This window comes from Gigantopelta aegis, chromosome 1 (genome assembly GCF_016097555.1).
Source record: "Gigantopelta aegis isolate Gae_Host chromosome 1, Gae_host_genome, whole genome shotgun sequence".
NCBI lineage: Eukaryota > Metazoa > Mollusca > Gastropoda > Neomphalida > Peltospiridae > Gigantopelta > Gigantopelta aegis.
Window position 1 is genome coordinate 33,968,635 of NC_054699.1, and position 66,266 is coordinate 34,034,900.

At 39.5% G+C, this 66,266-nt stretch overlaps 3 protein-coding genes across 4 annotated transcripts; 1 reads left to right on the forward strand and 2 right to left on the reverse strand.

Annotated features, from left to right (window-relative positions):
- Positions 1-30,036: 30,036 nt before the first annotated feature.
- Positions 30,037-37,384, forward strand: LOC121374066 (ankyrin-3-like). Its single transcript, XM_041500966.1, has 2 exons — positions 30,037-30,359; positions 35,240-37,384. The coding sequence occupies exons 1-2, from the start codon at positions 30,357-30,359 to the stop codon at positions 36,923-36,925; spliced, it is 1,689 nt and encodes a 562-aa protein (XP_041356900.1). The 5' UTR covers positions 30,037-30,356; the 3' UTR covers positions 36,926-37,384.
- A 12,259-nt stretch (positions 37,385-49,643) lies between these two features.
- On the reverse strand, positions 49,644-55,326 carry LOC121367814. 2 transcript variants are annotated; one of them, XM_041492209.1, is made up of 3 exons: positions 54,822-55,326; positions 51,245-51,335; positions 49,644-50,423 (listed from the first exon to the last, which is right to left on the reverse strand). In XM_041492209.1, exons 1-3 carry the CDS (start codon positions 55,110-55,112, stop codon positions 50,341-50,343), a joined length of 465 nt encoding a protein of 154 aa, XP_041348143.1. In that variant the 5' UTR covers positions 55,113-55,326; the 3' UTR covers positions 49,644-50,340. The 2 variants fall into 2 exon arrangements, with proteins under 2 accessions (XP_041348143.1, XP_041348134.1); XM_041492200.1 differs by having other exon boundaries at positions 49,647-50,423; positions 51,149-51,335; positions 54,822-55,174.
- A 506-nt stretch (positions 55,327-55,832) lies between these two features.
- Positions 55,833-60,402, reverse strand: LOC121367828. The gene is made up of 3 exons (XM_041492221.1): positions 60,188-60,402; positions 57,985-58,117; positions 55,833-56,110 (listed from the first exon to the last, which is right to left on the reverse strand). The coding sequence occupies exons 1-3, from the start codon at positions 60,224-60,226 to the stop codon at positions 55,872-55,874; spliced, it is 411 nt and encodes a 136-aa protein (XP_041348155.1). The 5' UTR covers positions 60,227-60,402; the 3' UTR covers positions 55,833-55,871.
- Positions 60,403-66,266: the final 5,864 nt, after the last annotated feature.

Below are 66,266 nucleotides of genomic sequence, written 5' to 3' on the forward strand. Positions count from 1 at the left end.
CGATCATTTGTGAGATTTTTCTTTACAGTTCGAGAACATTAAAACAATAAAGTACAGACAAGTAAGTATCTATAGCCTAGTCCGTCCCATCCTACAAAAATTTAGGTTTTTTTTTTTTAACAAAGAAGCTAATTTTGTATGCATCTTAGAAAACAATCGGCTCAGAAATAAATGACTTGTAAATTCCATAGGATGAAAAAAGGCGTTCCTGTAAAACAGACTATAAATACATTAAATTAATTTTACTATGTCTTCCCACAGAGAAAACCTTTTTTCATACTATGGAATGTGCTATAAGTTATTTATTTCTAAGTAGACTGTTTTCACAAATGCACACACAAAAAATAGTATTGTTTTATTTCCAAAACACTTTTACTTCTTTTTTTTTACGTCAAACTAAACTGAAATTATTCACACAAAAAAACATCTTCATAGATGGATGGGACGGACTAAAAGTCGTTTTTGTTTATTTTTAAAAATTAAAATAAGTTTTTTTATTTCTGAGCAGACTGTTTTGACAACTGCACACAAAAAAATAGTATTGTTGTGTTATTTCCAAAACACTTTTACTTTTTTTTTTTACGTCAAACTAAACCCCCATCTTCATAGAGGGATGGGACGGACTAAAAGTCGTTTTTGTTTATTTCTTAAAATTACTGATATCGGGTCCACTTGACTCGTAGATTTTCAAGAGTTATTTATCGTCGGTCCCACTTGCACTTGTACTGTAAGTCATCTCGTGGTAGGTTTCAGTGAATCGCGTTCCCTTCGTGACGTCACGGCTATTTACCAGGCAAATGTTTTTACCGAGAATTTTACTCGGTCGTTTCCGGCAGTGTTCTACGGGAGTGATGTTTTAATACTTTTATGGGGCATTTTCGTAATTATTGATTTACATATCGGTGTAAAATATTATTGCAATGAATTAAGATAGCATTTAATTGTGGAATTTGAAATTTTAGTGTATGGTCTGGCACAGCACTTTAAACAACTTTAAATAGAAACACAAACTTTACATATATAACTGGATTTTTTAAGTAATTAGTAATAACTACTTAAAACATACTTGTATTGTCCCTCCGTTATTTGCCCCTAACATGATTCTTCTTTTACATTAATGTCAAAGCAAATGTTTGGATTTTTTTTAAATCCATATGATCAACTAATGGCTTGGACATATTAATAACTTATAATTTTTTTTTTTTATCAAATTCAATTCACAAATTATAAGTAATTAAAAACCTGTCCATCCGTTACGGTAACTGAGGGATATGTTTGATAGAAGAGGGTGTAGTGGGCCTTATAACTACCCATTAAGCCCTTAAGAACTTGCTCTGGGTTGGAGCCGGTACTGGGCTGTGAACCCTGTACCTGCCAGCCTGAAGTCTGGTTGCTTAACCACTGCACCACCAAGGCCGTTTACAGTACACAAACACTAAGTCCTTAAATCACACCTAACAATGGGAAGAAGGAACTGTTTTATTTAACGACACACTCAACACATTTTATTTACAGCCATATTGTGTCAGACATGTAGTTAACGACCACACAGATACCGACAGAGAAAATCTGCTTTCGCCACTTCATGGGATACTCTTTTCGATTAGCAGCAATTAATCTTTTATATGCACCATCCCATAGACAGGACAGCACATACCACTGCCTTTGATGCACCAGACTAAGGGAAATCAATTTACATCCCTCAGTTATCATGAATTTATTTCTATTGAAAAAATAATTACTGAGTAATGTATTTCATATTTATGTTATTAATTTATATATATTATAGCTTGATTTTAGTTATACTAGTTTTAATAGTGGATGCCTACCACAGAAAATATAACAAAAACATGAAGAGTCAATTTATGACATGTGGTTTTTATGTCCCTCATTTACCAAATGTTAAAAATCAATTCATGGTAATTTATATGAGATTCCTGTAAATATTTTTATGCAGTGGTATAAAGGATTACAAAATAAAAAATAGCTAAAATGGGTTTGCTAAAATGTCACTCCGTTACCACTTGATTTTCATGCCCTTGAATACACAGTGTCCAAGATACAAAACAGTAAAATGTAACTTAATTTTTTTTCTTCATTATATAGGTGAAATACATGGTCTTCATAGACGTTTCGTACCCAAACATAGTTCGTTTGAGGAATTTCGTAACCACCTTATTTAACACCCGTAACCAATTTAAAAGAAATACATTAACCTAACATTAACACGTTTTTTTAATACACAATTATAATGTTATTCTTACAAACATATTGTAACATTTAGCAAACAAATTACGATAAAAATCACTCAATATTGTTTATGTGCATCTTGTTTCTGAAGCATGCCAATTTAGTAACCAAAAAGGTGTATGTTTTCCTTAGCCAAAGAGCAATCCTGACTTTTGTCTTGTAATTTGGTGTCGATTCCACAGTGCAGCGATGGTGGTGTTTATTGTTATGCATAACCGTTCCGAGATATCGATCGGAATATTTCGCAAGTCCGATCCTCTCTTCGTACGTATATATGCTCAAAACAAAAACATTCATACACGCACACGTACTTATAACAAAAATATAATAAGATCCGATATCCCATGTTTTTGGAATGTGGACTTTTTTTTAGGTCTAATAATGCCTACATTGTCCGATATAATACATTTTTGATAGAAGAATACAACTTTTTGTTTTAATTTATGCCTTTGGGTACGAACTGGTATGCTTTTGGGTACGAACCGGTATGGTACGAAACGGTATGGTTACGAAACGACCTGATACCGGTGAAATACATGGACGTCTTCTTGGGGATAGTGGATATGCTCTGATTGAATTTTCTTAAGACACCTTATTTAACACCCCACACTGATGCAGAAAAGAAATACAACGTTTCTTTATGTAAAACACGTGTTCTTATTGAACAGACATTTGGTATTCTGAAACGCAGATTCTCATGTTTACACAATGAGATACGATCAAAACCAGATTTCGTTTGTAAATACATTGTAGCTTGTTCTGTTTTACACAATATAGGCATTGACAGAGGTGATGTTTGTTCCTTTGATTTTCCTGACTTAAATGATTGTGAGCAATTTGAAAGACAAAATGATGGTAATGGTGTTCACATGTGTCAGCACATCACCAATACATTTTTCTCTTAAATTCAGACTGAGATACAATCAAAACCACATATCATTTGTAAATACATTGTAACTTGTTCTCTTTTACACAACATACGCATTGACATCAGTTTCAGCACTATTCATTTGCCATTTCTGTTACCGCAGCAACCATATATTACTAGAAAAGTTATGATTTTAAATATTTCTGTATATGTACATAAGGAATGAAAGTCAGTTCATTATTAATTTTAGTAATTGTACTAAGATATTACTTTCAAAACCATATTGTTTTTATGTGCCAATTGTCATGCTGCATGTACCATAGTAATATAATTAGTGTTACACAAATGTTACTACATGACATAGTAATGTAAGCTTAGTAGGATTAGACGTATATGAACAACAAACAGAGTTTGCAAGTAATTTAGCAAATAATTAGTCATACACAAATGTTACTACACAATATACGTAGTAATGTAAGCATAGTAGGATTAGACCTATATGAACAACAGACAGAGTTTGCAAGTAATTCAGCAAATAATTATTAGTGTTACACAAATGTTTAATTATGTTACTACACAGTACAGTAATGTAAGCATAGTAGGATTAGACATCTTTAAAAAGTTTGTAAGTAATCCAACAAGTAATTAGGGTTACAAGCATGTTATTACACATAAGCAAAGAAACTGATAGCGCATGAAAAGCCAGTATTGGACATATCATGACAACTATGAAGAATAGTTAAAGTATGACAGTGACAAAAGCATGATGTAGTACTTACGTATAATTGAAAATGCACCTGTAACATGTACAGAAATAAAAGTCATTTAAGGTATATATAGTTGTATTGTATTGATTTTTGTTTTATAATGACATAATTATAAATGTAGCGAGTTAGTAATAATCATGAACATGTAAAGTGTGTTATTGAAAAACAATATTATAGTTTAATGTAATTTGAAATGTTTCAATGATTTAATTCATGCATTTATAATTAAACCTAACAGTATTCGAAAGACACTTGTCCATTTGTCCCGAACTGGTAACAATTAAATCTCATTCAAATTTGTAATATTATGCAAGCTGAAAATGTCTGCCGCATCACATTTTTGCACTTTTTCTATTTTTATTTTGTAGTATTGCTGTTTCAATTTAATCAATTTAGTTTCTTCATGAATTTTGATCATTTCTGCCTTGAGTTTTTCTTTTTCTAATCTGCAGACTTCGATGTCATGCATGTGCAGATCATTTAAAAGGGTTTTTTTGGTCTTTGGTTTACATTTGTTGCCTTTGGGTATGCAGGTTTTGTCCTGTATTTCCGGTTCAGGTTCTGAAAAGTAAACAAATCTTGTGTTATATCTTGTGTTTATTACTTACTGGTGACAGGCTTTTAGGCACAAAGACAATTTTCTAAATGAACAGTGTACAAGAAAATATTCATTGATCACAATAGTTTGTGATTTTCTTCATAACTAATACTTGTCTTGTGTTGCATTTAAACAGGACATAACAATAATAAATAAGGTTTTGTTGTGTTTAATTAATGCAACTGCAACACAGAGGAATAAAATTGTGTCATTTTTATTCAATCAATATACAGGTATATGCAATAATTATATAAGCATTTGGTTAATGAAAATTACTTATCAAAGTATTATATAGAGGATATTAAACGAGCTGCCATGTGTTATGAGGTAGAAGTTCCAAGTGAAATAATTTTCATGTTACGATTTGTAGTAAATGAAAATGAAAATTATTTTACGATGAACAAGTTTATTGGTCACAATTACCAGAAATGTCCAATTAAATGACCGGTAAATAACTTTTTCATACTTTATCACTGAGAAAAAAAATTCCCTGGTATTGCTGCCCAAAGGAGTAATAAAAAAAAAATTAATACAAAATATGTACCCTCACACTGCACTGAGTCTTTCTTTTCAGCCACATGAACAATTTCTATTTGCACATTGTCATCTGAATAAAATAGAAATATTACTATTTTTATTCAGAGTTATGGTGAAAAGGGTAAATTTACTAAAAAAAAAAAAACCCTACATTTTCAATGCATAATTAACTGCCAAATAAATGACAATTGTAAACATGTACTACTTCATGTACTTAAAATGTGTCAACAATTGTTGTTACAGTAAGCAACATGAAGCAAAAAGTTACATCAATATTCTTCATAGCCATTTCTTTTGTGGGAATGCTATCTCAACATCTTGTGAATTGTTTTCATGTATGAAAAATCTGTTTTGCTAAGTTGGTTCTTTAGACAACCTCCACCTGTTTTTGGCCTCTTAATGGCATCTACTCGATCTTTGGCTACCAACAGAAAATAATTAATTATGTCACTTACTGCACAATACATGTAGTCATTTCCATAATCTGTACCGATACACACATATTAATATGGTATACTATATATTTAAGAAATATATTATAGTTGTTGTTTTTATTTATTTAACAATATTATTTTCAGATTTATTTCTTCACCCATATGAACCTTGTTACAGGGTGTATTTAAAAGGTTTCACATAAAACCAAGTATAGTAAGATGTTCAAATGAATGTGTGAATATAGTTATATATTTCAACAATGAATGTGTACATAGGTTTAGTAATCATTCATTTATTAATGTATTGTACATATAATTAATGTAATGGGTTTTTTATGTTTAAATATTCAGTGTATTTTTATTATTATGTTTATTTACTGTTGGTTTTATTGGGTTTCATTTTTAAATAATTTAAATATTAAACTGATATATGCCAGTCATAAAATGATATTTTTTCCCCCATTACACTGGTATTTATACCACTCAAAATTATAACTGACTAACGTTACATTTCTTGCTTGAATGTTGATATAATATACTATTAAAATGTACCTCTTTTTTTAAGATTTTGAAACTTCTTTCTGACTTCATCTATAGTTCTGACTAGTGACTGGTTTTCACTGTGAATTAAGATAATGATTGTTACAATAATAAACATCAATGAATATGAATGAAAATTAAATTGCTAATTAATTAAAGTGTGGGGTTTTTTTAACAATAATACATTTGTGTATTTCAACAAAATATATTGGTACGTAATATACATATGACATGTAATAATGTCTACTATCATTAATTAAATAAAAGAAATAAAAATAAAAATATCTAATATGCAGCCAATGTATTTAAGGATAAGCTTAAATGTACAATGCTAAGTAATAATACTAATATTATTAATGCAAACAATTTAATATTGCCTGTATTATTTATATATAAAAAAATGTCATACCTGTATGATTCTTGAATCAGGAATATCAATGCAATTTTAAAAAGTTACATTGAGGAAGAAATGGAAAGAAATGGATGAAAAATTATACAGCAAAAGAATATGCATGGAAGCCAAGGTTAGACATAAATACCAACAATATGGCTCCCAGTCCCCCAAACAGGATAAAAAATTGATGTTTTTATCTGTTTGTATTATCCACTCATATCACCTGCATAAATAAGCAGTATGATGGTGGGGGTATCACAGTAACCAAACTGCTCATTGTTGCTGGGAAGAATTATGAATAATGTATGAATCAATGTTATTGATTCGCATGAATAACTATTGAATTACACATAATACAGTAGAATACATGCTTAACATACATTAGGATAATTGGTAACATTTTGTAAATGAACAAAATATATAATAGTAATTCGCGTCACGGCAATCAACAGCTACATTTTTAGCAATAACTTTATTTTTAAAGGAGATAGGACAAAATGGTAAATGGAGTCAAGGGTACTTTTTATTTACCAATTTGGGGGATTAAATATTATTTAATACATTTCGTATGTGCAAAAACACCCCAATCATTTTTAGCAGTGTTTTTCTTCATTGTGCTTTCCTGTCTGTGGAAAAGTGCATATAAAAAATCCCTTGCTGCATTAAGAAAATGTTGCGGGTTTCCTCTATTGACCAAATGTTTGACATCTAATAGTCGATGATTAATAATTAATGTGCTCAAGAGGTGTCCTTAAACAAAACAAAATTATATTCTTCATTCTTGCACTTTTCATTTGCTATTTCTCTTACTGTAGCACCCTGTATCACAAGAAATACTTATGTATAATATATACCGGTACACTGTCCATTAAGTTTAAAAGACAGGTTATTCTAATTTTTTTTACTCTAATTATTCAATTCAAAACCATGGTTTTTTGATGTGCTGATTGTCATGACGCGTACTATAATGCATGTTATGAACTATGAGCAATTGCAATGTCATTGGTGTGATCATCACATAGAAGTTACATATAATACACCTTGAAGAAGTAACACAGCAGTTTTGGTTTCATTGTGTGATTAGAAGTTACCACACCAAAATTATGAAGCATCGTCAATGTCCCTAAATGCGTTATGCTTCATTCAGGTTGCATTCTCATGCACGGTTTGCGCAATAAACATCTGATTTGCTTGTCTTTCATTTAAGAGTTTTTTCTTCACAGTTTTAGAACATTTTCATTGACAATAAATTTCAGAAAAATGCAAAAGGTATGCTACATTTTTGTGCCTCTACTGTAGTGAATAGTATTCATAATCCATTCATAACAATTGTAAATTATTTTGAGTGTATAAATTGTGTTAATTAAGAATTAAAATTCATAAAAAAGAAACATATTTTACAAACTATTCACTGATATGAATGTAATGCCAATCAGTATTGACATCAAGTGTTAGCGATGAACGTTGGTAAAATGCGGACCGGACCAGAATGCTTGACAAACTGAATTTGTCTTTTAATTTTAATTTTTTTGACAAAGAGTTCACCGACTGTGCATAGTTAAGAACATATAGTTTATCATGTAGTGGCCGTAAACGTGGAAAATGACGAACAGCACATGTACTGTAAAATACTTTTTGTAAACGCATGCGACTGAACGTAGTTAGAAACATTGCACTCTTTCCTTTTTACTGGAGGGTGCTTCACTTTGGTTTACGTCCACATTGTTGATTTGTTATGTTAACTGATTGCAATCTATCTTCTCACGTACCATAGCTTAAAAATGTAGAATAGTATTTCCGTAAACGTCGTGTTCATGTTTTTGTTGCTTGGTTAACGCAGTTTGGGACATCGATTATATGTTCATTATTATCTTTGGCACAGCTGTAATGGAGACTAACTTATGTTATACCAGCTTTAATGTCCATCTCCCTTGTGCAGTTGAAAACAGGACTTTAATTTTTGTTTTAAAATTTACATGGAATTATAAATTAACAAGACAGGAACGAAATAGCTTTTAACGTTGTACACACCACTTACATATGTGGTTTTCTGTATTCCACGAGTGTATTTTCTGCAGGTAAACCCCGATACCCCCCCCCCCCCTCCCCCCCCCCCCCCCCCCCCCAGCTAGTTTTGGTCAAGCAACATATATTACAGAATATACCAAAAATGCAAACTTATCCCAAAAACCTTTAAGGGTTTTGTGCACACTCTATTACAAAATCCTGGATCAAGGCCGACTTACCAATTGAGAGAATTAACAATTGAGGTCCATCTCGCTCCCGCTGCTCTCGCCCCTTGTCTGGCCCTTTAAACATACCGAACAACACTTTCAGGTTGGCCTGCATACGGAACCAGCTAGTACATATATGTATTTTAATATCTGTACATGTCATAATCACATTAAGCAATTATCGGCCATGAATAGGAAGATTGCAATATGTTAAAATGTGAAAAGTGGCCCAACTCTCCCAAGCTTCCCCTAAGTTTAATTGTAGAAATATTTTATTAGTCGGAAACATCTTACAATGCTGCAAACTCAGGAAAGTCCCTTTAAAGGTAGGACAGTAATTTATCATAGTTGTTAACAATTTTATTCGGACACTAATTTGATGTAGATCTGTTGAAAAAGTAATGTTATTAAAATGTTTGCAAATTGCAAGAATAATATGAGGTATTTGCAAAAACTGGACTTCGGTTCCCCATGCAAGTGTAATTTCTGACAGAAACTCCCCTCTGCTGAAAAAAAACGTAAATTTGGATTTCCGGCGAAAGATCCGCCACTAGCAACAGTTGCAAAATCGCATGCCGTGATATCCGATATCAGTTCCTCGTCGTTGAATATTTTCTTAACTGCATGCTTCTGTCGCAAAAACCGCGTACAGGAATATTAAAATTTATTACATACCCATTAAAGGGACATTCCTGAGTTTGCTGCATTGTAAGATGTTTCCGACTAATAAAATATTTCTACGATTAAACTTACATATTAAATATATTTTCTTGTTTAGAATATCAGTGTCTGTATATTCAATGTGTTTCTGGTCGTCTTAATATTTGTAAGAAGCCCAAACTGGATTTCGTCTTCAAATAATTTCGTACGTACGAAAAAAAACTATTTTAGGAAATAAAACGAAATTTAACCCAGCACAAATATTAGAACGATCAGAAACATGTTTAATATACAGCCACTAATATTTTATGCAGGAAAATATATTTGATATTTAATTACAATCGTTGAAAAGTCTCTGTAAGTCGATAACATCTTAAACATTGCAGCAAACTCAGGAATGTCCCTTTAAATCTTACCATATAAATACAGCCCTGAATACAAAAATGAAATACACTTTTCCGTATTCAACTCGACTGCCGGAACTATGCCGTATTCAACGCTACTATTTATAGCACATGGTTATCGGGAATGCCCTTAGCGATATGTAAACAAAGTTGGAGAGCTTGTACGTCGATGCACACGAACCTAGTTTGGGTTCTAGACGTGTAAAGCTTTCTCTGCAGTATGCTACAAAGGTTAAATCAATGCCAAAACATCCTGCACACAATGGGGTGTTGGATAATAAATATATGAAGTTATTTGATGCGAAACCGAATGCGATTCGAACATTTGGTCTTCGCATTAAGCAGTTTTTATCAGTTTCCAACATTGATTTAATTGACATTTTGGAAACGCCTTCATATTTTATTTTGCCACCTTGGTGTATCAAACCGCCAAAAATTGTATTCGATCTTCTGCATCTAAAAAAAGATCGCACAGATGCAGTTATTTATAAACAACATTTCATGGAAATCCAAGAGCGGTACTGTGATTACATTCCTGTTTACACAGACGGATCACAGGATGGAAATTCTGTGGCTTGTGCTACATTGTTTCCATCAGACGCAATAATTTCCATGAGATTGCCCAATTCAGCATCAATCTTTACTGCCGAAATTTGGGTAATCATTAAAACCCTGGAACAGATTAAGGATTCATGTGCATCCAAGTATATTATTTTTACAGACTCGCTTTCGTGTCTCCAAGCTATACAATACATGAAACTGGAGAATCCCTTAGTTGGGATAGTGATACGAAAGTGTGTCTTTTTATCAATTGCCAATAAAGATGTTGGTGTCCATGTTGGTGTCCCCTACAGTGATTTTAAATTTCATATTAAGCAATATATCTTTTCGACTTGGCAAGACGATTGGGACGGTTGCGTACAAGCTTCATTCTGTCAAGGCAGTCATCATACAGGCGATGCAGGAAGGATGAAATAGTCTTGTGCCGTGCCCGCATCGGCCATACATATCTGACGCATTCGTTTATTTTAAAGAAGGACCCTCCCCCTCAGTGTGAACATTGTCAGTGTACACTGACTGTGTGGCACATTTTGGTGGAGTGTGATCATCTCAAGCCGACGAGAAATGATATATTTGGCAACAGAAATGTTTTGGAATCTTTTAAATTCCATCCAGAATTAACTGTAAAGTTTTTAAGGTACTTTGACTTCTATACAAAGTTTTAAAATATTACCTTGATTTTATATATTATACTATACTTTTCCCCCACAGCTCCTTACACTGTGGTTTTACATGAATATATATATAGATATTCCCATATGCTTACCATTTGTGACACCCAATAGCCGATATGTATTTTTGTGCTGGGGTGTCGTTAAACATTCATTCATTCTTTACAAAGTTGGTGCTTGGTTTGAATTGCCTATTAAAGCAGTTAACTGAAATGCTATTTTGTGGAACATTTGACGAATATTTACAATTTAATGAGCGCGCTACCAAAACTAGACGGGAACACTACTCACCAACGGTAATTTTGTGATATGATATATTTGACAAAAGGTACTTTTTATTTCTTTCATCTTTTAAAACTTAAAATTAATATTTTGTTCAAAATTATTTTAAAAAAAACAAATACCCACCTGTAAACAGCGTTGTCTACTTGTTATAGGAATTTGACAGGGGTCAAGGTTAGTAGACTAGTTTTTATTTTAATGTGGCGAAGCATTGTAATAATATAGCTAATTTTGAATTTAAATCACGTCAGTATTCCAATTTACTGATCGATTTATGGACACATATGTTTAGGTGATATGTATCATATTAGACAAATAATTTATTTGGGCACTTTGTTCCAGACACTGACCCCTGTTCACCACCACTTGTTTTACACTGCATCAGGTCTATACTACAGATGGGCACCTTAACTTCTGCTTGTACCACCCCTGCGCGTGCTGTAACCTCACCCTGTTGCAGGGGTGTAACATTCTCTTTGAGAATGGCCAATACAGCACAAATCCCCTTGATACAATTAAAGTTCTGAGTAAAGGTCAGCATCTATCTGTGATATTTGTAATTTTGCACAGTTCTTTACACTGTTTTTATTTAAATCTTGAATTTTTATATTGATGTTGATCATCACTTTATTTGTTTGCATTACCATGGTTTGACACCCAATAGCCGATGTATTTTTCGTGCTGGGGTGTCGTTAAACATTCATTCATTCATTCATTCTGCTTGTACCAAAAACAAATCAACAATTTCTACTAACTGCAGCAGGTGTATTAGTAATAGTTATACCCACACTTTACGAGATGTATCGACGAATATTCCTACAGTTGTGGTCGTGGGGCCTCCGAGGCTATCACGACCGAAACTTGGGATATTCACCGATACACCGGGATATAATTGACTATACCCCACTTTACATCGAGCGAATTATTATATTAGTCGTATGGCAAATATGATCAGTAAGTAGAAAGTAATAAAGAAAGAAATGTTTTATTTAACGACGCACTCAACATATTTTATTTACGGTTATATGGCGTCAGACATATGGTTAAGGACCACACAGATTTTGAGAGGAAACCCGCTGTCGCCACATATGCTACTCTTTTACGACAGGCAGCAAGGGATCTTTTATTTGCGCTTCCCACAGGCAGGATAGCACAAACCATGGCCTTTGTTGAACCAGTTATGGATCACTGGTCGGTGCAAGTGGTTTACACCTACCCATTGAGCCTTGCGGAGCACTCACTCAGGATTTGGAGTCGGTATCGGGATTAAAAACCCCATGCCTCGACTGGGATCCGAACCCACTACCTACCAGCCTGTAGACCGATGGCTAACCACGACGCCACCGAGGCCGGTAGAAAGTAATAAAGCATGAAACGAAAATAACGGACCAGACGTCGTAACCCTCACATTTTGTTCCGAGTATTGAAACTGTCTTTATTTCAGTTGTTCGTGTTGCACGTGCAAATGCAATTTGATGCAGTTCTATCCTTGTGTAAAGCAGCCCATACACGATCAGTTTTATTGACAATAATATTCAGACAATATTATTGAAGAATATTTATTGACCACCAACGGCACAATGATATTGCACAATATTTTATGTCATTTTCCCTCTGGCCATTGCTGTGAACGGATGGATCCTCTAGTGGCACTAGCTGTTTCATTTTCTTTTGATAAGAGGAAACGCAAAATAAGAAAATCATGGAGCAAAAACTGGTTTCTGGAGAGGAAAAGGTTTGGCCACGTTAACCTACTGACAGAACTTCGGACAAATGAACCGGGGGATTATAGAAATTTCCTTCGTATGGATGAAACAGCATTTGAGGAACTGTTGACTTTAGTTACCCCTTGAATACAGAAGAGTGAAACAATAATGCGTGCACCAATATCACCCATGGAACGCCTATCAATCACTTTCAAAGATCTGAAGTTCATAAGCGCTATCTCACCCCAGTCAATTGGTCGTATAGTGATAGAAACCTGCGAGGCAATCATAAGCTGTCTGAAGTCATATATACAGGTAAGAACACTTTATTAGTTTAAAATGAACCCAACACTATATGTATATGTCAAATCAAAAGTTTATTTCTCCATTGTTTTATTAAAATATATGTTGTTTCAGTATCTTATCGATAAAGACTATATAACAAATATTCACAGCAAATATTTCAATAGAAAAATAATAATAATTATCCCAGAATAATCATCTGGCTGGATGGACAACACAGTTTGCAAATATGCCGGGCCTCTACGTAGGGTTGGAAGGGTTAATATGTGGTATGCTACTTCCAAAACAACTTATTGCTGGTAATTACGCAACAATATGAAAAGAAATCACCACAATCCAGTCACCAGAATGTAACCCATCCTGCCAGAGTATCATTTTATGGCTGGAAAGTAGAAAAATATTGTCCCAGCTGGCTCTGATTTCCATCTTCCCCACGATGACTGCTATCGTATGATGTGGCACTGTTCTGATTTGACCCATGACTTATGAAACTGAATGGTGTGCTTGACCTGCTGGGTTGCGGGGTAGTTTCATTCATCTTCATAGAGAACCTGTGTAGAGTGCCCATACGCCCCTCAAACAGAATGCCATTGATGACTTTTGTTGCAAATAATTGTTGTCGATCCATCTGGGAAATCTCATGGGCCCAATGTTTTGCCAAATTAATATTGTTGTCATCTGGTTCTCGCAGCCTTTTACAGGTCAAGGATATCAATTCATCTCGATCATCATTATCAAATTATTATTTTTTACTATTCCTTCCCTTATCAGGTTTAGAAGATGTGGCAATTGGAGTCGAACTTCTAGGTAGTGGCTGGACAACGGCATCCCCTTCTACCTGAAATAAAACTTGAATTTTGTTGTTGTTGTATTTGCAGCTACCAAGGACGTAAGAAGAATGGTCACTTGTGAGCCAAGATTTCAAAGCACAGTGGAACTTCCCACACTGCCTAGGTGCTATCGATGGTAAACATGTTGCAATAAAGAAGCCACCAGGGTCTGGATCTTTCTATTACAACTATAAACAGTTCTTTAGTATCGTTCTGATGGCAGTTGTGAACGCTAAGTATGAATTTTTAATGGTTGATGTTGGAGTCAGTGAACGCGTATCTGACGGAGGAGTGATTAGCCATACAGCATTTGGTAAGAAGTTGCATGACAATGAACTTGAAATACCAGAACCAGGATGCACTACATGAGAATGATGCTGTACCTATGCCATATGTTTTTGTTGGGGATGATGCATTTGCAATGACTGACAACTTATTAAAACCATTCAGTGAAGCGAACGGTAAATTAGACGTAGAAAAACGCATATTCAACTATCGTTTAAATCGTGCTCGCCGAGTAGTAGAAAATGCATTTGGCATTCTAGCCTCAAGATTTGGCATTTTTCAATGACGAGTACTTCTGTCACCTGAAAAATCTCAGATTGTCACATTAGCGTGCTGCTATCTGCATAACTTATTGAGAAGAAAATCAAGCAGGTATATTGCCCGTGAATGTGTTGACTGGGAAGACGTGAATCGGGAAGTGCATGAAGGCGATTGGCGCGCATCTCAAATTGAATTAGAACGGTTGCTACCTACTCATCAGAGAAACTTTAGTGCTAGAGCCAAATATACCAGAGAGATGTTTAAGAATTACTTCTGTAGCAAAGGCATTGTGACGGAACATGCTCTTAATTTGTTTTCGCCTGTAGCGATATTAATTGTTTTCGAGGCCGTGTGCAGTTCCAAATGCTCTTAGCCTAGGTGGGCAACTTTGTTAAGTAATACCTTTGCGCGACGGTCGTCGAGATGTACGCCTAATACACACCCAGACCAGGTGCGGAGGCCATGTGGCCAGTAGTTACGTAATAACTCCGCTAGTGCTGTTTATGACCAGGGGATTGCTCGCGGAATGGCGACAGCCAGTCTGATGATCAGAGGAAATATACCGACTCTGGGAGAGGTGGAAATATCAGATGATACGTGAGGTAACGCCTTGTACCCCCAGGCGATATTCGCTGTCTCTGAGAGTTTTGAATAAATAGCTAGGGTTTTAGAGATATCGGGGAGAAACATTTGGAAGTATCCAGGGGCACGGACGTCGTCCACTGAACGATCTATATGAGTTCAGACGGGACTTTGGTAAATATATATTTTCTGCTCTGTGTATAACCTTGATGTGATTGATGTGACTTTAAATATTTTAATACTGTATTATACCAATATTATTTAGACGGTGCTGCCGGTCATCTGACGCAGTATTCTGTAGGCTCACCGTTCTGATATATATATATATTATATATATATATATATATATATATATATATATATAAAGCTTAGCCAGTCATCCTAGAGGACCTAGGTAAACTGTAGGTTATTGTCTTTATTGTGATAGGTACCAGTATTAATTCTGTATTACAAGGTTATTGAATGAGTAGTTAGGGTTAATTAAAAATTAACCAGTTAGGAATAGTGTTGTAATTCCTTTATTAATTAAGTTCCCCTGGAAGCGTTTCTCCATTATCGCACGTGTGTGTGTGTGTGTGTGTGTGTGTTAGCATTTCTCAATTATCACACGTGTGGGTGTTGTGTCACGGTGAAGTGATTAGCATATTGTGTAAACTAGACACCTAGAGATTAACTAATTAAGTGATCAGTTCTGGGTTGTTATTATTTGTTGTTGTTAATTAACTACTGCGGCAGTACATTTGTCAGCGTAGGTTAATACAGATTCCAAAGTGTATTGTGTTTTTGCTGTGTTTTCTAGTGCTATATTATACATACTTTATATAAGATCGTATCTCTGATCATACCTAGAGACGAGCCACAGCGGGTATAACTGCCTGTTACAGAGAAATCTAATAGATATACAGTTAGGAGAGATATTTGGACAATCGTGTTTCATTCAGTTACGGGTATTATAGAATCCCCGTGACAGGCATGGTACCATGGCAACTAAACCATGTTTCATGAAAATTCCTAGCTCCAAGCCAGTGATGTTGAAATAATCTGTTAATACAAACCTGTGACATTGTGTATGCCTGCGATGTGGTAGTGGGATGATAATTGTCATATCAATGCCCCAGTAGTATATGGTCGTAACTGCTATGCAAACGCTTAGCAGTTATGGCCTTATGGTACTAGATCATTGATATGACACAGTATGACATTCATTAATGTAAATGCATATTTTATGTGTTTAACAGTTCCAAAGTTTTATAGTCTACCTGCTATGATTTTGCATAGTAGTTACGTCTTTATGGTATTAGACCATCGATTTATCAATGATCACCTGCAATGTGAAAAAAATAGAAATCATTTGTAATTTACAATAAACGCATGTTTACTCACATTTTGATTATCGTGGTCCTCAGTATACTCTTCATAACCGAGTGTGCTCCTCGACATGGCCGGCGTCTCTTGATCTTGGAGGAAGGACATCGCATCGTAATACCAGAGGGTCGACTCGTACAGTTCTTCTGTGCCTGCTCCAGATTTGTTGGAATCGTTCACCTTCTTGAGCTCCTTTCTGAAATTTGTTCGAAGAGCGTTGAACTTCTTTTTTACGTCTTCCTTCGTGGCGTTCTCGAAACGCTCTCTGTATTTAGCCAACAGCTTCTCATATGCCAAGTCTTTCTTTCCTCTATTTGAGTAGTCATCTGTCTTCACTTTCCACAGAGCTGGCAACTCTCTATAAACTGCAATACATTCAAGGAGATATTTCCTCTCTCCTTCTTTATCCCGACTGGACATATTTACCCTTCAGTGATCGGCAGCAGAATGAAATATTGTGCAATATTCTGACACAGTGCCACCAACTACTCAATAATATTGATCGACCGTCAATAAATATCTACCGAGGTTTGATTCCGTCATATTATTGCGCAAGTCAAAATATCGTGTCAATATCGCCCACTAACGATCAATAACATTGTCAATTCTCATGATTGACAATATTATTGTCAATAAAATTGATCGTGTATGGGCCGCTTTAGGGTTGTAGTGGTATCGAAATCTATTAAAACTCAAACGTAGTTATATTTTCTAGGGATGGGAACAGTGTGGATGAATTAAGATGTAAACTACCATCTCGGAGAAATTGTTTTATGTCTATATCGCCTAAAACACCATTCATGATATGTAGAACTAGAAGTAATGTTTAATGATTTAAAAAAAAAAAAATTAAAGTTTGGGAATTTACTGTAGTTGCGCATTTTGCATGTTTTTTAACGGACATATCGTGCTATAAATTTCTCATGGAAATTGCTGTGAATAAGTGCGCATGTGATGGCTCGCTCAATTGGTTGAAATATTATTAAAATAAATTTTGAAATTTGTCATTTGCAAACGATGTCACGACGCGAACTAATTTTTTTTGATGGCTTGTTCTATTGGTTGAAATATTACGAACACATAATTTGAACTTTGTTATATGCAAACAATAACTGTCACCAATCAAAGCCATTTTGTCTTGTTTGTAAAGGCGAATTGTGACGGACGGCCGTGCGTTTGAAAATAAGCCAAGGAGAAAGAACAACTTTGAAGACCGGAATGGAATTGTTTTGTTTGTTTCGTTAAATTGAATACATTTTCTTAGCCCGAGTACTCTGACTGTAAGAGAGCTAGACGGACATTTGGACATAAATACGCTCTCATTACAGTCCGAGACCAAGCTATGTATTTTTTTTGGCAATTCCCGACAACCAAAAAGTTGGCAAAGATTTCCGCTCTAATACCACAACAATCCTATGTTTGACGTCAAATACCTTTACATCAATTATTTTCGAGTTAACTGATTAATATGTGGATTTTTTTTTTTTTTAAATGGTCCCATGTTTCGGCATAGCAGGCAACAAAAAAGGGAGTAGGGCGGCCTTCATACAAATCCTACATAAAACCTCATAATTACTGTCCACACCATGCGGTGCTTCAACCTCTAACTTCCGAGCCGAAGCAATAGCTCTCCCAAACAGCAGTGGACTACCACAACACCCTGCAAGAAACTGAACCAAAGGTTGTCGACCTCTTCCAATCATTTGTCCACTATAAACCATCATCTCAACTTACTCACAAGAACTAATGGAGAAACCGAAGAGGTATCTGAATTACCTATTCAATTAACCTACTATTATTCTGCAGTTAATCCCATATCACTGTGGGAATGAGAAGGTAGACAAACTTGCCAACGAGGAAGGAAATTGAACACAATATCAAATCAGTTTGTCTTACCAAAAACATCAAAACCATCAAGCACTGATGGAATTCAGCTTCCAAAACCATCATAGGAGAGCTCAAGTCACCAAAACTCTCCACCAACTACACTAGTGCATTAAACATCTTGCTGCAAAAGCAAACCTTGCTAAAAGGAGAAATTCTTGAAACCAAACACTGGGGAACAGCTAGAAACACGAAGAAAACATAAACAGAACTACTTTGACAGAATCATCGAACGCAGAAGGTCGCATGACATTAACATGCACGTAAGATACATAATTATTTTTTATTTTTTAGTATCTTGGCACATAACAAAGTCGTCAAGATCATCAGGTTTTTTCTGTTCAACAATGTTCCAGGTGCACCAACAAGTTACATAAATCACACCTGGCCTCAGTCATAAGTAGACTTCGTCTTCTTAACCATAAGCGGTTCCCTTAATCCACACACAGCACAGTTACCACCTGGACTAGCAGGGCTGTGAATAGTTGCACTGTTTTCCCTGTCACCATCTAAAAATTGAAATATTTGTAAATGTGATTTAACGGTAATGGTTATACATGTATGTGCATGAAGTTACTAATTGCAATACATTCATTAATCGACACATACACTGAGGGTGAATTGTTGTTTATATTATTTACAAAGAAGAAAGCCTAAAATTCAATTTCCTAAATGCGAACAATATATTTTTAACAACAGAAAGACCACCAGCAAAGCCAAAGATAAAACCCATACTTCCTGCCAATGGAAAATAAAGTTATCCAGTGGAACTGTCGTGGGCTTGGGCCCAATTTTGATGAATTAAGTCTTCTAATTTAAAACTATAATCCTCTTGCAGTGTGTCTTCAGGAAACCTTCCTGAAGGATACTGACAGTATTAACATCAGAGGATTTAATCTCTACCATATATGTCAAGAAACTAGAGCGTCTGGGGGAGTTTCCATTATTGTAAATGAAAACATTCCCCAGAGTGAAGTAATATTGAAGTCAAATTTACAAGCTGTGGTTGTAAAGGTCACGGCTCATAAAACTATTACTCTGTTCAGTTTATTTACCCCCTCGAAACAAATAAAACTTTAACACTAGGGACTTTCAAGGTCTTCTTGATCAACTCCCTACTCCCTTTATTATCATGGGAGATTTTAACGCTCACCACACTTTGTGGGGATGCGATGACATAAATACTAGAGGTAAACAATTAGAAGAATTAATTCTCAAAATGACTTAATATTACTTAATGATAAAAGTCATACATACTTTCATCCTGCAAGTGGTTCTTTCACATCCATTGATTTAACCCTTTGTAGTCCGTCACTTTGTCTTGATTTCTCCTGGAAAGTTTGTCCAGACCCTTGTGGTAGTGACCACTTTCCAATTATTTTGGAGACTGGTGCCGATGATCCCATGTCTTTGTTCACCACCATCTTGAACGATATTGCAGAGGAAACTATTCCTAAGACCGGCAGTACCGAAGCATTGTAATAAACCATGGTTCAATGAGACATGCAAAGATGCAGTCAAAGAGCGAAACTGGACCCTCGAGAGGTTCAAACGCGAACCTACTGGGAATAACCTGAATAGTTATCGCATTGCTCGGGCAAAGGCTCGTAAAGCTATCAGACAGAGTAAGAAATCATCTTGGAGAAATTATGTCGCCAAGATGAGTTCTCAAACATCTGTGAAATAAAGCTGAAAAGCAACCTATTAACTTTTCATCTGAAAATGCTAAAGTATACAATAGGCACCTCTCTTTGGAGGAGTTGCAGGACGCTCTACGTAGAGCCCATGATACTTCAGTAGGACCAGATGAAATACATTATCAACTGTTAAAACACTTACCTGAATCATCCTTAATGGTTCTATTAAATATATTTAACTAAATCTGGATTTCGGGTGACTTTCCTTCTGATTGGAGAAAAGCCATTGTCATTCCTATTCCTAAGCCTGGTAAGGATCCAACAAATCCTTCCAGTTATCGCCCTATTGCTTTGACAAGTTGCATTTGTAAAACCATGGAAAGAATTATCAACCGTAGACTTGTCTGGTATGTCGAGTCCCACAAATTGCTTATTAACGTGCAATGTGGGTTCAGGTCTAGACGTAGCACGGTCGATCATCTTGTTAGATTTGAAACGTTTTGTAGGAATGCTTTCATCCATAACCAGCATTTGGTATCGATCTTTTTTGATGTCGAGAAAGCTTATGATACGACGTGGAAGTAGGATTTTGAAAGACCTCCATTGCATGAACTTAAGAGGCCGTATGCCTGACTTTATCTAAAATTTCTTACAGAATAGGTCTTTCAAGGTACGAGTGGGATTTACGTTATTCGATTCTCACTCCCAAGAGATGGGTGTGCCTCAAGGTAGCATCCTGTCAGTAACTTTATTTTCCGTGAAAATTAACAGCATCACCCAGTGTTTAAAATCTTCTGGCGTTGATAACTCGTTATATGTCGACGATTTTCAGATTTGCTACAGGTCGTCCAGTATGAGAATCATTGAACGTCAGTTGCAGCTTTGTTTGAATAAACTTCAACAATGGACAACTGACAATGGATTTCGATTCTCAAAGTCAAAAACTGTCTGTATGCATATCTGCCAGAAAAGAGTTCACCATTTAGATCATCAGCTGTTTCTGGACAAAACTCCGGTTCCAGTTATGGAGGAGATCAAATTTCTGGGGGTTATTTTTGACAGGAGGCTATCTTTTGTTCCTCATTTACAGTATGTGAAAAAGAAGGGCTTAAAGGCCCTCAATATCTTAAAGGTTATTGGCAAGACTGATTGGGGAGCAGATCGAAAGGTTATGCTCCGATTTATAGATCTTTAATTCGATCTAAGCTTGATTATGGGTGCATTGTGTATGGGTCAGCACGTAAATCATACTTGCAAATGCTAGATCCTACATAACCAAGGACTTAGGCTTTGTCTTGGTGCTTTCAAAACATCTGTGGAGAGCTTGTACGTTGATGCACACGAACCTAGTTTGGGTGCTAGACGTGCAAAGCTTTCTCTACAGTATGCTACAAAGATTAAATCATTGCCAAAACATCCTGCACACAATGCGATGTTTGATAATAAATATATGAAGTTATTTGATGCGAAACCAAATGCGATTCGAACATTTGCTCTTCGCATTAATCAGTTTTTATCAGTTTTCAAAATTGATTTAACAGACATTTTGGAAACGCCTTCATATTTTATTTTGCCACCTTGGTGTATCAAACCACGAAAAAATTGTATTCGATGTTGTGCATCTAAAAAAAGATGGTCTACAGGCTGGTAGGTACTGTGTTCGGATCCCAGTCAAGGTATGGGATTTTTAATCCAGATACCGACTCCGAACCCTGAGTGAGTCCTGCACAAGGCTCAATGGGTAGGTGTAAACCACTTGTATCGACCAGTGATCCATAACTGGTTCAACAAAGGCATGGTTTGTGCTATCCTGCCTGTGGGAAGCGCAAATAAAAGATCCCTTGCTGCTAATCGGAAAGAGTAGCCCATGTAGTGGCGACAGCGGGTTTCCTCTCAAAATCTGTGTGATCCTTAACCATATGTCTGACGCCATATAACCGTAAATAAAATGTGTTGAGTGCGTCGTTAAATAAAAAAACATTTCTCTAAAAAAAAGATCGCACAGATGCAGTTATTTATAAACAACATTTCATGGATATCCAAGAGAGGTACTGTGATTACATTTCTGTTTACACAGACGGATCACGGGATGGGAATTCTGTGGCTTGTGCTACAGTTTTTCCATCAGACGCAATAATTTCCGTGAGATTGCCCGATTCAGCATCAATCTTTACTGCTGAAATTTAGGCAATCCTATACCCTGGAATAGATTAAGGATTCATGTGCATCCAAATATATTATTTTTACAGACTCACTTTCGTGTCTCCAAGCTCTACAGTACATGACATTGGAGCATCCCTTAGTTGGAATGGTGATACGAAAGTGTCTTTTTATCAATTGCCAATAAAGATGTTATATTTTGTTGGGTACCCAGCCATGTTGGCATTAAGGGTAACGAAAAGGCAGATGTTACTGCCAAGTCTGCTTTGAACTTGCCCCGTGTCCATGTTGGTGTCCTCTACAGTGATTTTAAATTTCATATTAACCAATATATCTTTTCGACTTGGCAAGACGATTGGGATGGTGCGGTTGCGAACAAGCTTCATTCTGTCATGGCAGTCCTGGGAGAGTGGCAGTCATCCTACAGGCGATGCAGGAAGGATGAAGTAGTCTTGTGCCGTGCCCGCATCGGCCATACATATTTGACGCATTCATTTATTTTAAAGAAGGACCCTCCCCCTCAGTGTGAACATTGTCAGTGTACACTGACTGTCCGCCACATTTTCGTGGAGTGTGACCATTTCAAGCCGGCGAGAAATGATATATTTGGCAACTGAAATGTTTTGGAATCCCTCAAAATCAGAATTAATTGTAAACTTTTTAAAACACTTTGACTTCTATACAAAGTTTTAAAATGTACTTATCTTGATTTTATGTATTGTATTATACTTCCCCGGCGTGTGCTGTAACCTCACCGTGGTGCATGGCAGGGGTGTAACATTCTCTTTGAGAATGGACAATACAGCACAAAATTGAAGTTTTCAGTAAAATTCAGTATCCGTAAAATTCTGTGATATTTGTGTTTTTGCACAGTTCTTTACACTGTTTTTGTTTAAGTCTTGAATTTTTGTATTGATGTTGATCATCACTTTATTTATTTGCATTACCATAGTTTGACACCCAATAGCCGATGTATTTTTCGTGCTGGGGTGTCGTTAATCATTCATTCATTCATTCATTTGTATTATACTTTTCACCCACAGCACCTTACACTGTGGTTTTACATAAATATATATAAATAATATTTTCATATACTTACCATTTGTGACACCTAATAGCCGATGTGTACTTTTGTGCTGGGGTGTCGTTAAACATCCATTCATTCATTCATTCATTCATTCAGCATGCTTCCAGCTTGGGGGAAGGACTCCCTCGGACCAAACCAAATTAAATAGTTCCAGGAATAGCTCAAGAGTTTTCGTAGGCATATTTAAAAAAAAATATATAGCTAAAATTATCAGGGCCAGGAGCTGAGCCTTTTCTTTTACCAAAAGCATTAAGCAATACCTGGAGTTTAAAAGGTGCATTATATAACAGATCATCCTTCTGGGCTTTAGGTACCTGCGGGATGGGACTGGGGGTTTTTCAATTTGAATTTTTGTGATTTGAAACATCTTTAGAATAGTTAGCGGTGGCCGAATTATTTCTAAAAGTAACTCCAAGTATATTAACCTTATCCGTATCTGTTTTATAAATTTTACTATTTTTCAAAACAGTTTTATTAGTAGCGGCTTTTCCCTGTACTCTTTTGATCCTCGACCATACCACTTTAGCTTTAGGATTTTTGTTTAGAGAGCTACAAAACTGATACCATGAGGCAGATTTAGCTTTAGTAATACTAATCTTAAGTTTATAACGGCTGTCTTTATAATTAGCAATATTAACTTTAGTTTTTGCTTATTTTAATTATTTTCTACACCTGTTTCTATTCCTCTTGATCTTGGTATGTTCCTCAGTCCACCAAGGGACCGAGTTCCTTACACCAAGCCCAGAAGACAGTGTTGTTTGCTATATCGATAATAGCACCTACTAGGTTATCATTAAACCGGCCGGTGTCACTATCACGCATTAAATTATGATCTAATCCACCACACAGTTGTCTAAACTTTGGCCAGTTTGCTCGGTCAAAATTCCACTTTATTTTATATTTAATATTATTAACCACAATGTCCGAAACATATGAAATTTTAACAGGGAGGTGGTCGCTGCCCAAGTCACCAAGCACCTCCCACCCATATTTGGCAGCCAAGTCACTAGACACTAGGGTTACATCTAAACATGACCAAGTATTGTGGGCGTCTGAAAGAAAATAGGAGTGCTGTCGTTAAGACAGGCCAAGTTTAAATTATCAATTAAATTTCCTATAATACGGCCTGTCATATTGGTAACCTTTGAACCCAAATAATATTTTTACTACATTTGTATTTAAATCACCTACAATAAATACATTTTGTACATGGTTACCAATAATAGTCAAAATGTCATTTTTACCAGCGACGGCAGGATGTATATAAAACATTTTAAATATTAATATCATTATCTTTAGTATGAATAGATAGACACCCCCAATGACTCGATACATTGATGCTTCCCTACAGCTGGAATCTGCGAATGGGCGATATCATTTTTAACAAAGGTGGCTAGGCCTCCTTTACAGTTATCACTATCCGTAGAAAAGTAAAAAAGTAAAGTTTGTTTTATTTAACGACGCCGCTAGAGCACATTGATTTTTAATCTTATCATCGGCTATTGGACGTCAAACATATGGTCATTCTGACACTGGTTTTAGAGGAAACCCGCTGTCGCCACATAGGCTACTCTTTTTTACGACAGGCAGCAAGGGATCTTTTATTTGCGCTTCCCACAGGCAGGATAGCACAAACCATGGCCTTTGTTGAACCAGTTATGGATCACTGGTCGGTGCAAGTGGTTTACACCTACCCATTGAGCCTTGCGGAGCACTCACTCAGGGTTTGGAGTCGGTATCTCGATTAAAAATCCCTGGCCTCGACTGGGATCCGAACCCAGTACCTACCAGCCTGTAGACCGATGGCCTGCCACGACGCCACCGAGGCCGGTTTCCGTAGAAAAGAGTCCAGTAAAAGCAGGAATTTTGAATTCTGTAAATAATTGTGACGGTACATGCTCTTAATTTCTTTTCACCTGTGGCGATATTCATTGTTTTAGAGGACCGTGTGCAGTTCCAAATGCACTTAGCCCAGATAGGCAACTTGTTACGTGATACCCTTGCGCGACGGTCGTCGAGCTTTTCTAATACACACCTAGCGCAGGTGTGGAGGCCATGTGGCCAGTAGTTACGTAATAACTCCGCTAGTGCTGTTTATGACCAGGGGATTGCTCGCGGAATGGCGACAGCCAGTCTGACGGTCAGAGAAAAATATGCCGGCGTGGTGACTGTGGAAAATCCACATGATACGTGAGGTACCGCCTTGTACCCCCAGGCGATATTCGCTGTCTCTGAGAGTTTGGAATAAATAGCTAGGGTTTTAGAGATATCGGGGAGAAACATAGGAAGGCTGCAGGGGAAACGGACGTCGTCCACTGAACGAAATATATGAGTTCAGCCCGGACGTGGGAATTATATATTATTTCTGCTCTGTTGTATAACCTTGATGTGATTGATGTGACTTTAAATATTTTAATACTGTATTATACCAATATTATTTAGACGGTGCTGCCGGTCATCTGACGCAGTAGTCTGTAGGCTCACTGTCTAAATAATTATTAAAGCTTAGCCAGTCATCCTAGCGGACCTAGGTAAACTGTAGGTTATTGTCTTTATTGTGATAGGTACCAGTATTAATTCTGTGTTACAAGGTTACTGAATGAGTAGTTAAGGGTTAATTAAAAATTAACCAGTTAGGAATAAAGTTGTAATTCCTTTATTAATTAAGTTCCCCTGGCAGCGTTTCTCAATTATAACACGTGTGGGTGTTGTGTCACGGTGAAATGATTAGCATATTGTGTAAAATAGACACCTAGAGATTAACTAATTAAGTGATCAGTTCTGGGTTGTTATTATTTGTTGTTGTTAATTAACTACTGCGGCAGTACATTTGTCAGCGTAGGTTAATACAGATTCCAAAGTGTATTGTGTTTTTTGTGTTTTTGTTGTGCTATAATAATATATTTATATAGTCGTATCTCTATCTATACCACCGGCCTCGGTGCTATGGCAGGTCATCGGTCTACATGGTAGGTACTTTCGGATCCCAGTAGATCGATTTTTAATCCAGATACCGACTCCAAACCCTGAAGTGACAAGCCTCAATGGGTAGGTGTAAACCACTTGCACCGACCAGTGATCCATAACTGGTTCAACAAAGGCCATGGTTTGTGCTATCCTGCCTGTGGGAAGCGCAAATAAAAGATCCCTTGCTGCCTGTCGTAAAAAGAGTAGCCTATGTGGCGACAGCGGGTTTCCTCTAAAAAAAACCTGTCAAAATGACCATATGTTTGACGTCCAATAGCCGATGATAAGATTAAAAATCAATGTGCTCTAGTGGCGTCGTTAAATAAAACAAACAAACTTTACTCTATCATACCAAGACGAGCCTCACTAGGGTATAACCGCCCGTTACAGAGAGATCTAATAGATATACAGTTAGGAGAGATATTTTGATAATCGTGTTTCATTCAGTTACGGGTATTGTAGGATCCCCGTGACAATAATCTATATTTTTTATCTTGTCAGACAGTTTTGGAAGCAAGGACTCCTGGATAGCAATAACATCAATATCAGAATTTAAATGTAAAACATTTTTGAGCTCGGGACCATTAGCGCCAAGACCTCTGGCGTCCCACTGAAGAATGACTAAACCCTTACTCTTATTAATAAGTCATTAACAGTAGTATTATTATTATTAGAGCTATTTATATGTACTACCATGATGGGAGTGAAGCAACTCTAGCTATAAATAAACTATAAAAGTTAATCTACACTATTATTGCTTCTACTTTCCACCATGATGAAGTCTTCAGCCCTATACCAAGAAACACTGCGTTTCTCTATGGTATTGGGATCTATTTTTAAAGCTAGATGTTGATTAATAACCTCACAGGTGTCTCTGGATGCCCTGATAATGTCATCTAAAAAGAATTTTGAAAATGGGACCTTTTCTATCTCTCTGGTCAAAAAGAGGCCTGAAATAAGCCTAACCAAATCGAGAGCCGTTATGTTCTGGTCTAAACTCAAAAGTTTGGTCCCTGAGGCAGCGTCGGCATAAGATTTAGTTTGGTTAAGTTGATTAGATCGGTTTATGACTGAAGACTCAGTCTTAGTAGTTTATGTGCGCCAGCTACAGAGGAGGGTGGGCGGAGTCCCCTGGGTCTGACTTTTGGGAGGTCGCCATGATGCAGACGGCCCTTTGGTAGTCTGGACACTCCCTTGCATGAGTGCAGTGAGACCCCCTACAGTTAGCACACGAGACAGGTCTTGTGCGTGGACTCTCTGGGGATCTCTTGGGGTGTGAAGTGCTGCACCTGAAGCAAACTGGGTATTCCCTAGTCGACCTACACTTCCGCACTGTGTGACCCCACCTCTGACACCTGGCACACCTTACTGGTTTTGGGATATATGGATGGAGATCATGTCTCACCCCCTTTACCCTGATAGTCTGCACCCCGGCTTGGTGGGTAAGCAAGACGTCTAAAAACCCATTGCCCCACACAGTGATGTTGGCAATGGAGAGGTTCGGGTTGTCCCTTCTAACCACCTGAAGCAGACTAGCCCCCTGGACACCTCTAAAGTCCGTCTTTACTATCTTACGCAAAAGAGGGTGGGGGTTGGTTGGATCCTCCCTGTCGGGTGGATCGCCTCCTAAAAACCGTTTGAAAAGAGGTAGTATCCCTCTCTGGGACAGGGGGGACGAACCTGGCTCGGCCCATCCCCCTCCCTTGTTGGCTTAACCTGTCTGTAAAAATCAGTTGGAACCCCCTCCCTCCGGAGGGAGACACCAGTCCTGGGCTCTAGGGATGGGAACTGATCAACCTCCATAGCCGAGGTGTTACGTTTAACAGGTAAACTTGTATTGTGCTTGGTTGATTTAAGTTGTACCCCCCGTTTAGCCGCGGGGGGAGGGAGCAGCTTTGGTTTTTTGAAATCCCCAGCGGACGGGGAGTTATCACAGTTAGAACTAGGTGAATTCGCGTACCGACGCTTTCTCTTCTGAGTCACAACGGTAAAGCCATCCCCGGGTAGTCAAGATGTTGCTGAGGTCTTAAAAGCTCAGCTCTCGGGCTAAGCTGCTGTCGTCCGTGGAAATCACTGACCCCTCCCACATTGAGGGACAGACCACCATCGGGGAGTGGGGTATCGCGCCTGGACATATTGCCTGTCACCCCCACGGAGTTTATGAACTCTGACCTGTCATGCACCGAAGTACGCGATTGATTGGCAACATCACTTGCCAAAAAACTTAAGCTGTTGTCCAGGTCTAAAAAAGCACGGTCAGTTAGACGCGACATAGTAAAGAGAACGGTTGGAATGGGGAAATTAATGTTGGCTTTAGCAGAAAAGAGCACGTGCGAATATCAGATTCCACGTAGCACGTGTCAATAATAAACAGTTAAGTGTAGCTCGGTCGCTACACAACGCAAAAAACCACAACAGACTTGCATACACTAGTTAATTCTTCTGACAGCTTCGGGCTTGATTGGCTAAATAATTAGCCAATTAAATAGTTAAGAAAAAGTAAACAAATTATTACAAAAATTGGAGCAACACGGAGTGCATCTACACCATTCGCCGGCTTGACCAAAGACGACATCACAGGTAAGTAAATTTAAAACACAGTGTAAAGAACTTCAAAAACATATATCACGGGTAAGTAAATTTAAAACACAGTGTAAAGAACTTCAAAAACATATCACAGGTAAGTAAATTTAAAAACAGTGTAAAAAACTTCAAAAACATATCACGGGTAAGTAAATTTAAAACAGTGTAAAGAATTTCAAAAACATATATATCACAGGTAAGTAAATTTAAAACAGTGTAAAGAACTTCAAAAACATATATCACAGGTTAGTAAATTTAAAACACAGTGTAAAGAAAACCCTGTCTGTGGGATGGTGCATATAAAAGATCCCTTGCTGCTAATAGAAAAGAGTAGCCCATGAAGTGGCGACAGCGGGTTTCCTCTCAGTACCTGTGTGGTCCTTAACCATATGTCTGACGCCATATAACCGTAAATAAAATGTGGAGTGCGTCGTTAAATAAAACATTTTCTTCCTTCCAAACAATTTCGTACGTACGAACAATAAATAATATTTAATTAGTCGTTAAAATATCTTAACAATCGCGAGAGCTGGACTCAGCCCAGTGGTAAAGCGTCCGCTTGATGCGCGGTCGGTCTAGGGGCGATCCCCGTCGGTGGGCCCATTTGACTATTTCTCGTTCTAGCCAGTGCACTACGACTGGTAAAATGTAGCGGGTTTGTTTTCTAAGATAATTATATATCAGAATTACCAAATGATTGACGTCCAATAGCCGATGGTAACTTAATAAATCAATGCGCTCTAGTGGTGTCATTAAACAAAACAAACTTTAACTTTTATCACAAGGACGATCACCAACACGTTTAAAGGGACATTCCTGAGTTTGATGCACTGTAAGATGTTTCCCACTAATAAACTATTTCTTCAATTAAACTTATTTATTAAATATTTATTTGATATGTAATTACAATCGTTAAAAAGTCTCCGTTAGTCGACATCTTAAAAATTGCAGCAAACTCAGGAATGTCCCTTTAATATACAGCCACTAATATTTTATGTGAAAAAAAATGTATGTATGTATATTTAATTCGTCATTAAAAGGTCTGGTCCCTTGAGTAAATCAGTGTGATCTAGCTGTGTCGCACTGTAGGCCAAACGTTTAACACCGAGCTTCTTCCCGCTACAGTACTTGATAGCTATGCACGGAGATTAGTAATAATTCACAGGAGCTTTTTTCTACTTACACCGGTATATATTTATTAAACGAGACCCACTTTTATAAGCGTTCATATTTTGTACAGGAAATGATGATGTTGGTTTTAGCGCGTGTGTTGATGTCAACGTGTGTTGATAATATCCGTGACTAGCTACACGCAGACAAAAAAAAATAGGCCACATCTATCGTCTGATCGACGTTTAGCCAGCTTTATCTCCGGGTCGGAAATACGTCGTTCGACCTTGATAAAATGAACGAAGGCTGGTTGCTCAATAACCGAGTTGTTTATGGATTGTTGTGATATAATTATCGACCAGTGAGAGCTGGAAGAATGAGTTGGCGTCAGATAAAATGGTACGTTTTCTTTCGTTTTGATTTGTTTGTTGTTATTTTTCTACATTGAATGTTGACAGCTGTCACCGAGGCGGAAATGTATACCCGGTGTTACAGCAAATAAGCACAGTAGTGGAAATGTTCCGGAATCAGTCCCAAGGTGACGGTTCTGTTACACTAAATCAGTTTCTATTGCCGATAATGTTAACTTGTTTCAAATGAGACCGATCTAATCAAAGTAATGTTATTTGTTTTGTTTAACGATACCACAAGAGCACATTGATTTATTAATCATCGGCTATTGGATGTCAAATATTTGGCAATTGTGACATAATATTTATAGTCTTAGAGACCCGCTACATTTTCCCATTAGTAGCAAGGGATCTTTTATATACACCATCCCACAGCCAGGATAGCACATACTACGACCTTTGACATGCCAGTCTTGGAGCACTGGCTGGAACTAGAAATAACCCAATGGGCCTAACGATGGGGATCGATCCCAGACCGACCGCGCATTAAAGGGACATTCCCGAGTAAGATGTTTCCGACTAATAAAATATTTCTACGATTAAACTTACATATGAAATATATTTTCTTGTTTAGAATATCAGTGTCTGTATATTCAATGTGTTTCTGGTCGTCTTAATATTTGTAAGAAGCCCAAAATGTTTTTTTAGATTGTTGGGGTTGTGGTTTTAAACATTATTTTATTAAACATTTAACATATTAGATATATAAAGAATGGGTTGGGTTTATTATATTTATTAGCAACGGTAATTTTTCCTGCAGAACATCGCACCTCCATTCTGTCAAGGCAGTCCTGGGAGAGTGGCAGTCATCCTACAGGCGATGCAGGAAGGATGAAGTAGTCTTGTGCCGTGCCGCATCGGCCATACATATCTGACGCAATCATTTATTTTAAAGAAGGACCCTCCCGCTCAATGTGAACATTGTCATTGTACACTGACTGTGCACCACATTTTGGTGGAGTGTGATCATCTCAAGCCGACGAGAAATGATATATTTGGCAACAGAAATGTTTTGGAATCTTTTAAATTCCATCCAGAATTAATTGTAAAGTTTTTAAAACACTGACTTCTATACAAAGTTTTAAAATATACTTACCTTTATTTTATATATTGCATTATACTTTTCACCCACAGCTCCTTACACTGTGGTTTTACATAAATATATATTAATAATATTTTGATATATTTACCATTTGTGACACCCAATAGCCGATGTGTATTTTTGCTGCTGGGGTGTCGATAAACATTCATTCATTCATTCATTCATTCCTTTGTTGTAGACTATGCTGGACCACTAACATCTCGTACATGTTTAGCTATCGTCCTACAGTTTCAGTCTGTCCTATATTTACAGGTTACACTTTATGGACCTGTAGGTCATCTTATCTTTACAGTTAGCTCCATGTTTACAGAAGTAGTAGTATATACTGAGCGCAAGTAGAAACTTTACACTGCGTAAATTTGACCGCACCAATTAAATACAGGGTGCATGACTATAAAACTGCTATGTAAGGATGTCGATATCATTTGAGAAGCAATACAGATTGACACAAGTCGATGTGGGGATCAATTTATTGCGTATTACCGCTTGATGTCATGTGACCCCCCAAAAACGATTTTCACACGATCAGATCGCGTGTGACCGCCTCGCGCAGCCACCACAGCCGCACAACGTCTTCTCATCGACCGAAGAACTCCTCTGAAAATCCGTACCGGAAGTCGTCGACATTGGTTGATCAGTGCCTGCCCAAGAGCTTGAAGGGTCTGCGGTGGGTTGATCTGCTGTCTCGGTCGTCTTCCCAATTCATCCCAAATATGTTCGATGGGATTCAGGACTGGTGAACGGGACGGGCAATCCATGACGTTGATACCGGCGTTTCGCAAGAAATTGTGCGTCAAGAACGCTGTATGGGGTGTAGCGTTGTCTTGTTGTCTTGTTGAAATGTCAATCCTGGACCGTGTTGTTGCATGAACGGCAGCAGTTCCGGTGTTAGCAAAATTATTGGTTTTAAGGGTTTGTAAAGTTTTGTATTGAGACAACGTATTCCAGCGTCTGTGATTCCATCTCACTTGTCTTAACTTTGTTACTGAAAATGTTCACGAACTGCGAAGAAAAATCTCACATATGAACAACAAATCGGATGTTTATTGCGCGAACCGTGCACGAGAAAATAAACCGAACCAAAATGATAACGGCCACGTGGTATACCAACGTCTGACATTGAAATGGAAATATCCCAGTTGCTTGAAATAATTTTGAAGTTAGTATTTGATGTGAGAGACCTGATGTCTGAATGGTCAACAATATCCCGATTAAAAATAGATTAGACCTTGTCTGCTCAACGGTTTTTTCTCAAACGCGCGTGCGTTTTTAAGAAATACGAAAAATGCATTTTGTGGTATTACAAAAACCAGGATTACCAAAAAAACACTTCAGGTGAATGGAAATGTATATTCTAAATAATAAACGGTAAGTAAAGTGCAATTATATTTGTGAAAAAATGGGTTTAATTGCGAAAAACAACGCCGTAATGGTTAACAACTAGCCGTAACTAGGGTGTGTCCCTTTAAGAAAGAAATATTCCATTTAGTTTAGTTTAGTTCTATTTTTTCTTTTAGAAGACTTAAAAAAATAATCAATGTTTAACAACACCTCAGTAGAAGACTTAAAATGCTGTAGCAGAAATTCTAAATACACCCGAACCCCCCCCCCCCCCCCCACACACACACACACACATGTGATAGACGTATTGATGGTACAAGATACAGCGAACCGACATTGAGCTCAGCTTGTAATCAACAGGATACAAATCCACACAGAATGCCAGTACTTGGAGGTAAGATTGGTACTCAGCATGTGTCTGTTTTGAGGGACACTGGTTGCAGTGGAGTTGTCATTAGGAAGAGTTTAGTACCTGATGACCAGTTTAGCGGTAAGATTCAAATTTGTCTTTTAGCGGATGGTACAGAAGTAGAAGCTCCTATAGCAGAGTTGTCTATTGACACACCTTTTTTCACTGGTAAAGTACAGGCTTGGTGTATGAACAATCCAGTATTTGATGTAATACTAGGTAACATTTCAGGAGTAAGACCACCAGATGATCCTGATCCTAACTGGGAAGCTCGTATACAGGCTGTTCAAACGAGGGCGCAAATGGTGAAAGAAGCTAAGCCGTATCAGAAATTAAGAGTTCCAGAAGCTTTACAGATTGAAGCAACTCCTGCAGAAATACAGCAAGCCCAACAAGAGGATCAAAGTTTAAGGAAATGCAGGGAATTTGTACAGGCAGGAGCAGAAAAAATAACCAAAGGTGGAGGTAAAGTGTCTTTTTACAACACGGAAGGGAATGTTGTATAGGGTATTTCAAGCACCAAAGAGAACTGGAGGACAAAGGTCTACCCAATTAGTCGTTCCTAAGTAGCTAAGGAATACAGTTCTGGGGATAGCACATGAATCACTGATGGCAGGTCATTTTTCTACACAGAAAACAAAGGAGCGTGTATTGGCAGAATTTTGGTGGCCAGGTATTCAGTCAGAGATAGCTCGTTTTTGTCGTTCATGTGATATTTGCCAGAGGACAGTTCCAAAAGGTAAGATAATAAGAGCACCTTTAGGAGATATGCCACTCATAGAAATACCTTTTCAACGAATTGCAGTGGACCTGGTCGGTCCATTAGAACCTTAACCCCTTGTTTTGTACCATATTTACTCCTGGTGCACAACAACACAAATTACGCTTAACCCTCTAATACGGTCAGTTACACAACCGAAAACATACACTATACACACACCCAAGTACCCTATAACAAAGTAAAACTGATTATAGCACCTGATTATGCACTAATATACTACACCACTTACATGTATATCTAAATACAAACAAATAAACAACCCTATTAATAATCACCACAAACCAATTACAATTAACTAAATTGCCCTGTATTTGAGTCTTGGGGAAAAATATAGTCAAACTATCTGTCCAAAAGACTAAACCACATACCTCCTAAGAGCCATTTCCCAGTCAACTTGCCTGCTGGAAACCTTCTTGCCAAATGCCCTGATGAACAGACAGGTGACATTTACCTTTCCCACAGCCTGCATGCTTTTTACCTGCAGCTTAATTTCCCACTGAAGAAACTCAATATACTGCTCATAAAAAGTTATGACAACGTTTTTACAATTTACCCAGTATGCTCATGCTCTACCAGATATGGACAAAATATTGGGCATTTATTATATAAACCCCCTCCAACATCATAAAATACATGAAACTAATCTTTTCTGTGACACATCCCCCGTGCCATCACACTTTTAAATACACTCCGCGGACTCTGGCTTTTGAAATTTTGTGGGCAAGAAAAAGAATCAATCGCCGTTTTAGGGTATAGATATAAACTAATTCCAACCTCGGCTCTTAACAAAAAAACCTAAATGTCCCATGTGATGTAAGGGGCGAGGCGTAGCCCAGTGGCAAACCGCTCGCTTTATGTGCGGTCGGTTTGGAATCGATCTGTCAGTGGGCCCATGGGGCTATTTCTCAATACAGCCATTGCACCACGACTGGTATATCAAAGGCCGTGGTATGTGCCATCCTGTCTATGGGATGGTGCATATAAAAGATCCCTTGCTGCTAATCGAAAAGAGTAGCCCATGAAGTGGCGACAGCGGGTTTCCTCCTTCAATATCTGTGGTCCTTAACCATATGTCCGACGCCATATAACGGTAAATAATACGTCGTTAAATAAAACATTTCCTTCTTCCCATGTGTTGTAAATGTCTTGTTGACCATCTCGACGGTGATATATTCTGTTTATCACACAATATTAGTTTGTGTTATACATTAACATGGCTCAGTTCTTATGTTACAGGACAAGGACTGGTGTTTTGGTGAAGAATTTCGAACTCTGTGTCGCGGAAGCTGGGAGAAGGTTTACCTCAAGTTTGACAGACCACCTGGCGCCACCTCTCCTAACGAGTCCCTGATTTCAACCACTAAAACGTTTCCCTTCGAGGAGCAGGCTCCTCGTAGGACGACCAGTCCACAGTGTACGCATTCAGATGCTGGTTCCACAGCATTTGACCTAGATTTCTCCATTTTTAAAGGTGATCACTTCGTGCCAATGTCGGATCCTAGTGTCAATGACGGTAGATCCGCCTTGTGCGTTACCGTGGAGATGGGAATCTCTTCAAACGTCGAGGCGCTTCTTGCAGCAGGATATGACGTCAACACGAGTAAAGACATCGATGGCAGCGCGCCAATCCACCTCGCTGTCAGTCACCGCCTGTATGACATCATTAAAGTCTTGTTGCGTCATAGATGTGCCCTAGACGTGTATAACGGGTCTGGTTACACGCCGCTTCATACCGCGATACTAAATCGCGACGAACACGCGCTCCGCCTCATGTGTTCCTATCTGCGCTCCCGACTTCCGATAAGGGAGGGAATCACCGGTGACTTCCGGTGTTCGGACATAGACCTGAGAGCCTCGTTCTCGGGCGAGACGTGTCTGCACATCGCGGTGGAGCAGAACTCGTGCGAGATCGTCAAGATCCTCACGGACGAAGGCGCCTCGGTCGAGATGGTCAACTACTTCAGCCAGACGCCGCTCGTGCTGGCGTGCCGCTACAACTACATCGCCATAGCCGACGTCCTGCTCGGCGCCGGAGCCAACCCGAACACAACGGGCAGCTTCGGAAACCAGCGAAACACGCCGCTGGCCCTGGCCGCCAAATACAACTATCTTCAGTTAGCGAGACTATTGGTCCAGTACGGTGCTGACGTCAATCTGGGCGACGACAGCGGGCCGTGTCCTCTGTTTACGTCTTTGCTGTGCGCGTCGGAAGACGTCACAACATTCCTGTTGACGGAGTGTCTCGGGCGAGGTCTTGACGTCACGCTGTCGAAGATGAACGGCGAGACGTTATTGCACGCACTTCTGACGTATAAAGGAGAGATGAGGATCGAGTTCGCCAAAGTGCTCGTGCAAAATGGCTGCTCCGTGAACCAAGCCAACCGCGCCAAACAGTTCCCGCTGCACGAGACGGTAGCCAGACGAGATTATGCCATGACGTCTGCGCTGCTGGATTTAGGCGCGGATATGGGGGTGTTCGATAGGTGGGGTCAGAACGCTCTGCACATCAGTGTCGCTCTTGGATTGAAGAAAATAACCAAGTTACTTCTTGCGGCGGGCGCCGACATTAATTCCGTGACGTCATCGGGAAGAAGTGTTCTATATATAGCTCTCGATCAAGGTTACTTAGACATCGCCAGGTTCCTCGTCGCGCATGGATTCAATCTTAGAAAAGAACTCTACCTGATACATGACAGCGGTGAGGACGTCAGACGACGGAAGTTACCGCTCATGCTGTCGTCCAATACCGAGTTGATGGAGTATCTACAACAGCACGCGCTTTCTCCCGCCACGCTGTTCGTTATTTCAATGACAACAGTCAGACGACTCCTTCTGTTGGGGAATTCCTCCCTAGAGAGTGCGCTCCAGTTACCCATCCCTCAGTTTCTACGACATTTTATATGTTACGACACTTTACTATGAAATCCATGCTAGTAATTTACTTTTTCAGAGGAATGAGATTTTAAATGTTATAACAATTTATAAATGCTATGAGATCCTTGTTTGTAAAATTAGGGGTCTATGTTAATTATCAACATGTTCAGGAGATACAAACTGTACTCCTTTTTTTCTGGTATTCACCTTCTTCCTCCTATAATAAGGATTTTGGTTGTAGGTTTGTTTGGGGTTTGGGGTGGTTTTTTGTTGTGTTTTGGGTTGTTTCATTGTTATATTTTTGTTTGTTTTGTTGGAATTTTTTGGGGAGGGTTGTTGTTTGTTTGGAGGGATTGTTGTTGTTTTTTATTGTGGTTAGGAGGTGTGGATTTTTTTGTAGGGAGGGGGGCTCTTTTAAGTGCGCCGCCCACCCCTCCACTAGCGTGCAGTTTGTACGCTTCTGAAAACGTTGATAATTTTGACGGTTCCATACAAGTATTACTATCAGCAGTGCTATTATTAATAAATGATATTACATAACAGTATATAAACAGATAGTTTATGTTACAACACTTTATTATTAAACCAGTGTCCCTTATTGTGTGGCATAGTTTGAACACATAGACGTATGAAGATGCCATCAACTTGAGGGGTCATGAATTTACTAATTCGCCTTTCAACTCATATTTCTGGGGTAACAGCCAACCCCCACCTCTTCCAGCGGCTATGTGAATGCTTTATCTAAGTGGAGGGTTGTTTGGGGGATTGGGGTTGAGTTGTAGGGGGTGGGGTGTTGGGGGTTCTTTGTTGTTTTTGTTTTGTAGAGGGGCTCTTTTAAGTGCGCCTCCCACCCCTCCACTAGCGTGCAGTTTGTACGCTTCTGAAAACGTTGATAATTTTGACGGATCCATAACAAGTACCGGTAATACTATCGGAGGAGCTGGATTTTACATGTTACGTCAGTTCATTGTTAATTGGTGTTACGCGTGTAGTTTGAACCAAAGAAAAACAAAAGAAAGAAGTGTTTTATTTAACGACACACTTAACACATTTTATTTACTGTTATATGGCGTCAGACATATGGTTAAGGACCACACAGATTTTGAGAGGAAACCCGCTGTCGCCACTACATGGACTACTCTTCCGATTGGCAGCAAGGGATCTTTTATTTGCGCTTCCCACAGGCTGGATAGCACAAACCATGGCCTTTGTTGAACCAGTTATGGATCACTGGTCGGTGCAAGTGGTTTACACCTACCCATTGAGCCTTGCGGAGTACTCACTCGGTTTGGAGTCGGTATCTCGATTAAAAATCCCATGCCTCGACTGGGATCCGAACCCAGTACCTACCAGCCTGTAGACCGATGGCCTGCCACGACGCCACCGAGGCCGGTAGTTTGAACCATTGATGTCAGCAACTGGAAACATCAGTAGTTCACTAATTCAGCTTTTATTCCATTGACTAAATTCGGCTTTTAATCCATTGACTAGTGTAATAATAACGTACTGAACCACCCCCTCCCCAACGCAGTTCAATTATTAATAACTAATATTACTTAAAGCGGCAGTATCCGGAATATTTTTATTATTTAAGCATATAGAACAGAAAATCCAATTACGTTTGGTGCATATATGACGCCGCACTCCGTTGGCATACGCGTTACATGTAAGGAGGTGTTACTAATTACGTAACACTCTAGGGGTAGAGGAACTTTATATGGGGCCATGCTCCCCCAAAAAATACATTTCAATTTTGTTTAAGCTTGGGCAAGTAAGGGTTTCGACCTCCAATACCCTCCCCCTGCACATGCACCCGATTCATCTCTAAGATTATATGTCAAAATTACCAAATGTTAGACATCCAACAGCAGATAGAAGGAAGGATAGGATATGTTTTATTTAACGACGCACTCGACACATTTTATTTACGGTTGTATGGGGTCGGATGATTATTAAATCAATATGCTTTATCTTTGATGTCGTTAAACAACCCATTCCCCTAACTTTACCCTTTCGAAACGAAATAATATTTATTTGAATTTCTCGATTTTAACACGTAAAATTAAGAAGTGAAAACGTTCATTGTCTACTTTAGTATATTTTATTTTAAAAATATATACATGATTAATATGTTACTAGTATACAAACTAAACTTTGAAAGTTCTACTAACACTTTATAAAATATCAATTCTGAAATAGGAAGGTACGACTGTTGATAATACGTTGTCAAGATCAAACCGGTTTTAACTAAAGACTCGTACAGTGCAAGATTTATCTTTTATTTTTTTGAGACGAACCCTACAATTTGATATCGGTAAACGGACGTGTTAACTGAAACTGACAACAGGCTGTCGTTTGTGCTTTGCCGAGCTATGGCGGCACAGGCGACAAATCAAGCGTATATGTTTGACGATATACGTTCATAGCGAACACACAACTTTTTTAAAAGTGCATTTGAGCTTGTATTTCGCATTTGTACATGATGTTGTAATATGGTAACCAGAAAATGTAACTTTAACAGTATATAAACAGATAGTTTATGTTACAACACTTCATTATTAACCAGTGTCTCTTGTTGTCTGGCGTAGTTTGAACCCATTATGAAGATGCCATCAACTTGAGGGGTCATGAATTTACTAATTCGCCTTTCAACTGGGAGGGATGCGTAATACTCATAGTTATGAGGTAACAGCCAACCCCCACCCATTCCAGCGGCTATATGAATGATTTACCTAAGTGGTGTTAAGTGTGCTACTCAACTTTCTAGGGATATACCAACTGTATGTCATGATAAACAATTTGTACACCTCATACATGTGATAATGAAATTCTGATGCCCATGCATTACCACATTAACGACTGACTATAATTAGATATGTCATCCATCGAAGACCATCAATGCAGTTGCTTTAAAGGGACATTCCTGTGTTTGCTGCATTGTAAGATGTTACCGACTAATAAAATAGTTCTACGATTTAACTTACATATTAAATATATTTTCTTGTTTAGAATATTCAATGTGATTCTGGTCGTCTTAATATTTGTAAGAAGCCCAAACTGAATTCTGTACGAAAAGAAATATTTAGAAAAATAAAATGAAATTTAACCTAGTACAAATATTAGAACGATCAGAAACACGTTTAATATACAGCCACCAATATTTTATACAGAAAAATATATTTGATACGTAATTAAAATCGTTAAAAGTCGTTAGTCGATAACATCTTAAAAAAGTGCAGCAAACTCAGGAATGTCCCTTTAATTGACAACTGGTTTTTTGTTTTGTTGTTGAAAGTATTAACTAGTGCCGCGTATTCTGTGGTATAATTTGGACCAGCATGTTTAGTTAATATAAATTCGATATAAATACAGTAGAAATTTACACAGTCTTGCAACCACTTAAAGGTGCTATATCAGAAGTTATATGTGAGCATCTGTTTGTGATAAAGATTCTTCAATAAAAATTTATTTTTTACTAGTAGATAAAATCATTTCCTATAATCATTTATGGGCATACAATTAAAGGTGTAGTCTGTAAGTGTTAAAGCAAACTTTAATAAAAACATGATTTGCAATAGCTGTCATTATGCAACTTTGAGATGGCACCTTTAATACCGGAAACTAGATCACAAATTCAAAATGGTTCTTGACAGTTTTGCTCAAAAGTTACTTATAAATGTCTACAAATATTTAGTTTTGGAGAGGAATAGGGGTAAACCATTATCTAAAATGGTCCCTCACATATTGTAACAGCAATGAAATTGACATATGTTGACCAAACTTTCTTATAGTCTGTTCCATTAAAGTGCACAAATCACCTGTTTACTGACAAATTTATTTTAATTTCAAGAGTAAACACCACCTTGTACATCAATGAGAGCCAAAACATGTAAATGCTAAATTAGGTAGACTATCATTAAATAGATTAGTACAAAATATTTACTTGTCTGTTTAATATGTAAGACATAATCGACGAAAATCATTTTTATTCTATTTCCTACATTACTATAGTATACCACGAATTAAAGTAAAAACTGAGTGCTACAAACATTAGTATACGACCGCAAACACATTCGATATACAGACACTGGTATTCTATACAAGAGAATGTATTTAGTCTGAAATAGTAGTCGCCAACAAGACTGTTATCGCAAACATCGTACAATGGTTGCAAACTCAGGACAGTCCCTTTAACTAGTGTCTGTTTATTGTGTGGTATAATTTCAACGATACTCCCCAAAGTCGTGGAGTTACGACTTGCTGTGTAATATGGTGTTGATTTACAAAACATGTTTCTTACAACAGATTGTTAAAGGGCCAATCTCAATTTTACATAATGATAAAATGTTTATGTTATTATTCTTGTGAAATGTAAAAATTATTATATCTTAATTGTATGCCTACAAATATTACATGTAAATAATTTTCTAATATATTTTAATCTATATTATTTCAAAATCCAAAATGGGTAATATTGTACAGAACTAGCTACTCTATTTCAATGGTAGTCCCAGTACTCTGACGATAAGAGAGCTCGACGGACATTTGGAGTTATTAACACTCTCTCCAAATGTCCGTTTAAGTCTCTTACCGTCAGTTAAAAAGTTTGTTTTGTTTGACGACACCACTAGAGCACACTGATCGGCTATTGGATGTCAAACATATGGGATGAAACCCAGTTTTTCCATTAGACCAAGACCAAATTGTTTAACGTGCACATTCAGAGCAAGCTGTTGTAGCGCATGCCTGTCCTGGGCACAAGTGCCGGCCTCGACCTGCTTCTCCGTCCAGGACTTTCTCCATTAGTAGAAAGGGATCTTTTATATGCACCATCCCACAGACAGGATAGCACATACCACGGCCTTTGATATACCAGTCATGGTGCACTGGCTGATATGAGAAATAGCCCAATGGGCCCACCGACGGGGATCGATCCCAAATCAAGCAAGCGCTTTACCACTGGGCTATGTCCCGCCCCCTCTTATCTTACCGCCAGAGTACTCGGACTATTTCAGTGGAAACGCGAGAAATATTCTCCATGTCCTTTATATATTTCACCAAGGATTTTGTATATTTGCGACCTCTCTCACTCCACCCCTCTCCCATCCCCATAACGTCCCATACAAGAACAATCGTGCCTTAACCTTTTTTGGATATAGGAACCTAAATAAAGTGTTCCTGGATATAGGAACCTAAATAAAGTGTTCCTAAGTCATAAACAAGCAATTCAGGGAGAATAAATATTTACGGCACGTGTGTAAGAAGCTTACAGAGTTGTTTCCCATGCTTTATTTCTCCGTTCTGACATGTAACCGGCCTCGGTGGTGTCGTGGTTACGCCATCGGACACAAGGTTGGTAGGTGCATGGTTCGCAGCCCGGTACCGGCTCCCATAGGTACAGGGTTCGCAGCCCGGTACCGGCTCCCACCCAGAGCGAGTTTTTACGACTCAGTGGGTACATCCTCTCCACCCTCACTAACCACTAACAACTAACCCACTGTTCTGGACAGACCGACCAAATAGCTGAGGTGTGTGTCCAGGACAGCGTGCTTGAACCTTAATGGGATATAAGCACGAAAATAAGTTGAAATGAAATGAAATATGACAGGTATGATTAATTGTATATTTAGTTATTTAATAATTTATTGGTCGGCTCTTTCAGTGTTCTATACAGTCACTGTCCGGATCCCCCCCCCCCCCCCCCCCCCCCTCAAATTTGAGAAGTGCCCCTTTTATTTAGGTTTTTTACAAATTTATTTATTCTGTCAATGTATAGAACACTGTAGAATACGTCTGCCAGCGTCCCTGTTGTAGCACTATTATATTATGGTCCATGTGAACCGTGTGTAATTTTTCAATAGTGCCTTTTCATAATGTTATGGTGCTCTTTTTGTCTTGGACCCCCCACCCCCCCCCCCACCCCCATCAGAAAAGCTGGATCCGCCCCAGCACTGGGTGTATGATGGGCTTTCATTATGCGTCTTATACAGGTCCCACGTAACCCATGTGTCGGAACAGTTCTGGTAACATTTGATTTTGAGCAATCCGTTACTAGCATTCAAATGAATCCGATATCCCTCACTGGGCTACTTCTCGTTCCAGCCAGCGCTCCACAACTGGTGAAACAAAGGTCGTGGTATTTATTATCATGTTAGTGGGATGTTGCATATAAAAGATCCCTTGCTGCTAATTAATCGAAATGAGTAGCCCATGGAATGGCGGAAGTGGCTTTGTTTCCTAATTATCTGTGTGGTGTTTAATCATATGCCCGAGACCATAAAACCGTAATTGAAATGTTTAAAGTTTATTTTGTTTAACGACACCACTTGAGCACATTGCTTTATTTATCTTCGGCTATTGGATGTCAAACAATTGATCATTGTTGACGTATTGTCTTAAAGAGGAAACCCGCTATAGTTTTCCATTAGTAGCAAGGAATCTTTTATATGCACCATCCCTTAGACAGGATAGCACATACCACGGCCTTTGATATACCAGTCGTGATGCACTGGCTGGAACGAGAAATAGCCCAATGGGACCACCGACGGGGATCGATCCTAGACCGACCACGCATCAAACGAACACTTTACTCACTGGGCTACAGCCCGCGCCCTGGTGTAACAAAAGTCGTGGTTTGTATTATATCTGTGAGATGTTGCATAATATAAAAGATCTCGTGCTGCTATTTAAAAACAGTAGCCCATGGAATGGCGGAAGTGGCTTTCTTCCCTGATTATAGCGGTGGTCTTTAATCATATGTCCGACGCTATAAAACCGTAAATAAAATGTTGAGTGCGTCGTTAAATAATGCATCTCTTTCTCATATGATGTCCTAACTTAAATACGCGAACGATAAATAGGTTACGAAAGAAAAAAAAATGTTTTATTTAACGACGCACTCAACACATTTTATGGTGAAGGACCACACAGATATTGTTGAGGAAACCCGCTGTCGCCACTTCATGGGCTACTCTTTTCGATTAGCAGCAAGGGATCTTTTATATGCACCAATAGACAGGATAGCACATACCATGGCCTTTGATGTACCAGTCGTGGTGCACTGGCTGGAGCGAGAAATACCCCAATGGGCCCACTGACGGGAATCGATTCCAAACAGACCGCGCATCAAGCGAGCGCTTTACCACTGGGCTATGTCCCGCCCCAGGTTGCGTAAAACGAGCGAAACGACCATACGAAGAATTTCCATAAGCATCCTCTCTGGTATTGTGTATGGCGATAATTGTCATAGAATTGTTATAAGAACTGTTTTCAATCGTGGATCCGTGTGTGGGGTATAAACCTATAATAAAATGTTGTTGTGCCCCATTTCTCGTACAGTGGTTTATTTACTGGAATCCTGTTTAGTGAGTGAATATATGTTTTTAAGATATAAATCTCAAGGTCTAATTGGTTTTTTATTCCAAATTTCATATTCGTGGAATTTCCGATTTGATTTTGAATAAAAAAAACAAAAACAAAAAACATTGTCGGATAATTAAAAAATAATAATTAAAAAAATTAAAATTAAAAATCGTTGAGAGTTGTCTTGTTTTACAAGTTCTGATATAATTAGATCACAAAGAAAGGCTATCTGGTGCAGAGTTTATGGTACCCAGGCTTTAAACGCTGGTGTGCACTAGGTTCGTATATCTGTACTGGGTCTAAAGGCGAAGCCACACGATACGAGTTTTGAGCGTTGGTTTGCACTAGGTTCGTATATCTGTACTGGGTCTAAAGGCGAAGCCACACGATACGAGTGCCTAGTACGAGAACAGCCACGAAGGAAGGAAGGAAATATTTTATTTAACGACGCACTCAACATATTTTATTTACGGTTATATGGCGTCGGACATATGGTTAAGGAACACACATATATTGAGGGAAGGAAGGAAGAAAATGTTTTATTTAACGACGCACTCAACACCTTTTATTTACGGTTATACCACGGCCTTTGATATACCGACGAGGATCGATCCCAGACCGACCGCGCATCGAGCGAACGCTTTACCACTGGGCTGTGTCCCGACCGAGAATAGCCACGAGAACAGCCCACTGTAACAAATTCTGCAAACTACCAGTAATTTGTACCAGAATTGCCGATTGTAACAACACAACATTACGGTTTTATCGGCTGCTGAATGAATGAATGAATGTTTAACGACACCCCAGCACAAAAATACACATCGGCTGTTGGGTGTTCATCGGTTGCTATGCAATCGGCTATTCTCGTATGAGACAATCGTATCGTGTGGCGTTACCTTAACCGCGGTTTCGTCCTATTTATTAAAAGGTGTATTTTTAAAATATCCTTTGCTGCCTTGTGGCAGGCCGGCTTCGGTAATGTAGAGCTTAAATCATCGGCGTTAAGGATGATAGGTACCGGGTTCGCATCTTGGTAACGGCTCTCATATAGAACGAGTTATAAGGCGACTCCACACGATAATAGCAAAATACGAGAATAGCAGATTGCTTATAGCAGTCGATGAAATCGTAATGGTGTCTTGTCAATCGCTATTCTCGTAGGAGGCACTCGTATCGTGTGAAGTCGCCTTTAACCGATCAAACGTAGAGAGGTATTTCCACTACACTGACTACTGTTTTAGTAACCACTAGCAGCTAAGCATTAGCCTTTTTCTTGGACAGAGGGGCGGGACGTAACCCAGTGGTAAAGTGTTCCCTTGCTATTGCAAAATTGTACCTCGTTTGTTCTCTAATAAGATTATAAAAAAAAATGTTTATTTAACGACGCACTCAACTTATTTTGACCGGTGTAGGAGGCTCAAATCACTCCCCTCAGGCTCAAATCACTCCCCCCTTGCAGGCTCAAATCACTCCCCAGACTCAAATCACCCCCCCCCCCCCCCCCCCCCCCCCCAGTATATTAATGCAGAACGATTTATCTCCATGTGTAAGATGTAATATAGAGCATGTGATGCAGTTTGGGCCACAGACATTGAGATTGTTGTCGTGGCTGCCATGTTAAATATACCAGTAGTCATACACACGGAAGATCGCCAAGGCCAGCGATGCTGGATGCGGTACGAACCCTTGTGCGTTGTACTACCCCTCATGGACTCTAACTGTATGATATACCTCACAAATTATAATGAACACTTTAATCGTGTAATGTAGTCATATATGAATCTGAAATGTATGCTTTCTGACATGTTGACCTCACAAGTTAGTCTGTGTTAAGGCTAAAGTTAGTCTGTGTTATGGAAAATCTGCTCTCGTGAACCGACTTACATCCATGAGGACATACTATAAAGCAAGTCGATTCAGACGTCATTCCTTATATTGACAGTCACACGTAACAACACAAACTGTTTTTCACCAAGTTTAATCATCTGCAAAAAAACTATTCTCGGAAGATAACTATGACAACGTAGAAATTGAGTTACAATGTAAACAATAAAAATGTCCTTCTTTGCTTATTATAAGTAACAGCTGGTATTTAATTGACAAAGTTTAACTAGTATTTATTTTGTTTACCTGAAACTGCTTACATTTGTCTAAGCGATGTACTCAAATATGCAGTTACTTATTCCTAATAACTCACTAGTTACCACTAATTTAAGAATTGAAGACGCTACTATTAGAAGGACGTGTATTAAATAGTTATACTTGTAATTTAGATAGGGGAGTGATTTGAGCCTGGATGGGGAGTGAAATGAGCCTAGAAGATCATAAAAATATTAAAAGATAATTAGTCTTTAAAACAATACTATCCCTTTCATCCACAGCAGGCATGCAATCAGTAAAATAGTTATCAAATAATACAAATAAAATGTCATAATGCAAGTGTATTCCTTTCCTGTATTCATTAATTGCAATGCCGATGTCATTCTAGATAATAGTGCACTTACTTTAAATTAAATGGCCGTGTATTAAATAGCTATACTCGTAATTTAGAGAGGGGAGTGGTTTGAGCCTGGAGGGGAGTGATTTGAGCCTGAGGGGAGTGAAATGAGCCTGGGCAGGGGAGTGATCTGAGCCTAGGCTTTAATCACTCTAGAGTGAAATCTGAGGGGAGTGGTTTGAGCCTGCTACACCGGCCTCGGTGGCGTCGTGGTTAGGCCATCGGTCTACAGGCTGGTAGGTACTGGGTTCGGATCCCAGTCGAGGCATGGGATTTTTAATCCAGATACCAACTCCAAACTCTGAGTGAGTGCTCCGAAAGGCTCAATGGGTAGGTGTAAACCACTTGCACCGACCAGTGATCCATAACTGGTTCAACAAAGGCCATGGTTTGTGCTATCCTGCCTGTGGGAAGCGCAAATAAAAGATCCCTTGCTGCTAATCGGAAGAGTAGCCCATGTACTGGCGACAGCGGGTTTCCTCTCAAAATCTGTGTGGTCTTTAACCATATGTCTGACGCCATATAACCGTAAATAAAATGTGTTGAGTGCGTCATTAAATAAAACATTTTTTTCTTTCTTTCTTTCAACACATTTTATTTACAGTTATATGGCGTCAGACACATGGTTAAGGACCACACAGATATTGATAGAGGAAACCCTCTGTCGCCACTTCATAGGCTACTCTTTTCGAATGGCAGCAAGGGATCTTTTATATGCACCATCCCATAGACAGGCTTGAACGAGAAATAGCCCAGTGAGCCCACCGACGGGGGTCGATCCCAGACCGACCGCGCATCGAGCGAGCGCTCTACCACTGGACTACGTCCCGCTCCTCTAAGACTATATGTCACAATGACAAACTAGTTTACATGCAATAGGCAGTTATTAATAAATCAATGTGTTCTAGTTATGTCATTAAACAAAATAAACTTTAACTCTACTGAAGATATAGCTGATGTGTGTGTGATTTGGTAAAGTAATTAATTCTGTCTTTGTATAAGGTGAGAAGTCTTGTTTATCAACGCCATCCAGCTACATTACAGGGGCTTGCAGGGCTGAGCCGGTGTAAGGATCCGCGGGGCCTGTAGCACAAACAACAGCGGGGTCTCCTTCCCAGGATATATATTTTGCAACCCTTTCGGGGAGAGGAGAAAAATGACCTGGGGAAAATAAATGTACACATTACCGCGGGAATCCCTAAAGCGCGGGGCCGTAGCACGTGCTACATGTGCTACTAGGGTAAACCGGCTCTGGTGCAGGGGGGTTCGGGGGTCGAATTGTCAATTGCTACAAGCGAAATTTCTTATTTTTTGTTTTTAAATATATTATTTGGGGAGCATGACTCCAATCACCCTAGAAGCCTCTCTCATCGGTTTAGACCCCCACCCTGCATAATTTCTACAAAAGAGGGTGTGTCGCACATACCCACCCCCATCAAAACATTCTAGATCGCGCCTGGCTACTTTGGATCCTCATTATCAAAGGTCACGGTGACCCTAGCTCATGATGAAGACAAATTGAATCCGAAACCGAAACATCTGACAATCTGAAACGTTTATTATCTCGTAAAAAAGAAAGGACAAAATAAAAACATGACACGGTGACGATGTCGGGAGAGTCACGTGTTACACGTGTGTAACGGTGTTTCCCAGGCGATGCGACAGATCTCACGTGATGAATGGGTTCGTGGCTGACACGTCACTGACAGGCAAGTCAGGTGGGTAAAACAAAGGCGTAATAAAATAGTGAAATATATTATGCTGTGCAGTCTTCGCCATGAGAAAAATCCAGGCGAACTGAAGACCAGTCTTATGAAATAGTGCTAGTCCAGCAATCACTCTTTTTATTTCAACTACATTTATTATACAACTGTATTTAATCTTTAATTTATTTTCGGGCTTACACCTAATTAATGTGTATGCACGCTGTCCTGGGCACACACCAAAGCTACCCGGACTGTCTGTATAAGACACAGGTTAGCGGTTAGTGAGTTTAAAGTTTGTTTTGTTTAACGACACCACTAGAGCACATGATGAGCAATTCCAAGGCAAACTGAAGACCAATCTCATCACTCACTATTTCAACTATTTAATTTTCACCAATTAATTTCAGTTTATCATTGTGTTTATACCTAATTAAGATTCAAGCACGCTGTGCTGGATATATGTGTCAGCTACTTTTGCTGTCCCTCTACGAGTGGGGTTAACGGTCAGTGCTTAGTGGGAGTTAAACGTTTGTTTTGTTTAACTAAACCACTAGTGCACGTGATGAGCAAAAGACCACTCACATTAATTTCAAGTTATATTCGTGTTTATACCTAATTAAGGTTAAAGTACAGTTTCCTGGGCATACTCCTCAGCCTACCGACGGGGATCGATCCTAGACAGACGGCGCATCCTGCGAAAGCTTTACCACTGGGCTACGTCCCGTCTACGTAAACGTTGTGACTCAGTCAGGTGTGTCCGTGTTCAGTCACTTATGTAACTTATATTTAGTTCCGTGTTCTACCAGCATCCAAACCCGTTCTGTATGTCTCTTTAATTCAATTTTGTTCTCTCTCTTTTTTTTTTCTCTTTTTCTTTCATTTGCACCTTTTTCATTGTTATTTATTTTTTTCTCCTGTTTCATTATTCGGTTGTTAAAGTTGTTTGTTGTTGTTGTTTGTTGTTGTTGTTGGGGTTTTTTGTGGGGAGGGGGTAAACCCCTTTTTGACATTGACGAATGTCATTATTATATTAAGTCCAAGTACATTATGCACATGCATCAGTCCTCCACAAAATGAGCAAGTTTACCACACGCATACAACAACTAACAACACACAATGTATTTATATGCACACATGTATTTATATGTACACATGTATATATATATATATATATATATATATATATATATATATATATATATATATATATATATATATATTCACATCTTATACATACTATATATCTCAAGTTTGTAGGTTAGTCTTTAACAAATGTATATGACCCTACTAAAAACACTATAACATTTGGTAATACACGAATGTTTTTTACCGTACTAAAACATTCCATGGCATTGAGCAATTCACACATGTTTTTGACGCCGCTACTCCCGCCCCGCCCCCTCCCCGACAATTAGCAATTCATTAATGTTTTGGCCACGCTAAAACCACTCCATGACATTTGGCAATACACGAATGTTTCTCGCCATAATAAAACACTGAAATTTGGCAATTATCAAATGTTTTTACCATACCAAAACACTCTGACATTTGGCAATTTACGAATGTTTGTCACCATACCAAAAAACTCTGACATTTGGCAATTTACGAATGTTTGTCACCATACTAAAACACTCCCTAACATTTCTCAATTCACCAATGTTGTTGACGCTGTTAAACCACTCTCACATTTGACAATCCACGAACGTTTTTCACGAATGTCTTTCACTATACTTTAATCACCTTTCATTATACTTTTTGTAGGCTCGTCTTGCACTAAATTGAAATCGTTTTGCACTATCCTCCGATCGTCTTACACAATTCTGTGATCGTCTAGTACCATCTTGTAATCATCTTCCACTATAGTCTGATCGTCCTGCACCATCATGTGATGGTTTGTTTTACTCCGTAGACGGTATTTGATGATCTCTCAGACGTACCGTGTTCGTAATGTTAACCACTCTCGTAGAATACACAGAGGAACCTAAATAAAAACACAGCATTTATTGTAAATTAACTCTTTCTCTGCTACAATCCACGGGAATATTTTTTATTATTTTGTCTTTCAACAAATCTTTCCAATGATTATAACTGTGCGAAATAATGGTCCATTCCATGAATTTACTGTAGAATATATTTCAAAGAATAAATTTCAATTGTAATTAATTATTGACCGAATATTTCTTTACAGCCATTGGACATAAAACATAATTATAAAATAGACAAGTAATTAAAAATAAATATAAAATACAGCTTTGTAGTTAGTTTTTTTTGTTTAACGACACGACTAGAGCAGATTGATTTATTAATCATCGGCTATTGGATTTCAAACATTTGGTAATTCTGACATAGTTTAGAAAGAAAGCCCGTTAAAAAACAATTTTTATTGGAAGCTAGGGATCTTTTATATGTACCATCTCACAGACAGGGTAGCACATACCACTGCTTTGATATACCAGTCGTGGTGCACTGGCTGGAACGAGAAATAGCCCAATATTCCCACCGACCGGGATTGATCCCACACCGACCGCGCACCAGGCGAGCACTTTACGATTAGTTTTAAGGTAAATTGCTTAATCAATCAATCGGCCATTTGACTCGTGCGTACGTCCAGTGACGGTTCAAGCACGACTGTCTTGGGCACATCCTCCGAGATTCCCCGCTGGATGTGTCTTCGATGGTGATGTAATAAGGCGATAAACTGCTTACCATTGATGGACACCAGGACGGAGAGAATAATGATGGTTCCGGCTATCACCACGGCGAGAAAGGCCAGTAAGACCAAGATCCGGGTCCCTCGTTTACCTTTCGTGCAGTCTCGATCCTCTTGATAATCCTGTGGGGGTTCCGGCGGAACTCCGTTAATTGGGGAGAAGTAGACCGGGGAGTGTTGGCCCTGAAACAAATAGTAAAAGCAAACCTATAAAAGCTCACTTTTTTGCGGGGTGTGTGTGTGTGTGTTTTTGCTTGGGTTTGTTGTTGTTGTTTTTTTGTTTTTTGTTTTTTTTTATGAGGGGGGGGGGGGGGGGGGGGGCGTGTTCTTGTTGTTTGTTAGTTGTTGCTTTTCAAAATCACGCTATCGCGTTCAACATGTCAAATCTCACGTCCTGAAACATTATTTCTACATACAAAAAAAAAAAAAAAATTATATATAAGAAACGCAAAACCACATTGTCGTAACATTTGGAGAATTGATTTAATTATTGAATGGTGAGTCCGATAATTACCAAATGTTGCAGGATTGTTCACAATTCACTCTAGTCCATTGTGAGTAAGTGATAGGACACACCACCAAGGTCAAGGTCATCTGGAGTCAATACCGGGTGTGGACCTCCGCGTGTGTTGACAACTGCCTGGCACCGCCTGCCCATTGAAGCAACCAGAGTACGGATGACGTCCCGGGGGATGGTGGCCCACTCGGCCTGCAAGGCTGCTGCCAGCTCGGGCAGGGTCTGGGGCTGTGGTTGTCGCTGTCGGAGGCGTCGGTCCAACTCGTCCCATAGATGCTCAATTGGGTTCAAATCCGGTGATATCGATGGCCAAGGAAGGACATTAATGTTGTTGTTCTGTAGGAAAGCCGTCGTGAGACGTGCTGTGTGAGGCCTGGCGTTGTCATGTTGGAACACTGCGTTGGCGTTGGCCATAACTGGAACGATGTGTGGCCGGAGGATCTGGTCAATGTAGCCCTGTGCATTCAGGTTGCCCTGCACGTGGACCAGGTCAGTTCTGCCAGTGTGTGAGATGGCTGCCCACACCATGACACTACCCCCGCCGAATCTGTCCACTTCCTGCACGCAGTTTGCCGCATAACGTTCACCACGACGCCTATACACGCGACATCTTCCATCATGACGTCGGAGCAGAAATCGGGACTCGTCACTGAACCACACCTGTCTCCATCGCAGTTGAGGCCATTGTCGATGAATCTGGCACCACTGCAGTCGGAGTCGACGGTGTTGTGGTGTTAAGATGACACCTCGAACTGGACGTCTGGCACGAATTTCTACCTCACGTAGGCGGTTCCGTACGGTCTGGTCGGATATCCTGCGCAAACCTGGTATTGCTGCGGCTGTGGAGGTGGCAGTAGTCAATCGTTCCCGAAGGTGGCGTACCCGGATGTAGCGGTCCTGCCCGGGGGTAGTGACCCGTGGTCGACCGGATCTAGGGAGGTCACGTGTTGATCCATGTTGCTGGTAACGGTCCCACAGTCTGGAGATGGTGCTTGGGGACACATGGAATGCCCTGGCAACGGCCGTTCTGGATTCGCCTGCGTCTAGTCGGCCGATGGCATTGTTTCTCTGCGGTTTACTGAGACGTGGCATGTCCTGGATTATCAACTGTCGGCCAGATACAGAGGCCAGGCAAGCGAACACCCTGCACTTTTATACTGTCGGTGTTCATGTTGCACGTGCAGACAACGCACGTGCAGTGGTGACATGGTTTGCACGTGGCTGCGTTTTTGCGAATATTCACATTTTGGAACTTTATTGTACAGTAGCTGCGTTTTATCGAATGTAACCGTGGGAATGTGTTTGGGACATACAATGACCTTATATTCACAAAGCATGAACCGGTAGGAAACATAAAATCGGAGTTATAACCCATTTGTACCCTTTTGCGTTTCTTTTTTTGAAGAGTGAGCATATTTTACATTATGAAATGAATGTTCATGGATAGACAACAAACTTGTCAAAAGATCTAAGGAAAGTTGATTAGAAAAATATAGTCTATCATAAATTGCATCTGTGAAACCTATTGGTAACAGAGTTCTTAACATATTCGGTATCTAGAAGTCCTGGACTCCAGCTACATGACGAACCTCACGCCTTGAATTATTTAGGGCTTTGCATTAATAAGTCTTACATATAGCCTTAAGTTAATGTTCCTTTAGTTTACAGACACCACTAGAGCACACTCGGTGGTGTCGTGGTTAAGCCATTAGACATAAGGCTGGTAGGTACAGAGTTCGCAGCCCGGTGCCGGCTCCCACCCAGAACGAGTTTTAACGACTCATTGGGTAGGTGTAAGGCCACTACACCCTCTTCTCTCTCACTAACAACTAACTCACTGTCCTGGACAGACAGCCTACCGGCCTCGGTGGCGTCGTGGTTAGGCCATCGGTCTACAGGCTGGTAGGTACTGGGTTCGGATCCCAGTCGAGGCATGGGATTTTTAATCCAGATACCGACTCCAAACCTTGAGTGAGTTCTCCGCAAGGCTCAATGGGTAGATGTAAACCACTTGCACCGACCAGTGATCCATAACTGGTTCAACAAAGGCCATGGTTTGTGCTATCCTGCCTGTGGGAAGCGCAAATAAAAGATCCCTTGCTGCCTGTCGTAAAAGAGTAGCCTATGTGGCGACAGATGGTTTCCTCTAAAAAACAGTGTCGGAATGACCATATGTTTGACGTCCAATAGCCGATGATAAGATAAAAAATCAATGTGCTCCAGTGGCGTCGTTAAATAAAACAAATTTTACTTCTTTCTTTTTTTGGACAGACAGCCCAGATAGTTGAGGTGTGTGCCCAGGACACCGTGTCTGAACCTTAACTGGATATAAGCACGAAAATAAGTTGAAATGAAAAGAGTGATGATTTTGTTATTCAAATAGATTTAGATATTGATGTCAGAAAGAACTTTAATTTAAAACGTATAGTAATTTGTTTAAAGTTAAAACATGAAACATATGGAATATTCACAAAATATTTTAAGAAATAATTTGGAATTTTCAACCAGACATAAGGTGCAATATGTGTAGACGACTGTGTATATTTAAGACTATGATAAAGGTATGGGCGACCTGAGAGGTATGGCTCGTAGGATCGAACCACCTCAGTGGAATCAAATTCTCATTCGGGGTTTTTTCCCCTATCCAACCAGTGCCCCACGACTGGTATATCAAAGACCGTCGTATATTCTGTCCTTTCTGCGGGAAAGTGTCTATTAAAGATCCCTTGTTGCTTATGAAAAAGTGTAGCGGGATTCCTTTGACTACGTTTCAGATTGTTAATATCCAAAAGCCGATGATTATTTAATTAAAGTGGTGTAATGATTTATGATCGATGTCTGTTGGTCAGCCCATTGGGCTATTTCTCGTTCTAGTCAGTGCATTACGAATGGTATATCAAAGGCCGTGGTCTGTGATATCCTGTCTGTGGGATGGCGGATATAAAAGATACCTTGTTACTAATGGGAAAATGTAGCGGGCTTCCTCTCTAAGAATATATGTAAAAATTACCAAATATTTGACATCTAATAGCCCATTATTAATATATCAATGTTATCTAATAGTGTCGTTAAACAAAACAAACGTTAGTTTTTAACTGTTTAATGTACCTTGACGACATGGGAGAAAGTGCATAGCACCTTTAACAACTTACCTGAAATGCTAAATCCATGTTATTCCCAGAGTGAACGGTTGTATTTTCGATCATAAATATCGGGAGTGTGGGCAGCATGTCGACATTTCGCCTTAATCCCTCACAATAACTTGGTCTGTGTGTGTGGTGTGTTACAAAAACCGGTTTTCTTTCTTTATGAATTCCAGCTGTCTTGAGCATGTTCTTGAGGCAACCTGCCCCGGGATAATTAAGTGTGTCCGAACATCGAGAGAAAACGTCAACCTGTCTCACACGAGGAACACCGTTCTGACAGGATGTACAAGTTCGCATGGAGGTAAGGAGATTGGTGGTAGAGCGCTAGTCTGGGGCGCTATAGGAGGAGCGGATCAAGGGGCGGGATCTCGAGTGTGTTCTCGGCGGTCTCCCTCCCCCCCCCCCCCCCCCCCCATTCCAACCAGTGTCCCGACGACTGGTACATCAAAGACCGTGGTATGTACTGTTCTGTCTGTCGACAAATGTGTATAACTGACCGCTTGCTAGTTTCCGGAATAAGGAGCGGTCTTGTGGGCCAGTGCGGCGGTAGAAGAAAAAGGAGAAGAAATCATATGCACTTCAGAGAGTTTCTTCCCTTGTCGACTGGACCACGTATTATTTACGTCTGACACGGAATAATCGCTCATTGAACAATGTGCTGGGGTAACAGTGGGGTATTGTTAAATATCAGTTTGCAAGTTTGTTGTGGGGCCAGCTCTGTGTCTAGCTCGGCGGTGTACTCTGTCTCTTTGTCTCTCCGCGCCTCTCTCTCTCTCTCTCTCTCTCTCTCTCTCTCTCTCTCTCTCTCTCTCTCCTCTCTCTCTCTCTCTCAGAGACAGAGACAGAGACAGACAGACAGACAGACAGAGAGAGAGAGAGAGAGAGAGAGAGACAGAGAAAGAGACAGAGACAGATGGTTAGAGAGAGAGGGAGGGGGACCGGCTGCCGTCACTTCAGACGGATCTCTTTCGTCTGAGCTAAATCCCAACTCTACCCACAAAAAGAGAGAGACAGAACACCATTGCAATTTGTTTTATTGGTGAGTTTCCAAGACAATTAACTAAATGGTAGAAGATGCTTCTTGATCTTGCACACGTATCTCCCTTGTGCGATTATTTTCCTCTTTTCTTCCCAGCCCTGTACGTCGCGCTTACCGACTGGCAGTTTCACATCCGGGTAGTGGCGGCAGTACAGACCAGGGCCACACCCACACGAGCCAAACATCTTAGACGCGCCTGCGCAGTTGTCATTCAGGCGTAGGTAGTTTCTACAAACACCTGAAGGTCTGGCGATACCTGCAAACGTGATGGTTATATGAATTTTATTATACTACCTCACACAACAGGTTATATGAATTTAATTATACTACCTCACACAACAGGTTATACGAATTTTATAATACTAGCTCACGATGCAGGTTATTCGAAGTTTGTTACCAGTAAGCGTATACTAGCTCGGACAAAAGGTTATACGAATTTTATCATACTATCTTGCACAGCAGGTTATACGAATTTTATTATAAGAGCTCGCATCCCCCCCCCCCCCCCCACTCACCCACCCACCGTTCAAAGGCAATTTAAATATGTATTTGAATTAATATATTCATATTTTTACCACCGACAGTTTTAATATGACTAGAAATGACTATAAACATTCTGAATTGTTTTATGACCCACCTCGGTGGATCCATTCAGCTGATTGGATTTTTTCTCGTTCCAACCAATGCACCACAACTGGACAAAGGCTGTGGTATGTGATTTCCTATCTGCGGGAAAGTGCATATAAAAGATCGCGTTCTGCATTAGAAAAACATGTAGCGGGTTCCCTCTAATAACTACGAGTCAGAATTACCAAATGTTTGACATCCAATAGCCGATGATTAATTAATCAATGTGCTCCAGTGGTGTCGTTAACCAAAACAAACTTCTTTTCTTTGTTTTATGAAAACCATTTGTATGTGTATGTGTGTGTCTCTCTCTATATATATGCATGTAAAAGATACAAAACATTAAAGATAGCAAATTTATATACAATATCTATATTGCATGTATTCAATGCTATTTAGTAAACATTTGTCACAAATGGTCCCAAAAACTCACAAAACAATCACGGAAACCACAATATTTGAACTTATAGAGAAAGCCTCTATCGACGCTAAGACGCAAACGTTTCATTTAATAACTGGCCTCTCAAGTTTGCTCAAGTTGCATGCATCTTCCGACGCCCATGGTTTATACTAGTTATACAACCGGATATATGAATTTTATTATACTAGCTCACATAACATGTTATGTAAATTTTATTGTACCGGCTCGTGCAATAGCTTATACTAATGTTTATTTTACCAGCTCAGATATACGAAGTTTATTATACCAGCTTACATAGCAAGTTCTACTAGTTCACTCACCACATTATATGAATATTATTATACTAACTTATCCAGCAGACGATTATAGCAGCTCACACAACTTGTTATATTAATTTATTAAACTAGTTGACAAAACACATATATGCATTTATTTATAATATACTAGTTCGGACAAATACATTTATTACACTAGATCATACTAATTTTATTACACTATCTTGCAGCGGGCTAATTGAATTATAATAATATACTCTTTCACAAAATAGGTATATTATACTATTGATACTGTACTATATACAGTAGGATACAATCATTCGGGTACAGACCAGTCAAAGATCGTCGTCTGGCCATTAATTTTCCATCCACCCCCTAAATAAACGCTTTACCCTCAATGATCTCACTACACAGTTCACTTCCGTGTGAGAGTTCATTCATCAAGGTCCACTATAATCCCTAATTGTGACATGTCGTTTTCATATATTCACTTCTAGTAATTGGGGAAAAATTAAAACAATTAGTATTTTTAATGGTACGCCTGTGGCTGGATTTGTCCAATGATAGTTTGTAATATTGTGCATTGACGTTTGGAACATGGGTGTATAGCAGAACAGGCGGCCAGTGTGAATCGGTTCCTGAACCACCTGTCTGAACCGTGAATTGCACGGCGCAAAGGGACTTATGCCCATATAAGTCAAACGGATTAACCAATAATTTATACGTCAAGAATGGATGCACGCGCATCCCTGTACCCTTCATCTAAATAAGGCCTGGTTGGGAAGACTTTGATAAACAAAATAGCACCTGACGCCAATCGTTTGCTCATTATGGGTGGTCCGTTCTTTATGATGCAGCACTGGTTCCGTCTGCAGTCCGAGTCCGACCAGCAGGAACGTCTGTAGGGGAGACGCTTGGCTTCTGCTGCTAATAACGCAACCTGCAATAATATTGGTTCATGTTAATTGCAGACGTGTTTAATGGGATTACGATCTGGGGAACATGCATGATGCTAGTCAGTTATGCTACTAGTATTAGAGAGCCTACCCTAAATTTACTGCACTGTAAGATGTTTTTGACTAATAAAACTTTGTAACGACTAGAACATACGCATTCGGGTCTAAAGGTAGTACTAAACCGAATAACTTCCGGCTGGGTCAAAGTTGGAGGTGCACCCGACTTTTGATAGAGACGTGAACACCACAAGTCCTGTGATTGGGGATAAATGTGACTGTGTTAGTTGTAAAAAAAATAGTTTCATCTGGACAAAAAATGTATTCAATTTTATTTCAACTAGTACCACTGTGTCAAGTAGCCTTGTGTTTGAAACATGTATGGGGTACCTGTAAAAAAAAACAAGTACTCTAATTTTGTGCAAAACTAGAGTAGTCATAGACGCTACCCGTTATCTCAGAAATGAGCAGCTTGACCCACATTTCTTCTGATTAATTTTAAGGGTGATGGGTGGTAGTATTTATATCCGTGGTGTATATGTTGATTGATACGCTGCATGTAGGAGTTTTAGCCACATATGTTACTATTGTCGTCTACGGGATTTGATTTGGTAGTATACACCCTAAAGCATATCAATATTTATAAACAGACCGTTGTCATCCAAATTGCTACCTATTTATTAATATTCCTATGCTTAAGATGAACATTAAGCTGGCTCCTATGTAGCAATGTTTCCCACACGTGTGTTAAGTACGATATCATGCATCAGTCTTAAATATTTCAACTTTAGTCTGTTTGCGTCAAAAGGGAACCGACGAATTGGCTTATAACTCCTTAACGAATACAGTTAAATTTCGTATAAAAGTCTCATTAAGTTTTAAGCCCATACCGACTCAAATAATATGTTTTTAAACCATTGGAAATAAAACATTTTCTTTACAAATTAACATAAATTGCACAGGTTAAATCTTATTGTTTAATACAGGTATGAAGGCAACTGATGGAACAGCCGAGGTAATGCACGTGCAGTTCTACCGTTGGTCTCTGTGTACTGCTTTATCGAGTACCTGGCTGTTATAGCTTCACCCCTGCTTAAAAATTGCGATTTAGTCTATATAATTTGATGGTTATTTGTTAAAGGGACATTCCTGAGTTTTCTGCAATTTTTAAGATGTTATCGACCCCCATAGTCTGCCGAGGTTGGTCCGTAGATGTGTACTAATAGTCTGACAATGTGAAAGAATTTCAAATTTACTTCCCAGAATGCAAGAAAATGCATCTCCTACATTCTAGATTTAAAATAATGTCAAATTTACTTCCCAGAATGCAGGAAAATGCATCTCCTACATTCTAGATTTAAAATAGTTTCGTAGGGGGCATGCCTCTGGACCCCCATAACAACTCCGGCCCTTTGGGCCGTCGATTACGCACCATTCCCCAATAGATTTTTGCGTACGGGCCTGTACAATGCAGTAAACTCGTTCCAGCCAGTGCACCACAACTGGTATATAAAAGGCCGTGGTATGTACTACCCTGTATGTGGGATGGTGTATATAAATGATCCCTTGCTGTTAATCGAAGAGTAAACCATGAAGTGGCGACAGCGGTTTCCTCTCTCAATATCTGTGTGGTCCTTAACCATATGTCCGACGTCATATAACCGTAAATAAAATGTGTTGAGTGCGTCGTTAAATAAAACATTTCCTTCCTTCTTTAACAGGCTCATGTCCTCCGGGCCCTCATATTTCCACCTCCAGGATCATTGTAATGAGAGGGCTATCCCAGCCCCCCCCCCCCCCCCCCCCACCCACCACCACCACTTTAAATACAATCCGTTAGCCCAGCACAGACAGCAGGCTTGAACTTCAAATTGTTAAAATCAAGTTAAAATGAAAATAGACTAAATGAACAGTTTTCTACTAAAATTAAAGATAGCTGAAGCGTGCTTGAACCTTAGTTTGCAATACGAAAATCAAGTTCAAATGAAACGAGAGAAGAAAAACGTCGAGTGTTCTACAAAACACAAAACAGAAGTAATAATCACAAACATACGTACAGCAACAATTACTCCCGATAAGAGTAGATACGTCTTCATTGTTACGATTCTGACTTTTCTAGATGTTAGGAGTGGTCACCGATTCCAAAACAAACAAAAACTGCTGCTTTAATAACAATGCAAACAGTTATACAATATCCCTTATAATACACGTGTGTATCTCGATAACCTCAATATATACACAGATGAATCGTGATTACTAAGCGCATGTGTCCTGCTTCAACGGCTGTTAAATGTGTCAGATCCTTGTGTACGAGTAAACACTCAGTAATCATATTGTCAGGATCTAACACAATGAACCGCCTATTAAACTCAGAGCAGCTGTAGAACCAAAGTCTGGTACACAATACATGAATCACATGATGCTACAATTGAAAACACCGAGCCGGATGTCGAAAACAGTGATTAATTAGTCATCGGTTATTAGATAATAGTTGGTAATTCTGACGCATAGCCTTCGAAGTAAACCCGCTACTAAACTTGGAACTTGGAAAATTGTTTAACGTGCACATTCAGAGCAAGCTGTTGTAGCGCACGCCTGTCCTGGGCACAGGTACCGGCCTCAACCGATTCATCCGTCCAGGACAGGAAAGGGTTGGGGTGGGTGGAGGAGGGACCGCCTGCCACGGCAGGTGCAAAGGAGCACCAGCAGTCCAACCGTAGCCGGTAACAGGCGGAGGGTGGTATGGTGCTATGTAATTAGGAATGTCCCGTGGGATTAAGTCAAAGGGAAATGGGTGCGCATTTTGATGGTCGTTCTAAAAAATAAAAGGTAGGGAGCTACGTATAGGTTTGGATTTTAGTAGGCCGAAAGTAACTCGTTAATTAGGACCTGCGGATGATGAGGTGTCTCCCTAGGTTGCCCGTAGGACCCTTAGAAAGGGCCTGGTCTCTTCCGATAGTGGCATGACAACCCAGGGGAGAAAATTGAATAAATTAAGTGTTCGGCAACTGTGCATAATTAAGAAACATATATTTTTTCATGTAGTTGTCTTAAAAATTGAAAATGATGAACTGCACATGCGCATTACGATACTTTTTGCAAACGCATGCGTCTGAATGGAGTTAGAAACGTCGCACTTTTTCCTGTTTAATCTAGGGTGTTTCACTTTTGTTTACTGGAATGGATTTGTTTTACATCCAAATTGTAGATTTTTTACGTTAAATAATTAAAATCTATTTTGTTTCACGTATCGTAGCTGAAAAATGTAGAATAATATTTCCGTAAATATCGTATTCGTGTTTTTGTTGTTAGGTGAACGCAGTTTGGGACGTCGATGGTATAACGTGTGCGTGTGTAGTATTAAAAAAAAAAATATATATAGTGATGACGGCTCTACACAGGACGTTCCTACACAGGGCGGTCTAGTATTTTATATACTTAGATATCGTGGCAAAGACATTAACAGTAAAAGTAATAAATATATATTTTGTATAATACTGAATGCGTTTGTGTTGACACTGTATAAAAACGTGTGCATGGGTACACTTTGCCGCATAAAAACTCAACTTTGCCACCCAATTTTTTTTTTTATGTACTTTTCCCAATTAGATAGACATTAAGAAAAATGCAACAAAACACATTCTGATATTTTAAATATTACTTTACTGTTAAAACAAACTCAGTCACTCAGTTGGTCGCTTATAACCTGAAGCCAGTCAGAGACAAACCAGGTTTCTGGGGCCCTGTCGATTGTCGCGCCATCTGGAATAGAGTTATCTCCACCTGTTTCAGCTAAGACGCTCATTATGCATGTATAATGCAATTCGCTACTATACAGCAAGGGATCGTTTACATACCGGAACCGGCCTCGGTGGTGTCGTGGTTATCCCCTTGTGAAGAGAGATTTTCGCCAATCTCATCATCACTAACACCTTCCAAATCCCGAGACCGAACTACTCCTTTAGATGAATTTAGAGTAGCGGGAGGACTCACATTGATAAAAATGTTGTATAGCATTTTAGAATTAAGAAGATTTCTGGAATGACTCTCTGTTGAACATTCAACTAACAATGAGCCATTCCTCAGTTTCTTAAAGGGACATTCCTGAGTTTGCTACAATTTTTAAGACGTTATTGACTAACAGAGACTTTTTCACGATTGCAGTTACGTATCAAGTATATTTTTTCTGCATAAAATATTAGTGGCTGTATATTAAATGTGTTTCTGGTCGTTCTAATATTTGTACTAGGTTAAATTTTATTTTATTTCCTAAAAAAGTTTTTTTCGTACATATGAAATTATTTGAAGACAAAATCCAGTTAGGGCTTCTTACAAATATTAAGACGACCAGAAACACATTGAATATACAGACACTGCTATTCTAAACAAGAATATATATATATATAATATGTAAGTTTAATCGTAGAAGTATTTTATTAGTCGGAAACATCTTACAAAGCAGCAAACTCGGGAATGTCCCTTTAACTGTTTTAGGCTCACCGGTCAAGCCTTCGAGACCTTTCTGAATCGCAAAAGGCGATAGCTTTTTTCAAGGCACCTTCATCGGAAGACCCGATGACGAGAAATCACTTTGGATTCAATGACGTAGATTCCTCATCAGATGATGAAGAATCTGAAACTTCGGTGTGGACCCGTTTCAGGGTCCCACCAAACATTTGAGTTTGGTTTGTAGCCATACTAGAGTTGCAATAATTCATTAAACATGCCCCTACCCACCACGGAGTCCAACATGGGAACACGATGCTGCGGATAACCAGAAGGCATTATGCCATGGGGTACAAGATTGATATACTCAGGCAGTAAGAAATAATTAACCTGACTGTCCCTAGCCACCGCCCCAAGAGCAACAAATACAAAACGTCAGTAAAACAATGTTCGTTCTTGGCTAATATAAACAAAGCAAAGGTTGTTTGCTCTTGAGCTTGGCGTGACCAGCCGATTGATAAGGTCGGGTCTACCTGATCAAAGTAGTGTGTCGCCAGAAAACATACCCGTAGATACGTCCTGAACTCAACCACCAGGATCTCATCATCCAGCATTACGGGATGCACCTCATGGCCAACAAGGTGCCCCAAAAGGGTAGTTGTACTGTATTAGCTATTCTCATAGAGAATGTTTCACCCCTGCACCACGATGAAAAGTAAAAAGTAAAGTTTGTTTTAGTTAACGACGCCACTAGAGCACATTGATTTTTTTTATCTTATCATCGGCTATTGGACGTCAAACATATGGTCATTTAGAGGAAACCCGCTGTCGCCACATACATGTAGGCTACTCTTTTACGATAGGCAGCAAGGGATCTTTTATTTGCGCTTCCCACAGGTAGGATAGCACAAACCTTGGCCTTTGTTGAACCAGTTATGGATCACTGGTCGGTGCAAGTGGTTTACACCTACCCATTGAGCCTTGCGGAGCACACACTCAGGGTTTGGAGTTGGTATCTAGATTAAAACTCCCATGCCTCGACTGGGATCCGAACCCAATACCTACCAGTCTGTAGTTCGATGGCCTAACCACTGCACTACAGAACTTGGAGGGGAAGTTTTTCAATTAATGGTCCCTATGCCCGACCGACTTTCAACTCAACTCGCGATGAGAGTAGACGTGGTTGGCTGCGCTCTTGACTCCCCCCCCCCCCCCCCCCCCCCCCCCCCACACTGCTCGCCAGTTTTGGAAAGTTGAGTGAGTATCGCGTCACGCACACCGGGTCACGGGCTTCCGTGACCTTGGTGTACGGGGACGCGATCTCACCGACAGGGAATCGGAAGTGGAGGAAGAGGAAACCTGCGCCAGGAGCGGTACGGGGGGGGGGGGGGGGGGGGATCTAAGCTGGCGGCTCAACCGCCAGTGGCGGTCCCTTCTGCGACGCCGCCCCCAGTCCAACCTGAGACGACGCGACCAGCCCCAAGGGAACCGTCGGCTACCGAACTGGACGAGCTCAACACTGCGGTGTATGAGACGCCCAACGACCCTCCATCACCGACCGTCACATGGCCCAGGAAGAACTGGCCGGTATCTCCGGTACAGCCAGTCGCCTCGCCATCGGCCCGATCGACCACCGTTGGAGAAAAAAGGAAGGCAACATCACCGACCGACCGGCCAGCCAAGGCCGAGAGACCAGCCCCGGTAGTCGCTCCCCCTGAAGAGTCCGAATGGACCGTCGCTGTGAACGGACTGAATAAACAACTTCACCAGTACATGCAGGGGGACACGACTGACCCGACGCAGCTACGAGGCAGCCGCCTCAACACAGACTGGAGATCCCTGGAGGACGGCAGCAAATACGAACTCCACAACAAGATGTTTGGAACTCATGACACCGTAGTCGTGACGCACCAGAGGGACAAGACCTACCGCCAAGTCATACTTCCGGCCAAGTTGGACAACAAGAACATCCACAAGATGATCCGGGCGGTCTGCGGCCCCGAGTACGGTGCTGTAGTGCGTACTTTGCTACGACGCCAACATCTCCTGCCTCTACTCCGGGAATCTTCAGGGTCGCCAAAGTAGACGCCAACCTCCTTTTTCTTTTTTTGGGCTTAGTTGGACTTTAAAATTTTTCGGCCGCGGCTCAAAATTCTTATGTTTATTTTTTTTATAAATAGTCCAACGCACTTTACTTTGGTGCCCGATCAATTGCTCAAATCACCTTAAAACCTTTTAGGCCGAGCAGTCAAAAACTTTTGGTTTTAAATTCTTAGTCCGGACATGTGTAGAAGTGTAGAATGTCGTTAGGATTTTAGGACTTAGGTCTTTGACCGACCACTAAATTTTTTATTCCAAATTCCGCCCACCTCAAACGTACCCCTCCCCCCTCCTGGCCCGGACTTAGTCACTGGCGAAAGTCAGGGATTAAGCCCGTGACAGGCGTGCGTGAAACCTTCGTGGTATATACGCACGTGTAAAACTTTTACTCACTCACTATGCCCGACCACCGTCTCGTGTTGCCGTGATACAAGAGGCGCCATACCACTTGTACAGCTGTTATCAGTCAGTACTACATATAACAAGAAACTTTAAACCAATGGGTTATTTAAACACTACAGAGGTTAACAGATGTGTAATCATCAAAGAAAGATTACAAAAACCGTATCCCAATTTCGTAGTATTTTGTTATGAGGGACTATTACCTAAAGCGGACTATATTAAGCTGTTACAACAAAAAGAAAGAAAGAAAGAAATGTTTTATTTAACGACGCACTCAACACATTTTATTTACGGTCATATGGCGTCAGACATATGGTTAAGGACCACACAGATTTTGAGAGGAAACTCGCTGTCGCCACTACATGGGCTACTCTTTCCGATTAGAAGCAAGGGATCTTTTATTTGTGCTTCCCACAGGCAGGATAGCACAAACCATGGCCTTTGTTGAACCAGTTATGGATCACTGGTCGGTGCAAGTGGTTTACACCTACCCATTGAGCCTTGCGGAGCACTCACTCAGGGTTTGGAGTGGGTATCTGGATTAAAAATCCCATGCCTCGACTGGGATCCGAACCCAGTACCTACCAGCCTGTAGACCGATGGCCTGCCACGACGCCACCGAGGCCGGTGCGTAGCTGAAAAGTCGAATGGGGAAAGAGCGTGCACTTGTACCCTACCCCCCCCCCCCCCTTTCCGTCCAACACACACACACATTTTAGGCCCACTATAATTACATTGTATGTGTTACTATACGTATAATTACTTTATTGCGTTTGCTCCATCCCACACCCGAACAAATATAACATCTTCTCCCAGTTCAGCCCCGTCTGTGGGCCCATTGGGCTATTTCTCGCTCCAGCCAGTGCACCACGACTGGTACATCAAAGGTCGTCGTATGTGCTATCCTGTCTATGGGATGGTGCATATAAAAGATCCCTTGCTGCCAATCGAAAAAGAGTAGCCCATGAAGTGGCGACAGCGGGTTTCCTCCTTCAATACCTGTGGTCCTTAACCATATGTCTGACGCCATATAACCGTAATTAAAAAGTGTTGAGTGCGTCGTTAAATAAAAAATTTCCTTCCTTCTCCCAGTTCAGATATCTATTACAACCCTGTACTGCCCTGCTACGTAAATTTATTTTCAATTGCTGGTTCTCGGACTGCACGTGCAATGTGTGCACATCTCAC

What these genes read in the sequence shown, in the direction of transcription:
- LOC121367828 (XM_041492221.1), bottom strand. Translation starts at nt 60,226, where the DNA reads ATGAAGACGTATCTACTCTTATCGGGAGTAATTGTTGCT. An exon ending in TATCGGGAGTAATTGTTGCT is followed by an intron (nt 58,118 to 60,187) that starts GTACGTATGTTT and finishes ATATTATTGCAG; the next exon opens with GTTGCGTTATTAGCAGCAGA. An exon ending in GAGCAAACGATTGGCGTCAG is followed by an intron (nt 56,111 to 57,984) that starts GTGCTATTTTGT and finishes TCACGTTTGCAG; the next exon opens with GTATCGCCAGACCTTCAGGT.
- LOC121367814 (XM_041492200.1), bottom strand. Translation starts at nt 55,112, where the DNA reads ATGCGAACTTGTACATCCTGTCAGAACGGTGTTCCTCGTGTGAGACAG. An exon ending in ACATGGATTTAGCATTTCAG is followed by an intron (nt 51,336 to 54,821) that starts GTAAGTTGTTAA and finishes TATTTGTTTCAG; the next exon opens with GGCCAACACTCCCCGGTCTA. An exon ending in CGTCCTGGTGTCCATCAATG is followed by an intron (nt 50,424 to 51,148) that starts GTAAGCAGTTTA and finishes GTTTTTATTTAG; the next exon opens with GTTCCTCTGTGTATTCTACG.